Below are 71535 nucleotides of genomic sequence, written 5' to 3'. Positions count from 1 at the left end.
ATAAGTATATTACAAGCTCATTCGTTTAGCTGATTGAAAGTAGTGATAAGCATCAAGTATTGAAAAGCAATTTTTGGTGTTAAAATTGATTCTATAAATAAGTAGTTTCGTGTTTGGATAGAAGTGTTGAAACTAATAATAAGCCACCAAAGTGTGGTTAAAAAAGTGCTGATAAGAAAATTTTCTGTTAAAATGATCAATATGTCATAGTATTTTGATATTTCAGAATTAATAAAAATATTATTAGGGATAAACTATTAAAGCTTTTGGTAAAATGAAAAGTGTCATTTAAGCTAAAAAAGCCATAAGTTGGAGGTGACCAAACGTATAAATGAATCAAAAAGTACTTTTCATCTATTGACCAGCATATAAGCTTAACCAAACATCCTCTACCATAATAGAGAACCAAAGCTGAATGAAATAGAAAATCAAGGATAAACTTAAAGAAGACAGGGTAGACATTACTTGCTTTCATGGAAAACTTAAAGTTTTTGATTCATGATTGGTGGCCATCACATTCGTATCAAGATAAGATTTTATTACTCTTCTCAAATGGTGCTAAATCGGATCTGCCCAATTAATCTTATCATTGGTATTTTTTAGCACCTTTCCCCTGCTCTCTACCCTATGCTTCTTTTACCCCTTTGTCCTTGATTTATATTCGATGTGAGACCTTTACATTGTAAAGCAAAAAGACTAGATGATCATGTTGTCATACTTGGTTGATTTAACTGGACCTTTTGTTTTTCTTTTTCTACACATAAAACAAATATCCCCAAACATCCCAACATGATTCCTCTGCATGACTTCTGATAACATAACTCAAACTACAGGTAGACCATTATGCATCATTTGTCATCAAGACAGACTCTAACCCACCTACACGCTGATTAACATGCCTTTTGGCCACTTGAAATAAAATACATAAGACCCTATCTTTCACTGGAAAACACCATTGAACCATGACTGGACTAATGCATAACTCTTGTCCATTTGCTGTACAACATTTCCCGCCTTCATATGTCAAATTTATTGATATTAACTTAACATACTTGGATCCCTGCCCAGAATGTATTTATCAAAAACTTTGTAATCTATACATCTGAAAAGAAAGGCAATCATTTTGTGGTAAAACAGATGATCTTCTTAAGTTCGTTTTATATGAAAGAGGGAATATCCTAAAGTTCTGTTATTATCAAGTGTAAATTAAAGCAGCGCCAACCTTTGAGAAGTAATCTTTTCGACATAGTTATTAAGAATACAACAACTACTATGCTCAATCTCAAAATTAGCAAGGGTCAACTATATGTATCTTTCAAGATGCATTCCCACAATCTGGACCTATTTAGTTCTAATACTCGATACTTCATCTTTTAAGACATTAAGAAGTTTTGTTTCATCAAAACCTTGGTGGACAAGGTGAGCACAAGCTGCCAGTAAACACAACCATTCGGCATTAACAATTTTTTAAAAAAAAGGAGATGAAGAAGAAACTTGGGAATATGTATCTTCTTCATCTTTTTCAATGAACTTGCGCCTTGTGCTGATTACTGTCATTAAGTTCTCCTGCGACTGTCTTCACAAAAACTCTCAGAATATGTTCACAAAGTAGAACACATTTACAAGTATGATTTATTTTTTTATCAAGTAAAAGATTTCATTGATACCTACGAGCCAACTTGGCCGTAAACAAGAGATATACCAAAAAGGGAGAAACCTACAAAATATGGTTCTCTCCAAAAGAGACCCAATGAGTGCACCAAAAGAAGATAAGACATCAGAGATTACTCCTCAATTAACCAAAGCTCAGCTCCACCCCCTTCAAAATCTCTCCTATTCCTCTCCTTCCATTTACAAGTATAATTTCACTAAAATTTGGAACTGCATCAACCTTTTCCCTTCTTCCTCTGATTTTGGATGAGTACACTTGAGAAAATTTAATCAACACATATAACAGGATTCTTTGGTTTCAAACTTAATAAAGTAGTTTAGCTATCTCTTTCGGCTAAAATTAGTGTTCCATTGTCAATCAATGAATATATCAATCAACTACCCCTCAATTCCAAACTAGTATGGTCTTCAGCTAAATCATCTATACCCATCCTGCTCTAAGACTAAGATAGTCTGGCTGTCAAAATTTTAACATTAGATTTCAGTTTCCAGAATTACTAAATTCTGGCAATGTCTTAAACATATAACATCCTAAACAAGTATCAAGAAAGTAACTCCACATCATTCCCCGTATCACTCAATTTAACTTGATTAACAGTAATAAAACTTAACAATTGAGATTAAAATACAATAACAAAAATAACCAGGCTTCATTCCCAAACTAACTTGAAGTGGACTATATAAAAAGGGCAGTCCGATGCACGGGACTACAGCTAAGGGTCGGACCACAATGGTCTATTGTACGCAGCCTTACATTGCATTTCTACAAGAGGCTGTTTCCACGGCTTGAACACGTGACCTCCTAGTCACATAGACGCAACTTTACTAGTTGGATTGGACTATATGAATCATCAAACTCCATTCCAACTTTTATCTCATTCCATTCCAATCTTGGGTGTAAAAGAGAGCTGGATTGGACTACATGAATCACCAAACTCAATTCCGACTTTTAACCCATTTCACTCCAATCTTGGGTGTAAAATAGACCTATACGAATCAACAAACTCCATTTCCAACTTTTAACCCATTTCAATCGAATCTTGGCTATAAAAAAGACCTCTTTTGTATCACAACAATCAAATTCATCAAAACAAAATGGTTTATCAACACTTTAGAGTTCATCAGTTCCCAACTCAGTTTCATTTTCTATTCTTTTTAGGGTTATTCAATACTCCGATTATATTGTACATACAATTACATCAATAAACTATGAAAATTACGGATCTTTACATAAATTTTACCTGACAAAGACTATCATCTGAAGCCCAAGTAACCCTTTTCGATTTCTCCCGTCCTCGCATATTTACAAATACAAAAAATTCCGATTCGATTCGATTCAATTCTCAAATATAAAAATCTTAAATCAAATAGGATTAACAGTGATTTTATTGTCAAAATTCGCTCCAAAAACCCTAAAAAATCAGCTAAATGTTGATCCGATTTTGAAAAAAACGATTTTTCCGATGAAAGTAAATTTTACTTAACAGAGAGAAGAGAAAGAGAAAAAAAGAAGAATAGAGATCAAAAGGCAACCCTATATAAGAACCCTAATTCCTCTGATTTTTTTAATTTTTTTTTCTGTGCCCCCTTTTTATTTATTTTTTAATTAAAAAAATTAAATTATGAACTGTTCACTCACTGTTATATCACTGGATAAAAAATAAAAAAATGGTCAGCCTGTATTCCTTTTCTATTTTTTCTTAAATATTTTATTTAAAAAATAATTACTTGCATGTATGCATTTGTCACTTAATTTAGTGTTTTTTCGTTTCAATTATATGATGTATTTTAATTAGGTGTGAAGTTTAAGAAAAAAATAAATAATTTTGAAATTTATGATATCAAATAAGTTATATATGGTTGTATGGTTGTATTTCATCTTATTAAGCAAATGACTAAAAATGAAAGTGTGTCTTATAAATTGAAACAGAAGAATAGTACATGAGTACAATACTTTATTTCAATTTGTTTAGTGTGATTGGGAGTACGAGGATCGAACTAACTAATGTTTAGTGTAAATTTTAAATATAGAATTATCAACTTTTAAACGTGAAAATTATTAGTCTTGATGAATAGAGTTATCTTGTACATGTTGATGGGAGGTGGTACATATATTGTGAAATTAGTTGATGTGCAGGTAAAGTAGTACAATAATAATATATATATTAACAACATGTTCAATATAATATCACAAGTAAGTTTGAAAAGGATAGAGTGTATGCCGACCTTACTTTTACTTTATAGAAAGGTTGTTTCCGAAGTCCAACCCGAAATTTGAAGACGAAAGATATACCACCAATGGCTAATGCACATTAGTTAAAGCATACCACCCAATGTCGATTCGTATGATAATTTTATTGAACATAAAATATATAACTAATGTACAACTGTATAAATATGAATTAAATGATTTTACTAGATAAAGTTTCTTTTGTGAAGTGACGGTTTTGAACTTCACTTTGCATCATGAGGTTTCAAATTCAAACTATCTATGCATCATTTAAAACAGGCACCCAAATAATTTGTGTCTTTGAATACCTAATAAAATATATATAATAATATCTCAAAGTATATATATATAATTTTTCGAAGTTAACGATTGCACTTGTATTCTCGAAGAACACAATGGTCATTTTTTCCAACAATGTGCTAATTTTTATAAGATTTAATTTGCTAAATAAATAATTAACTTAAAATATGTCAATGTTATCTAAGAATTTTATATGTCAATATTCCTTTGTGGCATGAACTTGGAGCTTTAGATGCGGTAATTATCCGGCTCGAAAATAATATAATAAACTAATTTAATTTATAATTAATTGTCTGGCTCAAATATTTTAAAATTTAATTCAAATTTTGTACGAATCAAACTCAATAACTTTTTTACATGTCTACACATCGATAACTTGAAACTTGTAATTTAGACATTTTTTTGATAAAACATTTTGTAGGGATTTATATTTTTTAAACATAAACTATATACACTTATACTATTAGAAATAATTTTAAAATTCTCTCTGTTTCACTAATAATACAATACTATTATACTACGAGACTGATTTATCGTTAATTTGGACCGAGAGCTACGTGAATGCTTGAGAACAAAAAAACTCGTCCTTAATTTTAAATATCCGGTTCATTTACTGGTGTGTATATATAGCTAGCTCTGACATATTTTAAATAGTTAACTTATCTACGTAATAGGCGCTTGATGATACACACAAAAAAACTCTTTTAAAATTTGAAAACACACTATATCATATGTTCAGAAGCACAATTAAAATATGTGAGAAATTAAATTTAAAGGATTGTTGATGTATTTCGCCACATTTAATCTATTTTAGGACCGGTATATGTGCACCGTCCATGCCAATAGGGCAATCAATGTAGCCAAGTGACAATCAACTATTCAACTTGCTAGGCAATTTGTGGATAATCCATCAATGAGTTGTTGTGTTGTTTGATATAATTCGACTTATGAGGTTAAGGTCGATTCCACGAAGAATAACATAGTTTTGATCTTGATGATTCTTAAATTATCAAGTTGAACAAATTCTTAATTGTTTTTATATTTTTAAATAATGGATGAAAGAATTTAAAACACATAAATAAAAGTACGTAATAAAAATATGATTAGTAAAAATTGCAGGATTAAATGATATGTAATGAATTAATTTCCCAATTATTGGATTAGTCTAGAATTAACTCTGAAATTTGTGTTTAAATAGCCGTACTCTTTTATCAACCTTGGACTTAAGTTGATCGCTAGGGTTTTTCAACTATTAACAACGTTGTTTTAAGATTATTTAAAACATAATAATAATCGAGACCATTAATTAATAACTTTAATTTAGGGTCGCAGTCGAATCACGATATCCCTTTGTCATGATTCGAAATCAAATTAATTATTCCCTTTAACTTAACTCGAAATTTTGTCATTTGATTGACCAAACCCAAATGTATTTCCTTGGTAGCTAAAAATGTAAAGCCCAAAATATAGATTAGAACACATGAAAATATAGTTCAATATTGGGCCTAGCACCCAAGGAAGCCCAATTAATGGAATAGTTGGATATCATTTTTGTATATATATTTTGATTTGTCGCGCTTGAGCCAAAAAATAATAATTCTGAAACAATATATCTACCCTGATACCTTCGAGGTATATATAAAGTCTATATATATTTTATTCAGTTCTCAAAAATCTACCTGTAAAATTACTCTGAATATGTTATTGTTGTTGAGTAGGAGCATGAAAACAAGATCGGGGAGGACGTGAAGGATCAATGTTCCTAGTCCACATTGATCAATATCAATAAGAATAGCAACATCCTTTCACCTCTCATTTGATAAGTCTTATATGAAAATTTTGTTTTCCTTTGCTTAAAACATTCCTTTGAGACATATGACAAAATCATGAAGACCAATAATAAGTGAAAAAGTAAAATTTCGTTATGTATTTTTGAAAGAAATGTTAACGTACTAAATAATCACCTTCACAATGTTACCAAATAATAAAGATGTGATACTACAACTTGTTATTTGAGTTATTCTCATCCTTCTTATCTTTAAAGATTAAAAAAATCAGTAAGTATCATTCATTTATTCAAGAATTATGAGGGTCAACAATGTTAACTAAAGATTTTAACACATAATTTGTGTAAGATCTATTAGGCGAGCCCCGAGTGTTGGGCGTTAGGCGTGCTTAGGGCGTACAATCGGGCGCTTAGAGCGTAAGTCTTATAGAACTAAACCTCACACTTGAGTCTCGGCGCATTTTGCTAAAGCCCCGCCCCGGGGCGAGTCCCAACAGAGTCTTTTAAAACACTGGACCCACTACAACAAAAACAACTTTTAGCGGCAATAAATATTGACATTAATAAAGAGTGCTAAAGTCTTTACCGGCATTAGTTAAGTGCCATTAGAACCAATGTCGCTAAAGGCTTTATGGACATATACAAAGACAACTAATTACTGCTAAAAATACATATTTAGCGGCAATTAAGAATTAATTGCCACTAATGATCATTTTTGATATAGTGATCAGAGCGTAAGACGAGACGTTTTATGCAATACGGGCGAGGCATAAACCCCAAGACACGGTGCGTAAATTTTATTGATCTACGGAGCGTAGCCTCATGTATATTCAAATTAACTAAGTTACTAAAATTTTCCGAGTAGTCGAATGAGTTATGGTAGTGAAGACTAATAAAGAAACCTTCCAAAATATATGTGCAAGTGAAGACAACTTGTTTATTGCATTTTCTGGCCCGTGATCTATCTTCTTCTTTATATTGCCCGTGACTCTCTTTCATCTTCAACTAGCCTTTAGTTCTAACCTCCCTTCTTTTTTTTCTTTTTTAATTTATGTGGTTTAATTCGGAGTATATAATGATGAAATTAACTAATATTTCGTATGAATACAATAATTTATTTTTTGAAAAAATTAGCTTTACATATTTAGACATTACATCAAAGATTCTATTTTCTTTGATTTAATTTCTTAGTTAAGTAATATACAAGGCACAAATAGACCTTTATAAGCGCTTTATCCATTAGACTGCAATTAAGTAGTGTACACTCTAAAAATTACTTGTTTCATTTTATATTATTTGATCTTTATTAACTTGACACACTCTTTAACATTTTTTTAATTAAATATATATTTTATTAATAATGCTTTAGAACTTTTAAATTTGTTTACTATTACTTTATATAGGTATTTAATATTAAGAAGAGAAAGAAGAAAACATAATAAAGTTATCTTAGTTTCATAAATTAGATAAATAAAATGAGATAACTATTTTTAATACGTGACAAATAATATAAAATAGAGGAAATAAAGATGATGAAAGGAAATTTCAACAGATCTACAAATACAAATCACCTCCGTGGAGGAAAGGCAATAGATCTAACTTTGATTAGATCTTGATAAAGGTCAAAATACAAAGAATAAGACAAACTATTTAAGTATTCACACTATACTCACATTTGGTTTAATGCAGTACCTTTAATTCGCGGATTAAACTATTTCAAAATTACAGTTTTAGAATATTTTATAATTTTTAGACTAATATATCCTGGGTGAGATTAAATAAAAACAAGTTGAATGGGATAAAGTGATATATACCTTCACTCAAACAAATTATAATTTAATCTTGAATATCCCGCCTTATCACATGAATCGAACGATCCCATACTATCCATTTCGGTTCGATCCACCTCTGTCTTAAAAGTTGTAATTAATACAATTTTTCCTTTTTCTTAAAATAAAATAATAATTATCAGAATAGTCAATGAGGACAAGAAGTATAACAATTTTTTCATTAAATCAAAACAATCAAGACCTATGAATATCCTTACAATTACTCCTTTTCCCAAAAAGAGAAAAAAATTGTTTATAACCAACATAAATATAAAAATAATAACCTATAAAAGAAATTTTAATTGCTTTTTAATTCTTATATGTGTGTAGGAGGCAAGAAACAAAACAAAAATAAAAAATAAAAATATGTTCACTGAATTTTGACCCAAATTCCTTCACTTGGTATATCTTGATGAACCACAAATAAAAGATAATAACCAGGTGGAGCTAATTTAGCATTACTTGGTGTGACCACATTGATTTGATAGGCATTGTCCCCAATTAATTTCACATTTTCACTTGTTAACACCAATAATCTTTGATTCATCGTAAATGAATGTGTGTTAAATCCAGGTGCAACCATTGTTACCGTGACCAAATTTATGTCTACCCGCCCCGCAACCTTAAATCGTATGGGCATTCGTTGCCCATACCCGAATGCATATTGTGAAGCAGGAGAGATGATTTGTGGACGTAAGTACTCAGATATCGAATCCAAATAAGACGGTGAAAATGCCTCTAGGCTTAACTCAGTAGGAAAAAGAACTCCAGTGAAATTGTAATATATATGCGGATTACTACCCCCAACAAGAACTCGACCATCTCTGAGTAAAACCGCCGTTGAATGGTACATCCTTGGTATGGTACTCGAATTTTGTATCTCGAACCGAGAGTCAAACGGGTTGTCGGGTCGGTAAATCACGGGTTTCAAAACCGGGTCCCGACCACATTCCCATCCAGCTGTACCCATGGTGGCTCCATTAATGATCAAGACATTTCCATTGGGTAAAATTACCATATCACCCATTGTCCTAGCCAATGGCATGGTCTCCATAGTCCATTGTGGGTTCGGGTCGGTTATTGTGATTCGCCCGCAGGTACTCAACGCACCCGAAAAATTACCATTTAGAGCACTAGTATACGAACCTTTCGGGGCTCCACCACATACCAACACTTCAGCTTGAATTTCTTGTGCTTGTAAATTCTTCAATGGTAGAAGAACGGCCGAACCCGTACTCGGATAATTTCTCGGGTCACCACTTGGTATTTCCGGATAATTTTTCAATACTACATTTTTCGTATAATCAAACAATATAGCTCGATTATTCGCGAAAATGAATAAATTCCCATCCACATTAAGGAAAACAAAAGGGTATAAATTATTCTCAATTTTATTTGGATCATTTGTCTTCACAAGAAAAGGCAAACTATATGAATTATTTGCCGATGCACTCTTGGGATAAAACTCGTAATTAAAAGCCCTACGACCACCAATAATAATTTGTCTGCCATCTGGCAAAATATGATTGGTCGAATACCATCGTCGTTGAATTAATCCACCTTGAATTTCTTCCCAATCACACGTACCATTAGTAGTTACATTACTACAAGGCTTAAAAACTCGTACAACTTTCTCACCATCGTTGAATCCACCGGTTTGAACTAACGAACCGTCGGGGAACACGGAACCCGAGGAGCACCAAACATCGGTTTGGACCATGAGGGGACGTATCGAGTTGCTAGCAATGTCGTATTCTATAGAGTGAGCAGTGCAGTCTACTTTCAACGTAGTGTCATTTTGATCATACCGACATTTTCCATCAGGCAACGAAATGTTGGACATGCCAAAGTCAGTACGATCAAACATGACGACCCTATCGTTGTTGAGAAGTTGCATGTGCATGGCGGAAATTCCAATGTTTGATAGTAGTAAGTTCCAGCTTCCGCTCCGGCTGCTGAGAGCAGCAGCTACGGCGGAAGCGAAACTCGCCCATTGACATATGAGTAGTAGTAGTAGAAAGATGTGAGGATGTATGAAGAAAAGAATATTGTTGCTAGTACTAGTACTCTTCTTCATAATGAGTTGTGTTTTTTTGTTTGGTTTTTTGTGACAAGTTATGACAAAAAGTTATATTAAAAGGGGGTGGGGGGTGGGTGTATTAATGTAATAGAGGTGTATTTTTCTTGGTTGTGGGACTTTGGGATATGTGTGTGTGGTTAATAAAAGTTATGACGAATGGATGTCCTTTATTTATAGGATAATATTTAGTACCACAAAGCTAAGCAAGCAAGCAATCGCGTGAAGTTTTAAAACTTTGTGTTTGGTTTTTGCTCGATGTTCAATATAAGTTCAGTTAAATTTGGTTTTATATTTTGTTAAGAGTAGGATCGATGATCCAGTCCTTAACAAAAATAATTATATATTCAAGGTTCAAGTTTGAAACCTTTGATTACAAATAAAAAAAATATTTACCACACGTCATTGATCTTATTGATGGGAAATTGGAGCTCAACTTTTATGGACAATTGAAGTGTTAAACAATTTTCGCTCTATCAATCACTTAAATGGTACTTGTACGTAAATATTTAAGTTATATATATTTGATTTATTAAAAATATAATTTAAACTACAGTCCCTAAGAGTTATAGGTATTTTTGTAATTAAGTGTGTGTATTTAAAAATGAAAATGAATTAATTTTATGGAAAATTTATATTCACAAATTTGATTAAAAAATAGAATAAGAAGACATAATATTTTCACATGAATGAGATAAGAAGTTCTCTGTGGATCCACCTGATGATGCATGTCTCTTACTTTATTAGTTACCACATGAGTCAAAATATATTTAAAATATGAAAAATTCATCGAATTTATTCTTTATTAATAATTTAGTTTAAAAATATCATCTTTATATATTATATATTTCTACTTGTTACTTTTAACATTTGATACTTGAATAGTATGAATACATTCAAGGAATATATACCTTTACCATTTACTTGAATTAACTTAACATGCTCATATACTTCCTTTTACTTGTAGTCTTTTGTTTGTTATTTAGATACGTATCGATAATATTAAATGTTCAGTAATATGATTTTCAAAAGTATTTTTTGTCATAAATATTTCTAAAGAGTAAAGAGTAGCAATTAGATAAGTCGAAATTGAACAAAAATCAAAAGACAATTTAAACAAGCAATTAAAGACTGAATTTTATCGTGTAAAATGAATTATTGAAATAGATTCTTGCAATTGTTATTAGCCTTAATTCTCATATTAAATTGGTACTTATATGTTTATGGTAATTGGTAACTGATAATCAATTTTTCTTAACTTCTATTCTCATTTCATCACATAAGTCAAGTCTCAATTAATGTGGATTTGTGTTCTAAACACACAATTAGCCAAACGAATAAATTGTTTACTATCTTTGTGTTATTCATTTCAATTCTGTTAGTATTTATTTTTGGCTATATATAGTCACAAGTCAAGTCATAAAACATATTGTTTGCACTTTGGTTAATCCAACAGATTTTACGAATTTGTCTCTCATGCTACAATACATCATCATCAAGTTTAAAAGTACACGTAGCATGTAAATATTTATGTTATGTTTTATTAAAGCCATTTATATCATTCTGATATTATTTTTGATAATTAGCTAAAATTGTTTTTTTTAAAATAGAAAATATGGAAGTGGTATTTATTTATAATGAAGTAATGAAATGGAATTTATTACTTTGCTTGCTTTAAATACACAATTGGACATGTTAAAAGTAGTTGATGAAACACCAAAATTGTAATGCTAAAAAAAGGTCCTAGAAAAAGGTATTTTGAGAATATAATTAGCACTTAATCTAAATAAGCTAGCTTGCCACTTATTTAATCATCTGCTCATAGATAAAGATTATACAATTCCAATCGTTTGGTACGTTAGACAATCATGGATCAATATTTAATTTTGGGAGAAAAATGAGTACTATTATATTTTTATTCGATTAATAATTCTAAAATAAATTTTATTAAGATTAATAATTAGTATTGAAATAAGTTATCTCTGTCAGAGGATAAATAATAGTATCGAGATAAGTTATTCGAGAATATGACTTCTAGAATTTGCTGCGGATTTGAACTTTCAAATGGAAAAAATTATGACAAGAATTTTTTTTTATAGGTTCGCAAATTAATTAATTTGAGCTTCAAATTGGATATTGAATATTGGGTGAGAGATTAAATGAGTGTTTGAATATAAAAATAACAAAATTTGAAGAACAAAAAGTAGTATTGTATTTGTTTTTAAGTTGAAAAGGGAGTTGTGATTCGCACAATTGAATTTACTTTTTGATTTTTCGTGAGTAATTTGAATTGAAAATTGTGAAAAAAAAATAAAAGTTTTTTGAATTTTGGAAAATAATAATAATTCTATCTCTAAACAATGTATTCCGAAAAAATAAATATTCATGACTAAAATGGACATTTAAAAAGCAATTTATTTATTTGATAAATCAAGAAAGGGCAATTTTTTTACCTATTACGCACTCAATTAAATGATTAATTACTTTGAAAAATGTAGAAACATTTGTGGATACTTAGAACAAAGGTCCACTAAGATTGGTAACGTGACGTGATAAAGAATGAAATTTATGATTTTAATTTAATATTTTATCAGGTTCGATCTTTATAATTTTACTATCGCTACTATCCAATAATACTCGTCCATTATTAACTTTGCACATTTCTTAAAAAATTATAAACATAAGGATAATTTTACTATATCATCCTTTGAATATACAATGTCTTGAAAAATGTAATAAGAAAATGACTATAATTAATGATAAGGGTAAATTAAAACTAAGCGTAAAATTATCCATTAATTTCATAAAGTGAACAATATTGTTGGACATCCTAAATAGTATAATGGACAACTAATTTTGAACGGAGGGAGTACAATATTAATATTATGAAATTAAATATAATATATTCAGATTTTATTTTTTAAAAGTTGGGAATGAAATGCTTGGGCATGAAGAATATAGAAAAAACCAACCTGAATTGTGGTACAGTGGAGGGACCTCTCCATCTTTAATAAGAGGTTTCGGGTTCGAATCTTGGGTATGGAGAAAATCCTATTGGGAGCACCACCCCCTAATGAGCCATGCAATGCAATGCGTGATTTAGATTTAATCAGGATTCTAATACGGACTACAAACACCGGATGAAAAATCAAATTAAAAAAATATAGGAAAAAAATAAGTAAGGGTTGGCTTGTTAACCAAATATTCTATTTAGTGGTACATAATATGCAGAAAAAAGCCTGTATTTTTTTCATCTTTCGGTGCCTTCTTGCTAATGACAAACTAAAATAAAGAGAAAAATTCTAGACTTTTCAAAGTTCTAAACTTAAAGCACAAATATTATTTCTCTTTTTAATTTAGCTTTTCAATGAGAATGCAAAATAAAATAAAATAAAAAAATAGTATGATTTCTTTTTTAATATAATTCTTTTTCATACGTGTTTTCAATATATTTTACTTGAATCAGATATCAGAAACAACCTCTCTACAAATTACAATTGCTTTCACAAGATAGAAGCAAGGTTACATACGCACCATCCTCTCCATACCCTACTTATGATATTATACTGAATACGTTTTTGTTATTGTTATTGTTATTGTGAGAATGTAAACAAATTAGAAACGCAAGGAAATGAAGAAAAAAGAAAGTTTAAGTTAAGGAATTTTCAAATGAGAAGAAGAAAAAATGAATGCAAAAGAAGCTTTTCAACTAAAAATTTCAAAGTTCTTTTATTCACTATAACCTTAATAACATTAGTTGAGGATACATAGCATGCTAATTAATTACACAATTTTAATTGTGGTAAATTAATTAAACCTCTTTGTTCACATGAAGTAACTACTTAAGGCCCCAAATAATACTTTTGGTTATTCATTTGTTCTATGGGAGGTAATTTCGTGAAACATCTAAATAATGTTGATCAAGTTGCAATGGATCTTAACACTAAAAAAAAAAAAAAACTGAATGTAACGACAGACAAATTTTATAGCAAAAAGTAAAATTTATTTAACAACAATTTATGTTAACTACAAGCGAAATAGAGAAAGATTTGCGATAAAGTTCGTAGACATTTTCATTTTTTAAGTAGTAAGTTGGATGTGGAGTGAGTTCTATAGACCAACAATTGAAAATCCAACCCATTTTTATTTTATTTTTTTAATTAATGGACCTTTTAGATTATGGTCTAAAGAATCATTAAAAGTTAGATTAATGTCTAAAAGTTTACAAGTTATTGCAACCGTGAGATGATAACAGGCCATGCATTGCTTTTTTATGTTTTGATTTTGCCCCGGATTTGATCTTTTATTACATGATTGCCTGCAGATAATTTCGTAAATATTGCAAAACCAAAGGATGATTCTATTTAAAAAGGCACCAATTGATGTCAGAGAGTACACCTGCCAAGTCCTTTAGCTTTTCCACAATTGTGATCCCATGTGCTTATCCTTTATTCATAGACATATTTTCTCTCTCTCTTTATAAAAATTCTATATTCACAATTTAGCTTATGTTAATTTTTTAAAAAAATCACAATAAGCTTTTGTTAATAAAAACAATCACAATTATTATTAAAAAATCGTCCACTTTAATGTATATAATATTTTTGCAGTAATGAGATAATGAAGACAATTGTAAACTAATACAATTTTAGTAGTTAATATTTAATAATTAACAACATTTGATTGACTCTTTAAATTTTATTTGTGCCATAAACATTGGGATAAGAGAAGTAACATATATTATAAAAATTTACTTAAGGGCCCGTTTGGTCATGCGATATGGTATCATGATATGCAAGCATGAGATGAAATTGAAGGTTTGTTTGGACATGCGATATGAAATTTTTGTGTTGTATATTTTCTCATAAACATAAAAATCTCATAAGTTGTAAAACTATTAAAATAGTCCCAATTGTTTATTCAATCTTATCAAATAAACAAAAAATTATAAAATCGCATAATAAATTATTACAAAGTTATTTGTTCTCCACTTAAGTAATTGTTTCATCTAACTTTAATTTAATAAAAAAAAAATTGAACATAGATTGTAGTGTACTAGTCTTTAATATAATCCTCCCACATAGTACGGACAATTTCCTCACATTGAACTTGCATTTCTCGATCATGTGATCAAGAAGACGAACCAACATTGTTACTTTGAGCCATTTGTTGGTCAATATCCTCCGCAACTATATCTTCATGTTCATAGACCATAAATAATTCATCACTACTTTGGTATTATCACAAATAATTATGTAACACTGCACAAGCTATGACAATTTTCACTTGTGTATCAATATCATAATGGTTCATGCCTTGTTTCAGTATTCTAAATCTATTTTTCCAAGCTCCAAAAGTTTGTTCAATCACATTGCGCAGAGATGAATGCCTATAATTAAATAGTTCTTTGGCATTTTGAGGCTCTCTTTCACTTCCTCGGTAATCTTGCAAATGATAGCGTAGTCCTTTGTATGGAGCTAAAAATCCTTTTGTGTTTCAGAAACCAGCATCAACGACATAATATTTATCTACCAAAAAACATTTTATAGAGAATTACTAAAAGCATATGTGATGTAAATGAGACAGCTTTGTGTAAATAAATAATATTTATTCTAAGGATGTAATTTAAAGTTACCATGTGGCGGAAATGGAAATTGTGACGTTGGTTCAACAAGTGCATTCTCAAGTACTTTACTATCATGTGCAGTACCTTCCCAACCAGCAGCAACAAAGGTAAATCGCATATCAAAATCACAAGCACATAAGATATTTTGTGATGTTCTTCCTTTGCGATTACGATATGCTTGTTGCACCGCTTTAGGAACCTCCCCTTCTATATATGTTCCATCAATCACACCAACACAACCCTACCAAATAAAAAATACATCAATATTAGTTTACTGAACATAAAATAAATTGGAAGCATTATAGAATGCACTTCATAAAAATAATATTTGTAAGAGTAATAAAAATAGTGCTTCCAAGACAATGCAAAGTCATAAAATAAATATTATCTCATTAAACAAAGTTGATAGGAAATTTGTAACTAAATACTAATAACTTACACATAAAATATAAATGTTCACTTATTAAGGCCATAAAATAAATTTTATTAATGTGATTGAAATTTTACCTTAAACCAAGGCCAAAATTGAGTATTATGTCTAATTTTGGAATGTACACCAGTCATGTTTTTTGGTTGTATAAATGTTGGTGCCATCTTGCTAATTGCCTCGGCAACTATTTTAACATGCCGGTTAATTGTTTCAAGTGAATGTTGAAAAGTTTCACAATCGTGAGGTGTGAGTTAAAGTGACTATATATTGGTGAGAATAATAAATTTTATGTTGGTGATAATAATAAATTTTAAAAAGTAATGATGTGATTATAAATTTTATTTACATATGAAACAAATGGTGAGTAGATATAAATGTGGGGTTGTTTTAACAAAATATAAACTCATGGATCAATTATTGTATTAAAAAATCTCAAATCATGATATGGAATCACCATATAATTCCATATCATGGTTTTTGGAGAATATGGTATCACCTCTCATGATATGGAATCATGAGATGGAATCAGCGTAAAATCGCATGTCCAAACGATGGTTTCATCTCACGATACCATATCGTGATATGATATCGCATGCCAAACGCCTACTTAAAAAGTACTATAAATTACAATAATCAAAAGAAGTAACATGTAATATTTAATTTGGAAACTACGTACAAAGTATTGTAAATCTCAATAATTAACAACATTTGATTGACTCTTGAAATTCTATTTGTGCTACATACATTGGGATAACAGAAGTAACATATATTATTAAAAATTTATGTTAAAAGTACTATAAATTACAATAATCAAAAGAAGTAACATGTACTCCTAATATTTAATTCGGAAACTAAGTAGAAAGTATTGTAAATCTCAATAATTAACAACATTTGATTGACTCTTAAATTCTATCTGTGCTACATATATTGGGACAAGAGAAGTAATATATATTATTTAAAAATTACGTAAAAATACTATAAATTACAATAATTAACAATTTAAAATATTTAAAAATAATATTAAAAATTTAATTGACTATCTAAATTCTACATGTCACATAAAGTGATACAAAAACATATATAACAAATATTGGGCCCATGCTAGCACGGGCACTTGTGTCTAGTAACTTTATAAGTAGGAATAAAATCTAAATTGTGACATCCTTGAAAAAGGGCCATTTGTGTAAATCACACAAGTTTTACCAAGTGTCTAGGGAAGCTAATATGATTGATCCACCTCAAATTGCCACCTCTTTGCCCAATTCTTGTGGTCTTAATGTACTCTTGTTGTTTCATTTTCATCTCTCTTTCAGACAAGGGTCTAACCAAAACAACATTTTTATCATTACAAGGTAATATTCACGTATACACTATTTTTTTTTCCAGATTTCATTTATGATTGTTATTATTGTATACTTTTGTCATTCTAGCCTTTTCCCATAATTTAGCATTCACGGGATGATCCACGAGATAAGTGATAGATTTGGCATATGTATAATGGGTTCAATTGAACCCATTATTTTCGATTCAGAATATAGGTATGCATGTAAAATGTAAATGTAGCAATTCATATTTCTTTCACAAAAGATAGAGAAGCTATTCTGAAGATAGACATCTAACCGCTCAATTGAATTTCACTTAAGAGATTATTAAAGAATCAAATAAAAATTCATTGTTTCACTAAAACCAATCGATATATATTGAAGATTGAGACAAGTGTTGTTTGATTATTAAATATCATTAGTTACGTCTCTACTTTCAAATGAGTAATGATTAATAATTAAATAGATTCATCTTTTCATTTAACACATTTGCCTTTTGATTTATGTATAGTTCTTACATTATCATGTATATAGCTTAAATCGTATCATTATTATCATATGAAAGAAGAAAAGAACTCTTCCTTCTCGGGAAAAAGATTCAATAACAACAATATATATAAACAAATAAGTTATTTACGATAAAAAGATTCAATAACAACAACAATATATATAAACAAACAAGTTATTTACGATAAGACTCTTGACAAAACAAGAAATAAAAAAAAAAAAACTAATTCCGTTGCCGGGACTTGAACCCGGGTCTCTCGGGTGAGAGCCGAGTATCCTAACCAACTAGACTACAACGGATTTGTTGCTTAATCATTTGTTTGTATTTATATAATATCGTAAAGAACGTCCACATCCCAATCCCAACAATTGTGTACTGCAAAACAATCTTAAAGTTGAATAAGAATATCAGATATATCTCATGATTATTTTGCAGAATTTTCACTGAGGGAGTTCAACATAGCTTTTTCAACGTAGGAGATTCAATCCCTAGCTTCGCCCCTGTTCGTAAAAAATGTTACGGGGACACATACTTATATATATTAAGAAATTTATTAAATATTTAGTAACACATTTAATTGTTACTTATTATGATATGAATTTAACATTATCGTACAAATTTATAAACTTCAAATCTTCGATCCACCTCTAAATGATTTACCACATGATTGTTAGATAGTGGAATGCCAAGAACAGGATATGCCACCATTTTTTGTTTAGGAGATATAATAGAGTGTAGCTATTTTTAAATCAAATTGGTTAATAAAAACATGTTCTTTTGTTTTGGAAATAGATGACATGATGGACCCCTTTGTTAATTAAAAATTATTATTGATAAGAAAATATCTACTGGTTGCAAATTGCAATATTCAAGTACAATAATTAATATGCAGAAGTATGTGTGATAAACATGTCAAAAATAGTCAAATACCACAAACATTACAAGTATTTTGAGACGGATGGAATATATTTCTTACCTAATAATAATAACATCTAATACTTACTATTAATGATATCACACTCGTAATGACTCGAAAGGTCATTTTTGGATATTTTTATAAAATTACCGTTTTATCCCTCTCGATAGTTATCTCGAGTAATTTCTGATCAGTCGATAAAGTGTGTTTAGAATTTTTTTTGAACTATTCGATAGCTACGATTATTTAATTGATAAATAATTTTTAAATAATTAATTTAATTTGTAACTAATAAGCTAAAGTGATAATTTTTCATCACCGAATGCGATCATGAATTTCTGTAATATTAAATTTTGATTAGACGTTAGTGGAACAATCTTTAATATACTATATATAGTTGAATTTGGATTGGAATATAAATTGTTCAATATAGTAATTGTTGCCAATGATTTGTGCAGTGGCAATTGGTTTTGCACCAAAGGGAAGGATATTAATTATTAGCGTACTGTTTGTGTTTCTTGCCTTTTTTTTTTTTTAATGTCTTGAAAATCATCACATTATTATATTGGTTGGAGGATTTGATTATTGATAATTTAATAAATTGTTGATATGTAATGATTGCTATACTATGTGTGGTTAGCAATTAGGAATATAATTAGAATTGGAGATACAGTGAGGACGTATGTATTCTTAGGTTCGGAGGTGGTGTTCTTTTCGTGGATGATTGGCAATTTGACTTAATTTCTTATTATAATCACATTATGAGTTAAGTTTTGGCATATTGAGATAGGTAATTAAATATTAAATATATCCTATCATATAAATACCATTAAATTTATGGTATTGGAGAATGGAAATTTACCCTAGACTTGAAATTTGGAAATATGAGGGTTGACATGATAATTGGCATCAAAATTTAGGAACTTGATTTTAAGTTTGTATAAGTTTTTGGGTCTAGGCTAGACCTATAGTAATATGGTTGTTGTTAGTTTTGAAAACTTATTGTGATTAATTATTTGAATAGATTGCATTGATTTGGAAGCCTAACGAAAAGGGAAGGCTCAAGTCCCGGAGTAATTGTTCGACTATTTGAGGCAAGTGGGTTTCTAAACCCTTGTTAAGTGTATGAAATTCGTGTATTTCCTTGTAATATGTGTTTGGGGGTAATGAGACTTGGTGATGGGTTGACTTATCTATATTGATTAATTGTAATGATAAAAAAGGGATAATAAAAGGCAATGTGATTAATTGTTTGTGTGTGATGTGTTGAGAATGGTTTGAAAGGCTTGTTGAATCATTGCTGATGTTGTATCATGATTGTGTTGTTGTGAATTGTGCAATATTATGAAAATGGTCATCTCTTCATTATTTGTGCATGTCATTTGCATTGTTCTGAGACATGGTTGTGACAAGTGTTATGTGAATTGAGAAAGAATAAGAAATTAAGAAGGATGTACTATTTCGAGGGACGTATCGCGTGCCGCAATGGATACTATATTTCGAGGGACGTATCGCGCGCCGTGATGGATACTATATTTCGAGGGACGTATTGTGCGCCGCAATGGTTACTATTATCGAGGGTCGTATCGTGCGCCGCGATGGATGCATGGACAAATATGTCCCCCATGGGTCCCAGACTGAGAGACAGTGGGTGTGTATCACTAGGTCAGACATGAATCACTATACTTGACATTACATTCCATTGCATTGCACATATTTATCATTAGTGAACTTGATATTGTGTTTTGCTGATCTTGTGAGTGCCTCTCTGTGGAACTTTGTGAGTGCCTTTCTGTGGAATTTGATTGATAAATATTGAGGATATGTAATTGTTAGAGTGTTGTGGTTGAGCTGTGTGCTATGTGAATTATGAGCTGTTAGGTTGGACTGGTTTTAAGCAGGTTGTAGTTGTGGAGGTTTTAATTGATGAATATTGAGCTTGTTGTTGAGAATATGTGATTGTTAGAATGTTGTTGTTGAGATATGTGCTTGTAAATTGTGAACTGTTAGGTTGGGCTGGTTTTATGCATGTTGTAGTTGTGGAGGTTCGGTTGGGGTGTAAGGAGTACCCGTATTCTATCCCCTTAGCTTGTGTTTAGAGATTTACTTGCTGAGTACCATGTGGTTTGGTACTCACCCCTTGCTACTACATTTATTTTTGTAGGTTATTAGCCTGGACCTTTGTGATATTTTCTCTTCTCCTTGTTTAAGGCTTCTTGTGGAGGTTTATGAGGTAGCTGCTTGTCATTTAAGCAGAACTTATTTCTCCTTAATTATGATCTTGTTCTATTCTAGAAATAGGGTCATTTGAGACTTGTGTTTTTATTTTGAATAAATTGTAATACTTTAGAGGCTTGTACACGTGATAACCAGATTTTAGGAGTATTTTTGAGTTGATAATAAAATTTCCGCATTTTATTGTAATGATTGAGTTTTAAGCTGACTTGTCTTGGTGGGATAAGACGAGTGTCATCACGTCCATTTTTGGGTCGTGACAACACTATAAAAGAATGCTCATTTAAAACTTTTCACATTACATTAAAAATGATTTTTAGCGGCAATTAATTAATGGTAATAGCTTAATTACCATTAAATATGTATTTTTAGTGGCAATTAACACTCTTTGTAAATGTCTTTAAAGCCTATAATGACGTTGGATTTAATGACAATTAGCTAATATCAGTAAAAGCTTTACTACCTCCGTCCACTTTTAATTGTTATGATTTCCTTTTTAAGGGTCAAACGATAGGTACTTTGACTAACATTTTACGATGTATTTTTTTTTATCATATTGATATGCAAAAAATTGTAATTTATAGTACTTTTCGTATAGTTTTTAAATATCTAAATTTTTTGTTTTAAATATCGAATTAATGTAATTTAATTTCACTTTGAAAATTAGTCAAATTAACTTTCGAAAAGCGCAACATGACAATTAAAAATGGACGAAAAAAGTAATACTTTATATTTATATGCATATTTGTTACCGCTAAAAGCTATTTGTATTGTAATATCAATAAAATTCTAAAGTTTGATTATAAATCATTTTCAACAAAGCTGTTGTAATTAATTAAACATTCATTAATCTCATCACCAAATTCATGTGCTACACATGGTAATTGACCCATAAATGCAAAAGACTTGTCAAAATATGAGTTAAAGATTCTAGTTATTTTAAATTAATAATTTATAAATATTCAATATATTTTTTAAAAATTACAAAATTCGGACCAATAATTATCTAATTTGGCTGAACATACAATTTGTATTCTAGCTCTGCCCCTTTGCATAGAGAATAACAAAAGGAAATATAAATTGGAGAGAAATTTAAGATCGTTTATAGGATCAGAGGATTCTACTAAAGAAGATGAAGCTATGAAAAGATAACTTGGTTATGGATCGAAGAAAACTTCTTAAATTAGGTTGATTACAATTTACAAATATACAAGACAACTCTTATTTATACCTGTCTAATTCTAGATATTTGCTAGATACATATACAAGAAAATTCTGATAACTTTATCTTTTATCTAGAATATCTAGACATTTCTTCAAAATGAATATCCTAGATACTACCGTTCTAGGCTATTCTAAAAACTGTACTATAAAATCTATAATATTCATAAAATCAACTCTAATAATTTCATGCAACGTACACCCACTAATTATATGTTGGATCTGCCTGTCTACAATTACACTTTGTAGGTGGAGCAATAATTTGACTAACAATGAGATTCTATAGTGTCCAAATTTGTGCATCAAAGTAAAATAAACTCCAAAATTTGGGACTAAACTTGAAGTTGTTCAAGGTTCCACTTTTCAGTCTTTATAGAGAGAATTTTCTTGACATACGATTGACACGGCTTAAGTTCATAGTAACGTATTGTTCATTTTGACCTAATAAATCTCATGAATTTGTCCCCTTGACTATGTTATAGTCGAGTTCAAAAGTATTTGTATCATGTGAACTTGTGTTATACATTATAACCTTTTTATCTTTTTCTCCCGCTCCAATGTGGGATTAACTTACTTAATTAAGTTGTCATGTTACACTCATTCTTTAGAAACTTGTCAGTCCTTGTATTTGATTAGCTCTAATCAGTCCACCCTCTATCATGGGCGTCACAATGACAAGGTAAAGACACTTCCAATTTGCTAGTCTACCTCTTTTATATTTCATACCAAAAAGATTAAAAAAATACTTTCCTTAAACCGTCACATCTTTGATCAAAATCAAACCATAACAGGAAAATTTTCATGAAAATATAGATAACGAAAGAACATGACCTGAGATAGGCTGTTAGTCACATATTCAATACCTAATCTTAAGTTTCCATTCATAGGATTCATAAAAAAAAAAAAGATATTTACATCAACAAAAAGATCCTTGCACTAAGCTAGTACGAGGCACAACAAACTTGAGATTTTAAGAACTACAACAAAGCCAATTGTAGCAAAAAGATAGGGTCATCATCATTTTTTTGAGGTTCAAACTAAACCAAAAAAAAGAAGAAGACAAAAGTGATGAACAAGTTAGAGAAAAAGATTATAGAAGCCATCTCGATTTGTTGCTTGTCATCCTTGCATAGAAACATCAGTATAAAATTGGAACGATACAGAGAAGATCATCGTTCAAATTTTCTACCAAAGAGTTCTTGATCTCTTGAAAGAAGTGGAAGGTGACTTCATTTGTGGGACAGCAAATGAGTTGTCATCTGTCCACTTTCTACTGGACTTCATGTTAGTAACTTCTCTTGATTCTTTTAGGCCAATTTTCCCACCAAAGTTCAAATTTTGTGAAGGAAAAAATTGGATCTGAGTCTCTTGCTTTGACTCTGGAAGAGGAGGGGCTTGAGGGACCCAAATACCAACATTTTGTGGTGGAAAAGAACTCAATTGACTCTCAAGATCAGTATCCCAAAATGACAACATATCCTCATCACCAATATTCTGTCAATGACCACAAAAATAACAGATCAGAACAATTTTCATTATATTTTACACTATGTAGAAGAGATAATTAAGTAAATAAAAGAGTACGCTCTCTAGCCGCTTAAGTTTTCCTATGAGGAAGTCATACACTATAACATGGTACCAGAACAGACATAGATCTAAAGCTCTAGTCTCACAACCATCCATCCTTTAAGAGACATGAAAAGTGCCCTCTCTCTAGATAAGAGGGGACCCTCCAATCTTAAGGTTGTGGGTTCTCCTAGAGAAGGGTAAAAAAAAAGTGTACACTCAAGTCTCACCACTATTATTTGGAAAAAATTCCACGTGCTTGACTCATAAAAAGAAATCAGGCCCTGGCATGAATATGTGTTTGCTCTTTGTGGTGACTTCAACTTTTAGAAGAGAAAATCACACGTTCCAACACACAATTGACAAAATATGCAGAGAAAAGACTAAAAATCAAGGAGCATGAATACAAACCTTGGAGTAAACATTAGGAGTTGAACAATCAAGAAAATCTTCAACATGCCAACCAGGCAACATCTCTAAATACTCTGATATACTACTTGTTAAGTTATTCCCCCCTCCATTCACCAATTGCACATTATTATTACATCCACCAACTTTCTCTTTAACAACTTTCACTGATTCCACAGCGGATGATACTGCTCCTCCCTTAGTGTTGCTAGTAATCGTGGAGGAAACAGAAACAGAACCAGCAACAGACTTACTAATGGGATTCTGAGACTTCAAATTTGAAACACACAAATCCGCGGAGGAAATTGCTGATTGTGATTGTGATTGTAATTGTGATGGAGCAGAGTAGAGATCAGAGTTTACTGAGAGTTTGATACCAGTAAGAAGGTATCTATTGTGTTTTTGAGTGTGTTCATTAGCTTTGTGTATTGGAATATCACACTCTCTACACATAATAGCCCTGTCTTGTTGACAAAACAAGAAACCCCTCCTTTCCTGTCAATCAAAAACAAGACAAAACCATCATCAACAAGGTAAAATCAAACAAAAAAATGTCCTCTTATGTACCAAGTTTGTCAAAGAGCCCATCATCGATAGTGACAGAGCCAGAAATTTTATACGGGCTATTCAGAATAATTCTAGGATGTTACAATTGGGATTTTAGTCTATGGACTAAAGCAACTATTGAACCCCCTTTTACAACTATGCTAGCATAGATTTTTTAAATTTCATTATTTTATGTCAAGAAGATTCAATAGTTTGCACTCCTATGAGTATTTTTTTTATTTTTATGAAGGGGAATTTATTAAAAAGCACGTTAATTATTAAAATGAATCATTTTCACCCTATTTAAGAGTATAGATTTTTTGACTAAGGGGAATTCATTTGAAGACCCTTGCCACTACTTAGTTCCGCCACTAGTGATCAACATTCAAGCAACCAAAAAATCAAGACTAAGGTCGATAGTGACATTACTAATAATTATAAAGGTGCTTTCTGAAGTCTTAACCATGTTATCACACCCTTAATTCTTGTAATTAATTAACTTTTTTTTTTTTTTTTTAAAAGAAACTTTGAGATCAAATTCACAACATATCATATGTTGTACTTTCTATCTACCTAAGCCTTAATAAATAGTACCATCCAATAGTCGATACTTGTAATAACATAAGTCTCTATATTAAATAACTTAGATGTGTAAAAGTTGACACGAACACTATTATTATTAACAAGTACTTTAAGAACAAAGCTTTTAAAGTCGAGTTATACCTGACAGATGTCACACATAGGAGCTTGTTTAGGAGAAGGTTGAAGGAGAGAAAAACGTTGATGTTTGCTAGCAAGTTTGTTAACATGATGGACACGATGATCACAATCATCACAAAGAGCAGCCTCATCCGCTGTACAAAAAACAACGGCTTCCTTCTTGTTACACACATCACATTGAATCTTCATTTGAATTCAAATTTAAATTTAAATAATAGCCTCTTTTTTTTTTTTTTTATGGATCAAGATTGTTGCTATAAGTGAGAGGAAAAAAGAGAAATGGAGAGTTTTAAGAAAGGAAGATGGGAGGAGATAAAAGAGAGAGAAGATAGGAGGATTATTTATTGCAGTAATAGACTACTACAAGTAGTACTATAATTGGAAGTTATAAATCTTTAAAATATTGTACATATTGGAATGTGTATATCGTTTTAAGCGGATTCAAGATTTGAAATTTATGATTTCTCATAATCACTTAACTTCGTAACTTATTTATGCTATTGACTTCACAATTAGTTATTCTCTTTTCTTTCGTCGTAATTTATGTGAATGAGTTCAGAGTACCGAAAATCAAAATATTTAATTTTGTTAAGATATAAATTATAAAATAATATTTCTATATTTAAAAATTACATAAAAAAATATAAGTCAACATAATTATACAAGTCAACTAGGAAAAATAGTGTGACCTTTGACGAAGATAAAAAGTTAACTAATGATTTAAAATAAATTCTTTTATCATAATTATAATGGTAAAAGAAAACTTTGGAATTTTCAAATAATAACACCTAATCTTTATCATGGTAAATGTCACTAGGGATTTATATTTTTATCTGGGAAGGACTTCAGTAACTTGGGGAATATTCCAGTTGATATTTATAGAAAGCTAAAATATCATATATTAGTACTACCTTCGTTCACTTGTAATAGTCATAGTTTTTTTCATTTTTTAGATTCAAACTATAAAATTTTGACTAACATTTTATGACGTAGATTTTTATCATATTGATATACAAAAAATTGTAATTTATAGTACTTTTCGTATAGTTTTTGAATATTAAAATTTTTTGTTTAAAATATCAAATTAATATAATCTAATTTAATTTTGAAAATTAGTTAAATTAACTTTCAAAAAGTGCAACATGACAAATAAAAGTGAACGGAGAGAGTATTTTTTTTAGAACTCCAAGATAACCCAAGTTTTTATATCCTTTGCCACAGATTGGGTAATAACCATCCACTGTTCATAAAAAAAGAAGCGATCTATGTAAATCGTATTAGATAAACCTTATACGACATGTTCGATTTAGAAAATATTGAGGAAGAAGCGATTTCAGATCATTTGTGTAATTTTTCAGAGTCTCGAACCAACTAAATCATCCGGAAAAACATTAATATAAGGTTTATCCATATTATTCCTTTTACCATATGAGTTTTTTGGGATTAAGCATAATTAATTGAATGATATAATATTGACGTGTGTATCACTCAAATAAACAGAGTAATTCGTAAAAAGGAAATATACTATAGTTATAATAGATTAAAAATATGATTATAACAAACGGTTACTTCTTATTAATGCAAAATATTTCCACAAATAACTATATCAAATAAAAAATTATATTAATAAAGAAGGATTTAAAAAATTAAATAAAATATTACACTTGAAATTCGAACTTATAATCCAAAGTAAAATTATGCACCCCTTTGTTACTTTACAAGACTTTTCTTTAATATAATATAAGCTTGAACAAATTATATAAAACCAAAAATATTCACTTTATTTTATTTACAAAAAAAGAAAAACTAGAATTGTTTTTTAATGCCGTCTTCTCCACTTAGGTCTGTCACATACGTAAAATAATATTCGAATCTATACAAGATCTCTTTACACTTTAATATAAACTAACAATAAATATTCAGATGAAATCCTAAACATGGTTATAAAGTAACACCTGTACGTATTTAATTTGTTATATCAGATTTGCTTTTATCTAATTAATATAGTAATTAACATAATCGTACAAATTAATAACCTGTTACACCCTTATTGGACAGATAAACATCTGCCAATTAATGAACTTTTTGTAAAAAAATATCTCGTATAGGACAGAGAAACAAGGATATATTATATAAAATAAAAGTACATCACATCTCTACTACTTATTATATCTATTTTTTTAAATTTAGAATTAATTTAAATTTTTTTTTATCTGAATTATTATTTCTCACTGATTTTTATATCCCATTTATATCAAAATATATTCGAAGTGATTAGGTCAACTATCAGTTGTTCACTTTTTCTACCTGAACTACACACGTGCAGATCTAGAAGGGGTTGTAGATGTTCACTTGAACCCCCTCGATGAAAAATTGCATTGTATATACAAGATATTTTTAGTCTATATAGAGATTTTGAATCTCGTGAACATAAACCTAGAGGTTAACTACAACAAAAATAATTTTTAATGGTAACTAATATACACACTAATAAAAAGTCCTAAAGAGACCAGCATTAGTTACCTGTCAATAAATTCAATGTCGTTACAGGTTTTACGGACATTTACAAAGAGTACTAATTTCTACTAAAATACATATTTAGTGATAATTAAGTTATTGTTATTAATTAATTGCCGTTAAAAATTATTTTTTTGGTGTGGTTTTATTGGCCATATGGTATAGGAAATTCCAAATTCACTTTGAGGTTTCAAATTCAAATCTCGAGTACTTCATTTTAATTTATTTTTCGAACCCCTAAAATGAAAAATCTTGAATCCATCACTAACTTCACATCATCTACTCGATTAGGTGTATTTTAACACATAACTAATGATGATTCAGATAAAAAATAATAATAACTGATAATCAAAACATGAAACTCGCGAAATAGTGATAAAGTCAAATATATTTTTAGACATTGTCTTCATATTTTATTGTTATACATGTTATTTAATAGATTTGTGTAACATGGGTGGGAAGCATGGGATGCTTTTAAAAGCAAGCAATAATAATAGATATATTATATTATATTATATAGTTTGGATCGTATAGAAAAATGACAGCGATAAGAGAATTCTAGAGCTCTTGTGTATGTGTCAGCGCATGGGCGACCAATAGGCAATAACTCTTGTTTTGTGTTTTCTCCTTTTTACTTTCTCCGCGTACTAAGACACACAAAAATCAAAATGGTTAAAACTAAATAAAGTAACCATTCTATTTTATCCGCGTTTGAATATGTGATTTGAAATTATGATTCTAAATTATGAACAAAAATAGAGAACGGGTTATTTACTCTTAAATGCAAAAGGAACTCCTTTATTTTGAATTAAAGAATTCAGAATCCATTAAATCTTCCCGAATTTGAATCAATGGCCAATCGATTAACAAGAAGTTTTTTTTCACCCGGTGTCCAATATTCACATTAGAGTTTGACTAAATTTGGATTCGCGCTGAAAAGTCTCACATTGGTGTAAATCGCTCTTAACAAAGGTGACTCCGTACTAAAGGGATTCGAACCCGAAACATTTGGTTAAGGATGAAGGAGAAACAAGAAGTTATATTTATCATAAAGAAAATTTTCAAATTAAGAATTTTTATAAAATTTATTTTTATAAATATTTATTTATATTAATATAAAATTTATGATCGTAAATATTTATTTATTAAAGATCGGTGAAAAGTAGTTATTAATTTTACTTGCTTTTTATTGAAGGGATAAGGTCAATTCAATTGGATCTAATTTTATTTATAATAATATAAAAATTTTGTCTACATAAAAATTTAAAATAATTGTTATTTTTATAAAAAAATTAATATAGAAGTATTTATTATCTTTACTTAATAAATATTGGAAGAGATTGAAATGGTAAAAGAAAAAATAATATTAAATTAAAATAGTTAATAATAAGTTTTTAATTAGTATTTTTGTTTTTTGAAAAAGCATGTAATTAAAGATAAATATTTAAAATAAATAGCCAGGAAGAACTGTACTTATTTTCAAAAAACACGTACACAGTCAAATGTTGAAAGTCAATATTGAAGCACTTAATTATGTCGACTTCATGGGTCCATTAAATAAGATATTTATACATCTCTTATACATATAAAAAAATAAAAATAATGTTTGATTTTCACTTTTAAAATCAAATTAATAATAGGTAAGTAATGATCTTACCCATCTATTAACTTATACTTAATAAAAATTGTTAAACCACTTTATAATATTTATCTTTTATAATGATATTTTATTATAATAATTATTTTTTAAATAAAAAATTGATCTTCATGGTAGGTTTGTAGATTCATTATAATAATATTTTACAACAACAAACAATAAACGATATAGTTATAAAGAGATCTGACTATACGTCTATTCATTTCTATCGACAATACGATTAGTTTTCATAGTCAACTAGATTGAAACTTTCAGGAACACATCAAATTGAGACACTATAAAAAAAGATGCATTTAGTTGCAATATATTTTTCGAAGGTGATTGAGTTAATATCGTTACATTCAAAGTCACTAAAGTCTTTAACGGTCCTAATTGTATATATAGAATTAGCATTGCCATGTGGATCCTAGTTCATTTGCTTCCTCGTTTTGTTACTTCTTCCAACAACAACAATGGTATATGTTTAATTTATAAATTAATTATTAATTATATAGATGATTACATCATGCATGACATATTCACAACAAATATTTTAATATAAAGATTGTTTAATGTTTTTAATAATATCTTTCAATTATTTAAGTACTATTGTATACACTAAGTAGACTATTATATTTCTCTTTTGGCCTGATTTACCAGCTAATTAGTAGGTACAATATTGATGTTCCTATCTTAAATTTAGTACATATACAGCCAGCTCCACTAAATTTAATTCATTAGACATCAATTTTACTTAGATAAAATGTTTTTATTACATATTTTTTATTCTAATTTTGAAAATCTTCTCCTCAGGAAGGGCGCATTACACGAACAAGTAAGTTATTCACTTAAAATATGTCTTGTTTTTTTTTTAATTATATACATCAGAGTATTCATGAGCCAGATAATTTAAAACATTTTTTTATCGTGATTCTTGGTTACTTTTATGCTTTATGATAAATATATTTATCTTTTGAACTATGGTTGATATATACATTTTTATTTTAGTCAAAATGTGGATGTTTTGGTATTTAAATGAAATGTCATTTATCATATAAAAACTTGAGAAATGGGAATGAAAAAGAAAGAACACATAGTTTACGTATGAAACCTTCTAGGTGAAAAAAAAATCTACGATTAGTTACTAACGCTTATTATTTCTCAATGATATAGACAAATACAACCTTTATAAATTTTCTAGTCAATTTCATCAACGTAGTCCTTTGGAAACCTAGTAATTAACCAACCACCAAAATATGAAAAGAAAAATAGGACAAAATAATTAAAAGTCTTTGGAGTTAAACTCGTGAAGAACGATAGAGGGTCAGCACATAATTAAAACAAATTTGCTAACCTCAATAGATAGACTTGTTATTTGACTATAAAGAGATCTTTCCTCAGAGTGGGGTCAAAAATTATGTCATTGGATCGTTTGGTAGAGTGTAATAAAAATTAAGACAAACGTAGCAAATTTCAGTAATTTAGGAGTAAATTACTGATCTCCTTCACGTGACTTTTCAATATTATGATCGAATCTTATCATTATTTGGACTTCGGATACATGTATTTGGACAATACATGTATCTCGAATATATATGGGGAAAAATTAGGTGTAATTTGATCCAGATACACAGTATCAAAGTGGATTTGCATGTATTTGATTTCTCACTCGCCTCTCGCTCTTCTCTCACTCGCCTCTCTCTCTCTCTCCCACGCCTCTCGCTTGTCTCTCTCCTTATTGTATATATGAATTTCAAAATGCATCTGAAAAATATCTAGTGTGATTCACATGTTTTTGGTATTTCGCTTGTCACCCTCCTATCTCGCGTGCCTCTCTGCTTCTCTCGCTTGTCACCCTCCTATCTCGTGTGCTTCTCTCCTTCTCTCGCTTGCCACCCTCCTATCTCATGTGCCTCTCTCCTTCTCTCTTCTATTTTAGTGTATCTAATAGCAAAAATACATGTATTTAGGTGTATCTGACTCGATATTTAATATACAATTATTAATTAGCGAGACTATGTAATAAAATTGACAAAAATGATAAAAATATTTATATAATTAAGTAGTTTTCTTAAAAATAATACTGAATAAGGTGTATTAGATGCCCTCTGCCGCGTCCCGACAGTCGTGCCCACAAACGTAACAGCCAAATGCATCCTTTCCAAAATTTTCCACTCAATTTCATCAACGTGTTCCTTTGAAAATTAAAAGTCATAATAAGTATGATCAAAGTACACATGAACAAAAAAAATATAAAGGAAAATAACGTATGTACGTGAAGAACGATAGACTATCAACACATTAATATTCATGTGATACACATAAAAACAAATTTGTTAAACCTTGATTGACTAGTTATTTGACTATTATCTAAATTATAAAGTGGATCAAAAAGTATACATGTCTTTAAGTGCAAGATAAACAACTTAGATTTATCATATGCTTCCAAATTTAATAAGAATTAATTTGTACGTTGTCATGTATTTCATTCGATCCATCTTAGTTATCGTGCTTTCTAAAAATAACTGGTTCAAAATAATAATTTTCATTTTAGAAAATCATGATACAATTGATTAGTGATACTTTTTCTATTTCAGAACAAGTAGTGTTTTTATAAAAAAAATTACTCGTTCCTAAAAAATAAAATATATTTTTACTAGTTTATCTTAATAAATATTAAATAATTTTAAAATTGTAAACTATAGCCGCAACATAAATATATTTATATAAAAAGAATAAATTATCATGCCACAATGATATGGGAACTCAACAATTCACATATAAAATAAATTTATATAGTCAAATCACTTATTTTTATTAAATATTGTTAATATGGTAAAACCTAGTAAATTGACTCTAAACTATCGTCTATATAATTAAAAAAATTTGTAAACCATAGCTGCAACATAAATTAACTCAAACATTTAAAATTCAATAAATTGAAAGCTAAAAGAATAATACAAATACACTTTTTTTCATATGCAAAGATTTAGTATGATTTTGTCCAATTTCACTGAATCTAAATAGTGGAAATTGGCAGTGAGGAAGTAAGATTTAGTAAAGAAGATGAGATGTCTCAATCCATTTGTAAAGTGACAAAACATCAATTTGGAAATAATATATATATATATAAAGATTTACTAAAATTGTTAAATATTTAATAGTCATGTCCTATACCTCACTTCTGAGGCAAAGATAAAATTTACGTATATCTTATCCTCTTCGAATCTATTATATGTAGAACTATACTGAATTTATTGTTATTGTATTTAATAGTGTCCTATGAAATTAAAAAGGAAAACATTGTAGCACTAATATAATGCTCCATTTGTCATCACGAAAGTTATGCTGAAGTGACAATTACTCCTTTATTCTTAAATTTTGAGGTCGAACATTGCATATAAAATCATCTTTAGTAAAAAGTATTTTGCTCCAAAGGAATACATTGAGGTAAAACATTGCATACACAAACGTCTTTAGTAAGAACGTTACAAATCTGAACTAATCAAACTTCAAAATGAATAATGCTATATAAAAACCCAAAAATGATTAATTTGTCGGGTCATTTACATTTTTGGCTCTATTTTATGCTGGTCTTTCAAGCATTTTTATTCCTCATAATAAATAATCAACTTTTTTTTGTATATAATATAAATTTATATTTTGTATCATAATATTTTATAAATTATATTCGATATTATTTTAATTTCTGAAAGCTCGATTACTACTACAACAACAACAACAAATTTGATAGAATCTCATAAAGTGAGATTCGTAAAAGATATAATATACACAAACTTTATTACTATCTCGTAAAAATAAAAAATATTATTTTCGAAAGACCCTCCCCAAAACGCCAATAATTTTATGGAATCTACAGGGTCATCAGAGTTCAATTCATGTGGACTATGTAAAACACAAGCCGCAATTATACATGCACCACTTGGAATACTATCATCACCTTTTTATGTTCATATTCGAACAAGTGTTGTTGGGATTCTTTTCAAATTGATGTAATCTAACATTAAAAAGCACTGAATTTGATACCTTTTATTCTGTGTCAAATCACTTTGAGACAACTATTGAAAATAACTTTAAATTTAGCGTGAAATATTAATTTTATTTTTAAATTTTCGACAATCTTAAAAGCATTACCATGGAGTTTGGAGTCAAAAGGACCATTTTTTCCTCCAAAATGCATAAAGGTCATTCAACTTTTTTTAAAACCAAAACGGACAATTCGCTCCTGAGGGAGCTAGATCCTTTGTGGTTTTAACAGCTGTTAATAGCGTCTAATTTTCTTTCTTTCTCGCTTCTCAGTCAGCAAGAAATGTTAAATTTTTTAGGTGTGTTTCTCAAACTAATAAGTGATAATTTAGGTATGAAACTCAAAAAAGAAAAAGGAACAGTTTAGATGTGTTTTTGACCCTTATCTCTATAATGAAAGGTTAATTTTCATCCTATATATATATTTGATAAGTTTTGTGAATTAATTTTTGAAAAGGAAAAGAATTAATGAACAAATTTTCTCTTGATACGGTAAACAGGACAAGTAAAAATAAAAAATAAAAATATTTTTGATATAATGAACAAATAAGAAAAATAAAATCAACGTGAGGTTCTTGTACTTCTTGTCCCTAAACTCAATTGTACTAAAAATCACATAGTTTTAGGTCTAATATTATAGTTTGATCATATCTCTCACACATTTTTAAGACATCGATTAACTGACTGATTGATTTCAATATTGCGTTCCTCCTTTCAGAAGACATTCTTGTATCTCTTCATCAATATCTTCGTTTGAAACTGAGTTGCAGTTAATTGATTGATTCGTTGAGTGCCTCAAGAATGTCACGATAGGAAGAATGATGAATAAGATGTACCATGACAATGACCATAACCATAACAACACAAAACAAACCTTATTCCACACTTGATAATTCTCCCAATTTATAATAAAATCCCTTGAACAATCCACTAGTAATAATTTTGAAATAACTAAACCCGTTAAGAAAATCAAAACCCTAATTGGATCTTCAAGTAAGTCCAATATATGTTCCAATATTATTCCAAGTTTAGTTATTTCACATATTTGTGCTTCTTCATCAATAATATCGTAACAATTCATACATCTCTCACAAATATATCGCGTAGAACATAGACACATTTTTTCTTGAATAAAAAAAATAAATATGTACCATAAGTATAACGAATAAGACGTAAAAATAGTGAACCATGCTCTCTTCACATGTACCGCAATAATTGACATATTTGTTGTGTCCAAATATGGCAAAAATACTAACGCTGCTGCAAAATGACAAAAGATTATAGCAAATAATATCGAAGGCCGTGTCCCCTCTGCTAGAAAATCGAAAATTCGTTTTAACATTGATGATATAGCCATATTTTCGTTCAATTTTAATTTGCTCGAAATTTCTATGAAGACGAAAAAACAATAATGCAACTATAAGGGGAGCGTATGAACTAGACAAACAAATTAAAGTGGTTTGAAATTAAGATTCTGCAAGAAAGTGTTATTTATAAAGGATTGTAATACATATTATTAAGTAAACCAAGTAGGATTAGGTTTAGGAAATTAACGTACGGTAAATAGGAAATTTTGAGGCTAACCAAATTATTTTAGGATTAGAACTTTTTAAAGTATTGGATTTTTTTAGGGGTTTTCCCTTTTTGTATATATATCGGAAAAGTACACAAATTGTCACTTTTTAGTTTTTAGGATTAATATTTCAAGAAAAAATAAGAAATTGTTTCATATTACAAAAATATTTTGTTTGGAGGGATATTACTTATTATTTCATAATAGTATAAAAGAATATATTTGAATGTTTAGGTTCTTCAGTATTTTAAAATTTATTTATTTATTTATTTGTCATTTTGTTATGAAAAGAATTGTTATTTCTAGTATTTAATTTCGAATATCTAAATCTAATCTTATTTAGTTTCAAGAATTAAAAAATTGAAATAAAAAAATGTAACAAGTATTTTGAGACGAAGGAAGTAGATTAAATACACCAATGAAACAAGTTCCAAAGCTTGATCATGTATAAATCTCTGTGAACATTCAAAATAAAAAGAAAAAATGAAAGAACATGTGCTTTAAAATGAAAAAAATAAATAAGTTCTTTACTTTTCTTGATTTTCCCCACTTGAAATTAAACCTTACAACAACAATAACAAATTCAGTATAATATCATAAATCTATCTGAAAAGAGCGAACTATATTCAAAACTTACCTATATTCTTATGGAATAGAAATACTGTTTTCGATAGACGTCACGTACCACCTTATTCAAGAGGTCATACTAGAAAATTCCCTAGTATCATTCTCCTTTTTGAATTGACCATCAACTTCAATTAAATTAGACTCATCTCTAATTGTTCCTCTTTCATAATTTCTCCCCTTATACCTCCATGATACAATTAAATATACCAAAAAATTCACTCCATTTATTCCTGTTAATATCCAATAAAAATAATCAAGTTTACTATTATTAAGATTATTCCTAATCCACCCTTCCTCTACACCACCACTTGCACTTTCAATAATTTTCACTATGGCTGAACTTAACCAACTCCCAATTCCAATTTCACTTAAAAATAATGCACTACTTATACTCCTTGTACCGTCGGTCGCTTCATCGTAAAAAAATTCCAATTGACCTACATATGAAAAAACTTCAGCGGTACCAACAAGGAAAAATTGTGGAAATAACCAAAATACGGTCAACCCTTTAGGGTCAGAGTGTGTACGTCTCATTTTCTCAACCAATGCAGCGGACATTAGGGCAAATATTGACACGAATAAGCCTACCCCGATACGTTGCAATGATGTGATGCCACGTTGGTGCCCCGTCTTGGAACGGAGGTACGGGACCACAAATTTCTCATATATCGGGACGAGGAGGAGCCCGTTGAGGGCGGTGAAGACCGGGATGGACCCGGCCGGGATAGTGAAATGTGGGCCTAGTTTTCGGCCCATGATGTTGGCTTGGGTTAGGAAAAATGTTGAGAGTTGGGCAAATGAAATTGAAAGTGCAATTGTTGAGGCCCAAATTGGAAGGATTCTTATGAAGGATTTGAATTCTTCAACTTGTGTTATTGTACATAATTTCCATTTATTGTTGGTGATTATTTCAGGGTCTGTTACTACTGCTGCTTTATCCAAAAATCTGTAATATACAAAAAAATAAAATAAAATAAATAGTTAGATAATATCGTGAATATTAGACTTACACGTAATTTTTTACGATAAACATTAGTAATCGATAGGTAAATTATATTGATTGTATAAAAAAATAAGTTTGATTGTCAGTGTGTATAACTTAAATAATATTGTGAAAATGTGAGTCATCCTTAAAGATCCAACACAACTTTAATTTTGAGATATAAAGTTACATTTTATGGAAAAAGAAATATTTTTGTTCTTTCATTTTTATATGTATGTCTTTGACTTTGATTTTTAAATAACCAAATTTGAAATTAATTAATATTTGACCAAATACTTTTTTATGCTTAAAAAAAATACTACTACTAATATTCTAGGCAAGTGCTAAAAGAGTTTAGTAGAAAAAAGGCCACAAATGAAAAGTAATTTGTTGATATATATAAAACAATAAAAAGACTATACAACTTAGAGGTAAACAACTTATCTCGCTAAACAACAAAAATCCATCAATATTCCTATTTAACGATGGTTTGGTGACAATTAATTATCAAAATAATCTTGTTAGCTATAAATTGTTAACACTCAAACATTTCTAGTGTCGCTAAATATTTAGTAAAAAATGTTATTAGAAAGAACATATGAAATAACATAACATAAAAATTTGATTCATTAAAGAAAAAAAATAAGACAAACTAATAATAAAACTAACCTGTATTGTTTTGTATGAGGAAGTTTTCTAGCACCAAAAATATCACTCTCTTTGGTCTTCATTTCATATAATTCACTTTCATTTACCACCACAACACCTCTAAAATGATTTCTAATAGAAACCACAATAACTTGAACAAATCTTGTAAACACACTTCCCATAGGTTTTTTATACCTATATTTCTTAAATCCAACAATTAAAACAACAATTGATGTAAACATAGCTATTGTTGGCACACCAAAACCCCAAGTCCATCCTTTTTCTTGTTGCACATAAACTAAAAGTGTTATTCCCAATAATGCACCCATGTTAATTGCAAAAAAGAACCAATTGAAAAATGCATATTTCTTTTGTGATTCTTTTTTGTCTAATTCATCAAATTGGTCAGCTCCAAATGTTGAAACACATGGTTTGATGCCACCTGTCCCAAGTGCAATTAGATAGAGTGCTCCATAGAGAAAAGATGTTTGAGCATTTGTTGATGGAGTACATGGCCTCTTTGTGCATTGTGGTGGTCTTAAGCTGTCTATTGATGCTGATAGTGTTAGTAATATCATTCCCTGATCAGAGACGGATTCAAGATTTTAAAGTCAGAGAGTAAAAAATCATGTATATAATGTATTTACCACTATTTTTAGGGGTTTCCAACGTAAAATTTAGCATATTTTATATAATAAAATTCGATTGATCACTCCAGAACAAATAATTGTTGCATGCATGCATAACTTATACAACGCTTGGTTGACCTTTGTTAAAACTCTAAAATATTGCTAATATATAATGCATTTATAAACTAGTAGTACTATACTTTTACGGGTCGTTTAGTAGCAAAAAAATAATTTCAGTATGACGTTTCACATATTTTATATATTATAATCTGATTGGGCACACAAATAATTGTTGTATGTATAACTTATACGCCTTCAACTCTATTTTATGATATAGTTTGAATCGATATGGAGTATTTTAAAAGTCAACGAAGATTTTCTAAAATTGAAAGACTCATTAATTACTTCTGCTAATTGTTATACATAGATTATACACTGATTATATATAGATATATGCATGTGATAAATATTGTGGAAAATTGAACAAGAAAATAAAATAAAATGAATGATTTATTTTCTTACCATAAAGTAGATACATGAGAAAATAATGATGGTTAAGAATCGACCAAAATAAGCATCAGCCAAAAAAGCTCCAAGAAGTGTTAAAACATAGGCAGCTCCAATCCAATCATTGACATGAGTTGCAGCATCTGGCAATGATTGATGCATCTCAAACACCAAATATGACACCATACTTACTGCTACTGCAAAGAATGCCAACCTCTCCGCCACTTCATTGACTGCTCGATCACATCCAAAAACAAAATTAGAAAAAGAGAACGTACGTAGAACCATGTTCTTTACTAGTTATATGGATGGAAGGGAGTTCAATTGAATCTACTTCATTGAAAAATTATATTATATAGTCAAAATCATTTGTCTCGATAGTTTTTATAATTGCAATTGCAAAATGTTACGTTATTATATATCGAAAATATATAATATAATATAACATAAAAAATCGATAATAAAAGTGTCTCATTAAATGTTTTTGAAATTATCTTATTAGAATTCTTGATTCCGCCACAAGACAAGGAAGTATCATACATGTTACTCCCTTTCTTGTAATTGAGCGATAAAAGGAAAAAACAAGTTTAAGTTATGACGGTGGAAGAAATTTATATAATCAGATCGTTTAATTCAAAGATATAACTAAAACATGTAAAAAAATATATTATATAATCAATCTTCTATAATAGTTCAAATATATTGATGGTATTAAAAAAAGGGAAAAAGACAAATATACCTCCAAACTATCGTAAATAGTATGCAAATACCCTTCGTCATACTTTTGGGACATTGGGTCCTCTGCCGTCCAAAAACTAGAGCATATATACCCTTTATACTAACGGACATACATGTGTCATAATCTTATCCACCGATTAAATATCGGATCAACGGATAAGATTGTGCCATGTGTCCCTATTTAGTCTTCCGCTAGAGTGAAGGGCATATATGCTCTAGTTTTTGGACGGCAGGGGCACCAATGTCCCAAAAGTATGACGGAGGGTATCTGCATACCATTTACGATAGTTTAGGGATATAATTGTTTTTTTTCCCTAAAAAAAATTATACGTCAATACATATAACTTAAACTCGATGAAAAAAAATGAGAGAAAGAGACCTATGATGAATGGTGAAGCTTTCCATCCTCCAGTAGTTCCTTTGTCTGCAATATTCCCTTTATAATCAACACAACCATTGCTCACCAAAGTTTCTGTTACCTGCCAGTATATTCCACCATGTTAATTTAAAATTAATAAAAAAAATAATTAATGGTAAACTTATGTAGTAACATATATAATATGAAATAACATTGTGCTAGGTTAATTATATTATTAATTACCTTCTTGTCATTCTTAATCAAATCAATAAATCCATCGAAAGATGGTTGAACATATGATAATTTGTCATCCAAATCATCAACGTGAATGCTTCTATCCATAGTGAAACTATAAAAGCCTAACGTACTTCTCTTCTCAAACACTATAACACTCGATTTATCACTATTTCAATTCAAAAGATAATTCTAATATTATTTTTTTTCGCTTTTCGCAACCGTAACCACTTGTTAGTTGAACTAGATAGCAAGATAGGTCACATTAATGTGGTATATCTTAAGTTCTATATATAGTACACAAGTAAAATAGAAATTTATTATTTTTTATATCGATTTGCTTTAAATTCGGGCCGGTAGATTAATTACTTTTTTTAAACATTTCTTTTTAGAATTTTATATTATCAAAAGTCTTGATAACCAAAAGGCTAGAAAACAGCAACAAAGCGCATTTTTATTGCCAATTGGCTATATACACATTTCATAAATTAATTTAGTCAAACACATGATAATATAAGAGAATTTTTCAAAAATATGCGGGCGAAGTCAGAATTAGAAATTTGGAAAGCATTTTCATGGCCCTTTCTTACAATTGAGCCGTCAATCAATTTTATTTGGAGTTCAAAAGTTAATATACATATGTATTTATTTAATTTTCTAATACAAATACAAGATCCAAAAAAAAACTACTGATTCGTCCGAACCCATAAACCCACGCTTAGCTCCGCCCCTGACCTCAACATAAAATATTTGTCGGGGGGAGCATTATACATAATGTGTTAATTAACCCTTGTATATAATAGTATATAAACAGTGTTTATACACAAATATAGACTAAATCAAATATAATATTGAGTAATATTTTATATTGAGTTACGTGACGTAAATATTTTCTCTCAGTAAATTAAAGGAATAATTTAATAATTCAAATTGCCGTCTAGGGATTTGGTCAGACAGTTCATGTAGGATACAGAAATATAAAGACGAAGATTTTGCTAGCTAGCTTGGCTGGTTATTGAGTTTTTTTTTTTCCTTTAACGTGTTGGACGGCTATATTAAAAAAGAAAAAAAATCACAAGTTCTTTTTTGTTTTTTTTATGATCAAGGCGGAGCCAGATAAGATTAAGGGGATCAATCAAATTTATATTATTTTATATAATTAAAATTAATTTTTTATGTATATATACTAGAGACGGATCTAAAGGAATTTGGTTTTACTTTTTCTACGTGTATATATATAGATTTTGAATCTCTTTAACACAAGACTAGAGGTTCCTTTTTTATAGTTTTGGGGTTCAAACTTCAAAATTTACCTTGACTCTCCTTTATTTTTTGTGCGTTTACTTTTTCATATTTCTAACCTCTTTAATAAAAATCATGGCTCCGTCAATATTTACTACCGTGTCTCTATTTCTCAAGTTATTAACCCTTCCACTATTTAATTGTCTGTATATTTTGTTAAGCTTGTAATGTTACTTTATATTTGAGTAATATATATATACCTTCCAAAAAAATCCAAATAGAACATACATAGTTCCTACATAAAAGGAAAAATATAATTAATTAATTGAAGGTTAAATATATCGAGTCATATATCACCAACATCAGAATAAATAGTCAGCAAACTATTTCTTTGAAAGAAGTACAGTTGTAGATTTTGTCCTTGTTGACAATTTGTACATCAACATCCTCACAATCTTGTAGAACCAGAAAGCACTTACAAATTGTAGCCCCAAAGCCATGGCCTACAAATTTCAATAACATTAGTTATTATTCCACTACCCAAAAAAAATAAAAATTCATAGCTAATCTGTCGTTAAATAGCTCATAACTGATATAAATTTTTGAATATCCATTGTTTAAATAGAATGTAGCAATGAATTTCTTTAAAGTTAGACAGAAGTTGTCCGTTGCTAATTCATGTAAATTTTTTTTTTGTAATTTTGATATCAATATATTGTTTGTAATATAATGAATATTTCATGTGCCAAATATATACATTACCTTTATGATGATTGGATTATCAGCAGAAAGAGTAACATAGCTTAGATATGGCCCTCCTATCATTCTAGCAATGGAAAAAATCACTGCAAATAAAACCTGCAAAATATCAATCTTGTCTTAGAAAAAAATAATTTTAAATTAGGTGTCAAGCTGAGAAAAGGCGAAAGAATTTGTGAATTTAAGAAACGAAAGACATTTTTAATACATTTAAACAATAGAATAAGAATTATAGGCCAGAAAAGGCAATGTGAATTCCTACGACTCCCCCACACTCACAAGACGGATTGATCGATTAGAAAAGGATCTCTATCGTGAGTTTATAAGAAGCCATCAAGCACGAATGCAACAAATTAAAAAGTATATTAGTTGTGAGGGAATATTGGAGGATTAGATATTCATGTATTACTTTCGAGGCGAATTTATAGATACAAAGAGAGTGGGTTCAAAAGAGTATATGATATTTTTATGCATATATAGTAGAAGTCGCAAGCAATGAGTTCAATTCAACCTACAAAATCTATTTTAGGTACGCCTCCGTGAAATGATTATTATTATTCCTTCAAATACAACTAGAAATAAATATTTTTTCCATCGTTGAATCATTAAAAATTTTGTGCTATAGAACATGATTTTTTCATTTATTTTCTATTGAGCTAATCCACCGGAAAAATACATGTTGGAAAACAGATTCTCACTGAAATAGTGGAAAACTTCCTAATTTTTCCATAGGTAAACATTACTATTTTTTATCCACCGATTTAATTAAAACATCTGTGAAAATAGATACTGAACATTTTTCAATGGAAAAATAACGATTTTTATAATAGTTAAATGGAAATGCATATGAATTAAAGTTTGAGAAACTAACATCAGCAGCAAAGTTAAGATCAGTGTCTCTATATCCAAGTTCTTTGAGAAGCTCCCTTAGATGAAGAAATGGACTTGAAATTTCTGTTATCCACAATGCAGCAACCATTTCTGAACCACACTGCAACAAGTGAGTAAACATTTGGTAACTAATTAAAAGACAAATTATAGCTCGTATGGTTAAACTTTTAAAATTTGCTTATTTTGAAAAGTGTTTTTTTGTAATCGTGCTTTTTGATTTTTGAAAATTTTAGATTAGCAGTTTGTATCTAGTTAATCAATTTGAAAAAAAAACAATTTGGCTTATAGTATAACCGCATCCAAAGGTGTGACCTAGTGATCGATAAAGTGAGTTGAGCACCATGAGGTCTCAGGTTCAAATTCAACTAGTACTAGTTATTTCTTCTCATATGTTTTAGTCTTGGTGATACAATTACCTGGTACTTGTTATTGATTGGAGGTGGATGGTATCTCGTGGAATTAGTCGAGGTGCGTAAACTCTATAGCTTCTAAAAAACAACTATTTTAATTGGTTTCCTATCTGTTGTCTAAGTGCACGTATTGGAACTTCGATTAGATTCAAATCGCGCACTACAAGACCCATTCTAGGGGTGATGCTCCCAACAAAATTTTCTTTACACTCAAGGCAAAATCCTGAAATCTCTGATTAAGGATGGACCAGTCACACCACTACACTACAACCCATATTGACGAAAAACAATTTTTTTCTACTACTCAGAAAACACTTATTTTTTCTTTGAAACATAGTCCAAACATACCAACTTTCTAAAATAAGTATTTTTGGAGGGAAAAAAATAATACTTTTGGCTTAATAAAAATTTGGCCAAACAAACTATAAAACTAATTAATTAGGAAAAAAGAAAGAGGACTTGTAATTAGGAGAAGATATATTTACCAATTTATAAGCAAAACCAGCTCCAATTCCAACAATACACACCAAATGATGAACCAAATTATCAATCCTCACTTGTTTGTCAAATAGACAACAACCAAAATCATAAATAAGATAGGCTGCTGTCACTGCAAGTGCCTTCCTCTGTTTGATTTTTATTTTTACCAAAAATAATTAATACTATTAGATCTTACAAAATAGCATAAGAATAATTAAAAAAAAAAGTTTTAAGTTATATATACAGTCACAACATTGAGTAATATGTACATATTGTAGTAGCTGGTTTTATTCTTTCAAAATTAGAAATTCAAATTTTAAGAAAGATTACATATGAATATCCTACAAGTGATCTGATAACAGATAGTAATATTTACATATTATAGCATGTAATTGATTATATTTTTTTAAAATTATAAATTTCACATTTTGAGAATATTTACCTATATGTGACATGATACTACATGGTGTGTACAACTTAAATCCTTAATATATAAATAGATCGACTTACCATCTCTAGTTTATTATTAGTACAACTCAACAACTCTAGATTAAAGACAGATAAACACTCATGACATAATAACCCCTTCGCTTTATTTATGATAAAAAGGAAAGATAAAATCTTCGAATATTTTGTTAGATACCGACTTATAATAAGAGACTAAAGTTCAAATTTCAAATTTCAGTAGTCACTAAAAATATAAGGTGTCCAAAAATAGTAGAGATAATAGAGATCTGATAAAATAATCGAAATGCACGCAAATCGAGATTAAAAAAATACCTGTTTGGGAGAAGATGTTGAAGCCACAGGGCAAACAGGACAGCTCCAATCTTGAACAGATAGAGAAGCCAAAGTCACAGCTAAAGATGCATGAATTGTAGAAACTAAACGATTGCAAAAATCAAATGAACGTTTAGGAAAAGCCTTTCTAATTAATAAAAAAAGTGTAGACCATAAAATAATTCCAAATAAAACAATAATTATCATTGAATCTTCTTCCATTTAGAAAGAACTTTGTTTATTTTTTCTACTTCAAAAAAAGAAAAGAATATTACTTTTTTTGTAGAAAAATACCAATTATTATTCAAAGAGGTTGAGGAGCTAACAATATTAAAGATGCATTAATGTTTTTTTCAAGTTGCAAAAGTAAAGGTAGTTGGGGAAGTTCACAAAGTAGTTGGAGTTCATTATTTCACAAAGTTAGCATGATGTTGCAATGCCAATTTCCCACGTAAAAGCACAAATTCGCGACAGATAAATTTTATAGTTAAATAGTGTATAATTTGTTATAGTGGGATCATCAACTTTTTTTTTTAGTTTCGAGCAATTTAGTGACGAATTATAGATGAAATTCATAGCTAATTCCAATTTTTCTTAGTGTATAGAGGTATAAGATTAAGTATGAATTCAGCTGAATGCCTGAATTCATATCTTAATCCAAATCCTGTATTTGTACTAAGAAATCTACTAAATATGTACAAAATTTAAATGCATAATTTCTAACACCTAATGTCATTATTTGTACTAAGAAATTCAATAAATATATACAAAATTTATATTCAGAATCTAGGAAAAGTAATTTTCACTTGATACAACTTATGTCTGATAAGTTTAATCGAATTTAGTAACTTTAGTTCAAGTCCTGTATTAGACCAAAAAAATTCACTAGATTTGAATTGAACTTTCCAGAAACGATTGCTAGTGTAAAAAGATGTAACAATATCATGTCACTTTAAGGCAATTAAATGTTATTGATTGTGAAAAAAACTCATCGACATTGTATGCGGATATAATTAAGATAGATGCTTTCAACATAATAATGGACGACCAAACTTATAGGCAGATTTTATTTAGATACTTAAATTAAGGTTTGTTTCAAGTGATTTTTTGAGTATATGATAAAAAAAATTCTATTAGATATTTTTAATTTAAATTTTGAATTTTTTTTTTGTGTGTAATCTCAAATATTACATAAATAAGTTACTACTTAAAATAATGTTTCCGAATAATAAATGGTTAAAAATAAGTGCATGTTCAATGTTATTAGGAGTACTAACAAAATCAACTCATAAAATCATAACCCATCCAACTTGTTTAGGTGAATTAATAACCCGCTCATTTTATTAATTGTGTTCATTTTGACCTATTTAGTTCAGTATGTAGTCAAATTAACCCATAAAAACTTTGTATAAGTATTTTTATTTTTATTTTTTCATTTGATATATTGTATATACTCATAATATAAGGAAAAATGTTTTATTAGGAACTCAAACAATTCTTATTTTATTTTTTTATAAAAAAGCTTGTAAATTTAAAACTTAGTAAGAATTCAGTATGTTGGGATTATGATCCAATTTTCAACTTATTTGAGCATAACCAATCCGTTTCAGTTTATATAATATTTAAGTGATCAATGGTTTAACTCAAACAATTTTAACATTATTAAATTCAATCCAATCCGCTCATCTGATCGCCATCATAAGTTCTTCTTCTTGTATCTTCTCATATAACTCATTGTCTAAAGCTAGAAAAGTACCAAAAAAATGCTTTGTTCTTTATGGCATGGATAGAGAGAGTCACCAATAATTGATATTTGGACATATACAATTAAGATAAAATTATTTCCATTTTGTCACACTTCCACTTGTTATGTTTTTAGTCGTCTAATTTTAGTGGAAGGACCATACTTTGAGTCTAAAAGTTGCATACTGAATATGAATTAAAACATCAACATCTGAATAGTCTGATAAAATTTATAGTAAGTACTCTTTTATCTTTAACGGAGGAGGGGTGACGAATTGATAATAGGCCAAAAAAGGGCTGAAAATTTCTAAAGAAGGGTAAAAGGAAAAGAAAAAAAGAACGAAATCATATTTGATAAAAACGATTTTTTTTATTAAAGTTGGTTATACTATATGAAGTTGAATTAGTCGAATTGTAATATCGATACGGATCACCCGAAGAGGGTAAAAGTGTAATCCAATTGGTTGTTTGTTTTTTTTCCTAAGATTTCAAGGGTATTAATCTATGGACGGCAGCTCTTTAATTGATTTTTGTGTCAATGTCCATCTCAATGGATATGTTTGATGTAATTGGTGAGTAATTGTTTTATTTACTTGTTAAAATGGTTATTTTTAGTCAAATCAAAATGAGTTAAATTTTTAAAATCACATATAATTGTTAGTTTCATATTTGAACTATCATTAAATGTTTATCATTTTTTTTAAAGCAAATTTATACCACTATACAGTGGTCTAGTGGCTTATTATTAAGGGAAAAAGGACAAATATACCCCCGAACTTTGATAAATGGTACGTCTATACCCTCTGTTATACTTTTCGTCCGTCTCAACCCTTGCCGTCCAATAATCGGTGCACATTTTGCCCTCCCACTAACGGCACCCTCTTTGTGTACACGTGGCGAAAACCTAAGCCACTACCCGATTGACCAATTCTTTTAATCCAAATCTGAAGAACCCACCCCATAACCCAATAAATCACCCGATTTGTGGGTAAAATATACTCTCTAAAATCTAAAGAAAAGACTCAAATCCTAAATCATTTTCGTTCATCTCACAAACCCTAACCTAGTTCATCAGATTTTAGACAGTTCATCGGTGCAATTGTTGCCTCAAATGCCGGCGATTTCTTAGAAACACACATCAGTGTATCATTTTGTCCAGCCTCGTCCTTAAATGCAGTCAAAGGGTTAGAGGATTCATAAGCTAAAGTTGGATGTCTGCTGCTGCTGCTTGTGGTGCCCAGATGCGAAAGTTGATGCCTGTTTTTGTTGCTTTTGTTAGTGAAGATGTTAATGAATTGGAGTCTTTTTCAGCAAATTTTACTAATTATTGAGTTTAATTTTCCTAATTATTGAGTGTAAATTTTACTAATTATTGAGTTTAAAATCTAAAGAAAAGACCCAAATTTTAAATTTTAGAAGGTATATTTTACCCACAAATTGGGTGGGTTTACTGGGTTATGGGGCGGGTTCTTAGAATTTGGGTTATAAAAGTTGGTCAACCCGGTAGTGGCTTAGGATTTTGCCACGTGTACACAAAGAGGGTGCCGTTAGTGGGAGGGGCAAATGTGCACCGATTATTGGACGGCAAGGATTGAGACGGACGAAAAGTATAACAGAGGGTATAGACGTACCATTTATCAAAGTTCGGGGGTATATTTGTCCTTTTTCCCTATTATTAATAATAAACATAAAAAAATCTTAATAGGAATAAGTACAAGCAAGGGAGGCTAGGGTTTACCTTACCAATCCTAATGAGATACCTATCATCTACTAATTAACAACCATGAAGAAAATACGAGCTACAGAGAACTAGATATTCTATTATCATCTACTAATTAACAACCATGAAGAAAATACGAGCTACAGAGAACTAGATATTCTATGATCATCACAAAGTTTATAATACACTCTATGATGATATTACAAGTGAGGATTCTTAAGTAATAAAAAATCATAAAAGCCAAGGAGAAAGTTGAGTTATCAACCTCAAACTTCCTTATACAAATGTATGAACTAAAAAAGATAGATGGTTTTCCAAAGGAACTTGAAGTATGTTTCTCTTGTCTTCTTCTTCAAATCTGTCCAATAACACTTGATAGTTCATCACTTCTTGGCTTTATTGGATCTTGTTGAAGTTGTTGACACTATCATATGATTCTGTTTCACCAGTCGCATCGATAGGTGCCTTGGAACAAACTCCTTAGTCACTTTACCATCCCAACTATTCTTTCTTCCATGCTTCGTTTTGTTGTTGCATTGTTTCCTAGGAGAAATATCAGCATTCCTAGCTGCATTTGCAAAACAATAATCCAGCATTTCCTCTTCATCTTCTGCACCTTCTTCAGAGATGTCCTCATCATCTAGGTTAGCAAATTTATTTGGGGACAAATTAAAGTACAACTACCATCAACTTGTAGTTGTTTGTTAGGGTTAATAGGTGTAAGAGAAGCCAATTTTTCAATATTAGAATTCACCAAATGATCACTTAAGATTGCCGCAACATTTGTTGATGATGACAAACCTTGTCGGAGAGTTACTAACTTGCACTACTAGGCACAAAAGCTGGAGCTGTTGGGCTCAATTTCTTTTGCACAGGAGGGGAAAGGACTTGTTCTTCCTCTTCATCTGATATATAGCCCACCTCGGAGTACTTGGCGCACCATGTTGTTCCTTAGAAATAACTAATTCCTTTGTAGAGTTAACTTGAGATGAATTGATCACATGCACAATATTATTCGTAAGAGCATCAAAAGAAAGTTTATTGGCATTAAATGTTTATCGTTAGTACGAATAAGTGAAATAACAAAATCCTTAAAGATTATTCAACAAGCTTAGAAAGGATCAGCATTCAAAGAGAACCTTACGAAAGTTTAGAAATGCAACGTTTTGACAGATTAAAAAATCTGAATGAAATGATTTTGAATATCGGTTTGTTAGTAAAAAGCGAACACACCTCAACTATCGATAATTCATTTTTCCTATCTAAATGATGATGATATTTTCAATAAAAAATGTGAATAATTGATAGTTAAAATGTGTTCGATAAACATTTTAATGATATAATTTAGATAGAAAATTCGCACACAATTAATCATATATGAAACTCAAAAACTCCAGCTACTTTAGATATATTTTTTATTCTTAAATGTGACGAAAGAAACCGTAAGTACCATAATAATAATAATAATAATAATTTTGTTACAATGAATGATTTATCTATTTTTAATTAAAAATTTCGATTTAGGAGCTTTAAAAAAAAAGAATCTTGAAGAAAAAGTAATTATTGCTTGGCGCGAAGGGCATAGATGTCAATTTGATAACAGAGTATTGCCTATAAGTTGTGACTCTCTTGCCAATTGAGTTAAATATCTTTTTTTTCCATCATACTTCTATCACTTCAATCAAATTTTGTGAACAAAACTTCATTTTTTTTTTCATCATACTGTAATTTTTGTGGTTGAAGCTATGAATTGGTGATCGGTAGGTGTTGATTTTTGCAGTTCTGCAGAAGATCGATTAAGAGATTTTGTGGAGAACTCTATAATTCAGGTGCGTAAATATTGTATCCGATGCATTTATTCATTGCTGAAGATTAGTTGATGTTGTAATTTTGAATTTGAATTTACTCGAAATTCGAATAGAACGAAGTACAAAAAGTTTTATGAGGTCTAGGTTCATAGTTCACTGGTAGACACACGCATCCTACGTGGCGTTTTACGTGGTAATTCGCGTCCTACGTGCGTCCTACATGTATTATGTCATGTAAGACGTGTGTAGCTACTTGTTCAACTTTATACAAGTTAAAGTCTATTTGTGCACACTTAAGAGCATAAATGCTAGTTGAGACCAAGTTAAAGGGTTTGAAATAAATTTTACATATTTGGAAATTACTTCAAAGATATTGTCTATCACAATAATTGATAATTCAAAATATTTAAAAGAGCATATGAAGATATAGTTGTCAAAAGAAAACTTTTTTGACTCTAGAAATTTGAACACTACCACCTAAATTGGGATGGAAGGAGTAGATTATAGTTTTTCCTATCCGTCCAAGTCTCGGGGAACAAAGTTACCTACTACCTATGTTGGATAGAGGTAGGAGGTACCTCTGGATTAGTGGATGTGGTTGCAAGCTGGTCATCGGACTTGATTAATTCATTCTTTGACGATTGAAAGAAGTATTCAGAAATTCTCACCAACTAAAAGAGTAACAACAAAGCAATATACTCAGTGAAATCCTATGGGTGGGGTTTGGGAAGGATAGAGTGTATGCAGACTTTAACCTTTTCGGAGGTGGAGTGGTTGTTTCTGAAATATCCCTGGCTCAAGTAACGCATATCAAAGTAGATCGTGAATTAAAAGAGTATTCAACAATTACATATTAGTGCTATAAATGAAAATTTGTTCATTCTCTCTTGGTGCATGAAAAATAAACACAACATTGACATTTTAATTATGTTAAGGAGTATCACTTAACCATTGCTGATGAATTTATATTCTTGTATGATCTGTGTGTCTTAGTACTAACTGTAAGAAGGCAACTACTATGAAGTGTTTCATCAGAAGTATAAGATCAATTATTGTTTTATAAAACAATGTACTGGATGATAATCTAATCGTTGTGTAATAAATTTCAAATTAGGCAAAAATGAGCTCTCTACAAGGGCCTGTTGTTTTCCCTCTGGTTAGTGGAAAGAAAGCAGGTACACTCAGTTCACCTATAGTGAAGGCTAAGATGCTGAGGAGTGAGTTCTTGGGGTTTAATGGAATACCTAGACAGCAGGATAATGTGGCTCATGTACCACGATCACGTTTAAGCAAGTTGATCGGATGTAGTTTCAGTTCATCATCAAATGATAGTGGTAGTACAGCCGAGAATTTTAACGAAAGTGATGCTGATTATGTGAATTCTAGCGTGGTTGAAGCTGGTATGTTGATTTTATTGTTCAGTGCTTTGTGTTTGACATTTTGTTTGTTGTATTGATTTGTGTTGTTTGTTTTCGTAAAAGTGAATAAAACTATATCTTCACTTAACATTTTTCTTTTAATTACTGCTTTGATTTGCTTGAGCCTAGTGTCTTTCGGAAACAACCTCTCTACCTCGGAGAGGTAATGGTAAGGTCTGCATACACTCTACCTTCCCCAGACACCACCTTGTGGGATTGCACTGGATATGTTGTTGTTGTTGCATTAAGGTTGTGAAGAACCATAGATGGGACCTTCTACTTTTGGAAATGAATTTTCCACAATACGATGAAGTAATATTGTCTAGAATTTTCCAATCTTTTCTTCATGTAATACCCTGTATTCCGTACTTTTGGGTGCGAGATTTCCGTGATACCACTGTTTCACTTAACTTAAGACACAATTAATCAATAACTATCAACACATGTCAAAGTGAAATTGCGATGCAATTTTTATGGTGACTTCCCTATTATCCTGTGTAGTTGAAGTGCATAGCGGGAAAGATGGTTTCATGATTAAGATGAGAGATGGAAGTCATGTGAAATGCATCCATAACAATCCGCAGGGGGTTCATGTACATAATTATGCTCCAAACCCAGCGGTTGTGCTAAAGATGGAGGACGGGACTGGGCTGCTTCTTCCTATAATTGTTTGTATGTACATGATTCATTTATTGTCTTAGTGAACGTACAGTCGCTTGGGAGTCTAATGTTGCGTCTCTATTTTATGCAACAGTGGAGATGTCAAGTGTGCTGCTCATGGCTGCTGTACGCAATGTCCAACTTGTACGTCTTCTGTTTTATATTGATTCTGATAAAGCCATTCAGCGAAAGTTACAGTAAGCATAGCTTTTATGCTGTTACTAAAAGGTACAAATATTTGCTCCGTTTCAGGCCAGACCAACAATGTATCAAGTTTTGAAGGAAATGGTCGAAAAGATGGGCTACACAGTAAGCTTGTTCTTTGTGCATTTACCAGTAAATGCCACATTTTTTCAAGCTTAATCTGACAGTTGTAATTTGAAGGTTAAACTTGTTCGAGTTACCAAGAGAGAGCACGAGACATATCTTGCTCAGTTACATCTAACCAAGGTAGTGTAAAATGTACTAGTTGCTGAATGCTGACCCGATTATGTGTACATTTTTTGTGGTATGCAGCTTTAACAACTTTCATGTGGTTGTACTAACAGTTAGATAACGATGCTGAGAGTATTAGCTTCGATCTTCGTCCTTCTGATGCAATCAACATCGCTGTGAAATGCAAGGTGAAGTAGTTAACAATCCCCTTTAAACCACAAACTGAAATTTTATTTACAATTTTAATTACTTGTGTTGTTTCTAATTTTCCTAGGTGCCGATACAAGTCAATAAAAACTTGGCGTACAGTGATGGCGTGAGGATTGTTGAGTCTGCAGATCTTGCACCGCGTGCTGCCTCTTCTGATGGCCTATTGTTCACTGGGCCTGACAAGTAAGTTAATGTTTTGCAGACATCCTATTCAAAATGAGTTGCATTTGGAAAGTGGGGGGAAATTGTATTATGTTCATTATGTGTGTATGAAAAAGAATTTCTTTCTCATTTGCATTTGTGTGTCACGCATAAACTTGTATAAAGTTGAACAAAATATAGTTCTGACTAGCATTTTTGATTCAGACCCGCTGGGCAGCCATCCACAGATGAAAAGGAGTTTATTCTTGTACGAAACATGCTGGTTGCTGCAGTCGAAGAACGATACAGAGATGCAGGTAGACTTTATTAATAACATATCTACATATTATTATCATGTCAAACATTAACATATATGACTGTCTTGAGGTCTACCTTTTCATGGTGTTAAAATCTTTTTGTTTACTTCCTCCGTCCTAAAATAAGTGTACCTTTTATTCTTTCGAGAGTCAATTTGACAAATTGAGATACTCAAAAGTTAAACAAAAACTACTATAGTTTGCAATTCATCTCATGTCAATATGATGAAAACATACCTTTTAACATGTGGTCAAACTTTACATAGTTTGAATTTCGAGAAGCGAAATGCGATAGATAATTTGGTACGGAGAGTCGTTTTTACTGTAAAGATGGCAAGTTGTACATGTGTGGACACTTGCAGGGAGGGATTTACAGTTGATCTGAGAGATAGTGGCATGACAACATGTTGTCGCCAACCAGATTGGATTTAGAGATCGAGTTTGCTTTCTGTTAAATATCTGATGGGGTACAAGTTTAACGGCCTACTTGTACACATCAAAGTTCGAGGTCATAGATGTCAGTTGAAGTCAAGTTAAATGACATATTTATATATTATGCCGATGTTTTCCTGGTTATTGTAGCTCTTTGGAGGGACAAGCTTACTCAACTTCGATCCAACAAGAATTGGGCATAGCAAGGTGTGTTATTCCAATCTTCTTTCTCAGTGACACTTTTTTTTTCCGCAAATCCAATAGTGTCTTTTTCTTCCTATATACATCGATCCCTTTCGATTTAAACAAGTTTGGGATTCAAAAAATTGATTCCTATAAGAAAATTGCTTCATTTCTAATTACAGGATTGTTGCAGTTTGTTGAAGCAAGAACTCGATATGTATATAGAAACCATTTATCGATACGATCAGCATTGAAGATCAATTATATATAGCTCTTCCTCAAAATATGTATATATTGTATATTTGTATAGACTCTAATGCTAATGTTAAGAAGAAAAAAGCTTAAACTGGTAAAACTAGTTGTTCTTGGCAATGTAAAGAACTAGTGAATATAAGTGTCAATTGGCCTATTAAAAAGTGTCATATTCGAAAAATATTAATTATCATGGTTAAGTTATAAACTATTTGTTCATGGTTTAGTGATTATGGGAAGAAATGTGTTACGTATACATTAGTTTGGTGTTAATATTAGATGCGATTAATATTTTATTTTTCTCTAATTAAGGTGAAAATGTGCGCTAACTATATATGTGAAGAAATGTGTTATGTAATAATTATTCGTTATAGTCTAGTGTGAATATTGGGCGTGAATAAATTAAAGTGAGAATGTATATCAATTATTTAGTGTATAAATATTGAGTGTAGGTAAATTTTAAAGTGTGCGATGTTTTATTTCTATTTTGTGATAATAAAGAAACTATTTCAATTTTAATCGAAAGAAAATACAATTATGAAAGAAATCAAATAAATAGATACTAATTACTATAATTACCAAAGGAATGAAATAAAAAGGCATTAATAGAATTAAAGAATAAATAATAATAAAATATATAACACACTATTACCCTATTAATCTTCTATTATAATCTTCATTCTCCATATATTCTTTATCTAGGAATATATCCTTATCCTGTCTAGTGGCAATATATAATAAAGTTGATAAGTGGCAATACCTTTTATGGTCAGTGTCACTCTTTTACCAAGTCATCATATCTTATTTTGGGAATTATTTTTGTGTATTCCCTTCTTATTTGATCTATACCTTTTATACAAATTTTTGTGCTTTTTCTGTTTTAATTTGTCTATCTTATTTATTTATTTTAGTTTTTGAACATTAACAATTTAAAAGAGATAAATAATAATAATAATTGATTTTTGAAGTTATGCTTGAGTAGGGTTTATTCATATTAGAAATTAACACTAACACTCTGCCATACTTGCCAAATTACTCTTCAACACTCACCATCCAAACACCAAAACAATGGCCGCCATTTTCTCTCAGTTATCTTCTCTCCGATCACCGGAAAACCTCTCCTTCTCCTCCGTTTCCACTCTCTCCCACTCCGGCAAGCAATCGTCTCACTTTTCCGGTGTAATTGTATCTTCTCCGGTCACATTTCCGGCGATACGTCAACGCATCTCATGCCAAACCACCTCTTCAGCAGCAGCTCCTTCTTCCTCGGTTATTGCAAAAGGTCCGGTCCATTTTCTCGATTTTTTCTGTTCCTTTTTGTTTCCGTGTGTTTAATTTGAGCTTTGTTTTTTCCTTTGGAGCTGTCGATTTGATTGATTTTGTAATGCGAGGTTTGATTATGCTTGGAATGTGTTGTCATAAGCAGAAAATCCCGTTTCAATTTTAGGCAGACTTTTGTATGCTTGTTTTAGGTGCTCTTTAAGCCAAAATAGCTTTTTGTAAGTAGTTTTGTGGTGTTTGTGTAGAATGAAAAAAAATGCTTTTATGCAATTGTTTTTAAGCCAAAGTAACAAAAATAAGTCAAAAGACGTAAGCTAGAAATACTAAACTTTTAGCTTTTGGCTATAAGTTATAAGCTCATCCAACCAGGCTCAGAGTCTAGTTTGTATAATCCTTGTTGAAGCCAAGTACTTGATGAGTTATCCATCTCAAGAAAAATGCTTTGAGTGACAGTGAGTGAGAATGCCAGAATAGACTGTGACAAAGAAAAAGAACTTGATAAAAAAAGGCACAGAATTTGTAACTTCCTTGTATAATTTATTTATCCGAAATTCAGATTCTCTTCTCTTGGAACTTTGTCTAAAAGAGCTATATTGTTGCTTATGCTCATATCCTGGTCTAGGAAGTCTATTTTTTATCATTCACATTGGATGATTGAGCTTGTTTGCTTTCTGCTTCATTTGTGATTGAGTGTGTTTTTGGCAGATGGTAAATCAATTCCTGGATGATATCTTTGTTGATGAAATGATTTTCAGAGTCTGATTACATCGAGTTTTTAGAAATGTTTACTTTTCAACAAAAGAGAAAAAAATAATTCTAGTACTTGTGTTCCCAAGTCATTTTTCTTCACAGGCATCCAAACTCAACAAGTTATGTCATTTGATTCAACCAACAGTTAGACGTTTTTGTTAATTTGTAATACTCAGAAAGATGACCAAAACACTACCCTCATATGCTATCTCTACCGGGTAAATTACCTGCCTGCTTTTTGTCTTTTATGGCCAATCAAACACTAGAAAATGATCCAAAAAATGGTTTTTTGGCCGACAATAGAACATTTTCTATGAAAATTATTTTCCATGGAAAACATTTTAGTTTATACCCAACTAACTCTTAGCTGCTTCGTTTACGTTTTCAATTTTTGGTATTTATAGTTTTTGTCAAGTATTTATAATCACCAAAAACCAGGCATGTGTTGTTTAAAATTGTTTGACGTATTCTAGTTTTAACTGTTTTCCTGCTGTGGAGTGAGTATCTTAATTTTTCGTTACTGATTTGGTTAAGAAGAGACATATTTTTGATACACGGACATTTGTATTGTCTATGTTAATGTGTCTGATTGGCCAGTTTCCTAAGAGTTATCTGCCATTATTTGCAAAAAATATTAAAACTGATTGATTTTACAATGATAGCTTGTAAATAATAGTATATGAATTAGAGAAACAACATGTAATTTTCTCCCATTTTTATAACTTGAATGCTAAGAAAATTTATCATAAAGCTACTCATAGTAATAATTTGTCAAAAGAGCATGTTTGGCAATGGCTTAAACCTTGTCTTTGGATCAATGATTGCTAAGATATGATATGAACATGCTCAAGTATGTGTTGTTAAGTACAACTTCTTATCAGAGTCTGTTGAGGCTGGATATTTCTAACATGTCTTTGTAATTTTCTATTCCAGGAACTGCCAATCAAAAGGACTTTCTACACATTAATGATTTCGATAAAGCCACTATTTTGAACATCTTGGATCGAGCCAGAGAGGTTAAAGAGTTGCTGAAATCAGGAGAGAGGACATATCTCCCATTCAAGGGTAAAACTATGGCGATGATTTTTGCTAAGCCTTCCATGAGGACACGTGTTTCTTTTGAGACAGGTTTTTACTTGCTTGGAGGACATGCAATCTATTTGGGACCAAATGATATACAGATGGGTAAGCGGGAAGAAACTCGTGATGTTGCCCGTGTTCTTTCTCGCTATAATGATATCATTATGGCTAGAGTTTTTGCTCATCAGGTATGCTGGTGAGTTTTCTGTTGTGACTTTTTCCTGGTGCTTGGTAAGAATTAAGGCTTGTAAGAAGCATTGCATAATATTTTTATATGTTGTAGTCTTATAGTTGTCCAGTCCAAAATTTTTATATCTTTGATTAAAGCTGCTCTTGGCAACAACACCCAGTGATATCCCACAAAGCCGCTTTTGGCAACTCCATATAATAGTTGAAACAAATCTGTTTATTTTTCCTGGGGGCAGTGAGGAGAAGGTTGGGGGTGGTGCGAAGAGAAGGCTCATTTATATTTGGTGATCCTACAAACTATGTATGATTAAACTCTATTGACATTTGACTCCACGGACATCAAACTGTTTTTGTTTTTGTTGTTCCGTTTTCTCTAGGTTTACAAAGATGCAAACCATCAATGATTGTTCAAATTTGGTCCTAGCTTTATTTCTGATTTACTATATCTTACAGATGATGGCAGTTCGATGATGTTGCTGTACCTCTCCCAGCAAGTTAATTGAGTGTAGCCATTCATGTCTAATTTTCTTTAGGCGTTGCTTAAATAGAAATGTGGGCTGAATTATCTGTCCACTGAGTTTAAGAATATTTCCCCCTTTTCTTCCATTCCCACTGCAAATCAAATATTGGTATCCATTGTATTTCTTTTCTTTTGCAGGACATTCTTGATCTAGCTAAATATGCAACTGTGCCTGTGATCAATGGCCTGACAGACTATAACCATCCTTGTCAAATAATGGCTGATGCCCTTACAATGATTGAACATGTCGGCCAGCTGGAAGGAACTAAGGTTAGCTCTTTTTTAGTTTTCCTGATGAAATAATCACATTTTATTTATGTTCATCCAGAAAATGCAAATAGAGCAGATCTCAATCAAAGGGCATTAAGCTCCTGTACATGTTCACCTGCACTTCTAAACAGAAAAAAATGAGCATAAAAAATCCAAAAAGTGTTCTATATTATCAACATTGTTCTTCTTACAAGTTACACCAACTAAAATGATTCATTAAACAGAGGGTGGTGGATGTGGAAGTTAAAACACCTCAAACATCTCAGATTTCTTTCAGATAATTTTAACCATGTTTGGTAAATAGATTTTAATAATCTAGTGGTGGCTGCAAATTTAGGTTGTCTATGTTGGAGATGGAAATAACATAGTGCATTCGTGGCTGCTTCTGGCTGCGGTGATTCCATTCCACTTTGTTTGTGCCTGCCCCAAAGGTTTTGAACCTGATCAGGAAACAGTTGAGAAAGCACGACAAGCTGGAGTCAGCAAAATCGAGATAACTAATGATCCAAAAGAAGCTGTTAGAGACGCTGATGTTATCTATGCAGATGTCTGGGCCAGCATGGGACAGAAGGAAGAAGCCGCACATCGCCGCCAAGTATTTCAAGGATTCCAGGTAGGAGCATGAGAAATGATAACCTTAAACCAACTGTGCCCTAACTTATCAAATAAACTCGAACTCTGTCTGTACTGAAACATGCTTGACATTATTTCTCTACAGGTGGATGAACAACTGATGAAACTAGCTGGAAAAAAAGCGTATTTTATGCATTGTTTGCCGGCAGAAAGAGGAGTGGAAGTTACCGATGGTGTGATCGAAGCACCAAACTCCATTGTGTTCCCTCAAGCTGAGAATCGCATGCATGCGCAAAATGCAATTATGCTTCATGTTCTTGGCTTGTAAATGCCCTTCATTTGGCTTAAAGCACAACCTTCTTAGGACCTAGAAGCAAATTTCCTTCTTTTCTCCCTAAACTATACTTTGTTTGGAACATTGAAGAACTTAGACCCTCGTTGTGCATATAATTTGAACTTTTCTAGTATTAATTTGACACTCGTGTTGAAAATATTCACTTTGAAAAGATTTTGTTATCTTATCAAACAAGCTATTAATCATTTGAAACTAGATGACATTTGAGGAAGGTAGAATGTATATAGGTACTGAGATTGTTTTCGAAAGACCTTTGGTCAAGTGCATGAAACTTGATTAATAAAGGAAGAAAGCATAGCAATTAATAAAGGAAAATTATGCGAAATGACAAACATTTATAGTGTATTATTTAATTTAGTTATAGTTTCAGATATTTATGATTTGCGGCTATAATTTCTTAAATTTTTCTATGAATGTATAATTTGGTTTCTGATTGTATATATTCAAATTTGTATATGCTTATTCTAACTTTTTGTATACAATTTGTTGATACATTTTGATTTGTATCAGTTATGAAAAATTCATAATAAATTATCACGTTTGTATTTTGTCAAGCTATATGTATAAACAGAGTTTTGAAAATTTTCTAAATGTATAAAGACAATATTTATATATATACTTACTATATTTGTATATTGGTCTATAACAAATGAAACTATAGCTATGGAGCGTAGTTAGTCAAACATTAGCTAAGCAAGACATCCTCTAACCCTACTAACTTTCTATCCCAATACGTAACTCCCACTCTTTCTCATCTAAAGTCATGTCCTCGGCAATATGAAAGCTACACAATGTGTTGTCTAATCACCTATTTTCAATAGTTTTTCGGCCTACATGTACCCCACCACACACCCCCTACAACCATACTCTCACCTCTCCTCATTGGGGCATTGGTGCACCTCCTCTGCATGTATTCAAATTATCTTAGTCTAACTTTCCTCTCGTCCGTCACAATAATAAGTAATATGATTATTTTACTACAATACTCATATCAATTGATGCATATGTCGAGAGTAAACATGTAATAAAAATATATTTCTCTTGATATATTAAAAGTAACTAAATAAAAATGAAAATATATTTTTAATACATCATCATTAAGTAAAATTGAACCAAAAACCCCCTTCCTTCCCATTAGACTTGAAGAAAAAGAAACCAAAATCCGAATCACATACGAGTGTGATTCAATCGAGTGAAGATGTTCAGAAACCAGTACGACACCGACGTGACGACATGGTCGCCGGCGGGAAGGCTATTTCAGGTAGAGTATGCAATGGAAGCAGTGAAACAAGGTTCAGCAGCAATAGGTCTTCGATCGAAAACTCACGTGATTCTCGCGTGCGTCAACAAAGCTAATTCCGAACTTTCATCTCACCAGAAGAAGATTTTCAAAGTTGATGATCATATCGGTGTTGCCATCGCCGGACTCACCGCCGACGGCCGTGTGCTTTCTCGGTATATGCGTTCGGAGTGTATCAACTATGGTTATTCTTATGAATCAGTGTTGCCTATTGGTCGACTTGTTGTTCAGCTCGCTGATAAAGCTCAGGTGAGAAAATGCTTATCAAAACCCCTAGTTTATGTTTTGCAATTGCTTCTGCTAAACTGTTGTTGTTGTGTATGTGCGCTTTTATTGTTTGTTGATGAAGTGAAATGCTGTATTTGAATTGTGGAAATTGAGGGGTTAGGGTTTTAGTTTGGATGTTCCATTTGGTTTCTGCTCAGTATCCTTGTATTTAGTGAAATGAAATTGCATTTTAGCTGGGATTTGAAAACAAAAACCGTCAGAAACCTGCTCATGCTTTCAGTCGTTCTGTTAGCTCTAGGCAGGAGTGCTACCAGACAGGAGGAGGGAGGAGCTAAAGCGTGTAGTTCATAATGGAAAAAAGGACGCATTACTCCAGGAGCAAAATTTTGCTCTCGACATATCCGTGGTTATTACTATGAATTAGCTGTGTTCTTACATTATCACGAATCAGTTGTTCAATATAAGCGATAACGTTCCTTTCATTTATTACTACTTCAAATCTTTGTTTAACCACCAGCTCTGACCATACCCAGGAACTAGTTTATGATCTTGACATGTCTGTGTTTATTACTATGATATGAATTAGCTGTGTTCTTACATCGTCATGTATCATTTCTCCAATGTGAGAGATAGTGTTCTTTTCATTTATTACTACTTCAATCCTTTGTTTGACCACCAAACCTCCGTTCATTCTTTTTTCTAGTTTACCTTTTCTTTTTGGCAAGTAAGCTATAATATTTTTCAAATAAAAAGGGAGGGTCATAGTGTGTTCCATTTATTATCTATGTATGCTGCATAAGAGCATTTCTGGACTGAATGTGGGAAGCAGTTTGTTGATGTGGTTTTGTGCATAACCTTCCCTGTGCCAGCAATTGCACGAGCTCACATTTCATTTTTTGATAACATTCCTTATTTATGGGATGCATATTCTTAAGATACTGTTGGACCTTAATTTCCTGTTGACAACTTAAAGTTCAGTGCTATCATGAGGATGAAGTAGCGTAGGAAGCTGAGAATCAAATGTAAGTTGGTTAAGCATGCACAGTGTTTTTTCCTTCCGCCTTTGTGAACTTATGCATTGCATTCTAGATGTATTTAGTGATAATCTAGCTACTTTCTGTTACAAATAGAGGAAGGTCGCAGTATCTATGAACTGATAATCAACTCCACGAAGTGTACCTTCCTTTAATCCATTACTAAATCACAGACTGTAGCTTTAGGAAGTGACAATAGAATAGGTGAGAAGTAGCTGAATGCCCTGTGAATTAGCGATGGGAGCTCTCTCTCTCCCTCTTAATTGGCCAATATTTCGGTGATTAGGTTTAGATATAACATGTTAGAAAAGATCTGTAGTTGATTGGCATAGGTTCTGGGGTGATTTCGCTTGAGATCTTTGTATATTTTCAAGTGATTCTCTGATTCTGCTGATGTAGAGCTTTCGAGATCGCTGATTCTACTGGTGAGAGCATTCGAACAAAGATTTTTCAGAATGTTAGTGCTTTTAGCAAAACGCTGCAACTCTGATACAGCATTTAACTAATTGCATATGAATCATGGTTTCTTAGTAAGTTTCAGATATGATGTTCATTTTTTTCCTTCTTACTTCTCTATATGTACTCTATGAGATTATTTTTAGTTGGAAGAAAAGGGGTCATAGAGGTAGGCACTAGGCAGTGTACTACTGGTTGTAGCATAGCAGAATTATTTTTCATTTGGCATTTTACTGATTATCTCAAATTCTTATTTAAGTATTACTATAATCAAGCATGGTATAAATCCAGACTGTTTGAACTGTCTTTCAAATTAGTGCTTTCTTGTTAGTCTCCCTCCAGAAGTATTACACCAATTAGGTGGTAGACTAACCAGGTAAAGAAAATCGTGTTTATTGTAAGCCACAACTATTTACCATAACCAATTCGGACAAGGGAGTTTCAACTGCAACCTTCAGTGTTTTTTGTAAGCCACTACTATTTACCATAACCTTCAGTGCTCCTTGCATATGTATGTCCTTTATTGTCATGCTCTTCCGTTTAATTATCTGGGGCAAGTTATGTCTAAGTTGCCAAGTGGAGGTTTGCTAATATTTTAGTTTATTAAGAGGAGAGTTTAAATGTTCATTATTTAGCGTATGATAAGAACTTGTGGGCTCACATATTACTTTAGGTTTTCAAAACAGAATAGGAAGTTGTATCTAGGTGAGTAAAATAGTTTCTTGTAACTTGTGTGAACTATGATATATTTTAGAAGACTTTCTTTAGTACCCAATAATCTGTCTGTTTCCCTTTGCTAGATTATAAACTGACATACATATGCTGCTACTTGATAAGGTGATTTCAAAAGGTTGATGTCTATTTTCCTTCAATATTCTATTGACATCCTTTTGGGACCAGGTTTGTACTCAACGGTCCTGGAAACGACCTTATGGCGTTGGCCTGCTTGTTGGTGGGCTGGACGAATCCGGCGCTCACCTCTATTACAATTGCCCTAGTGGTAACTACTTCGAATACCAATCTTTTGCCATTGGGTCTCGGTCACAAGCTGCAAAAACATACTTGGAGTGTAGGTTTGAGAATTTCACTGATTCTTCACGGGGAAGTCTGCTTAAGGATGCACTTTTCGCGTTGAGGGAGACATTGCAAGGAGAGAAGCTAACGAGCACGAATTGTACTGTTGCTGTGGTAGGAGTAGGAGAAGCTTTTCATATGTTGGATAAAGAAACTATCCAAGGATTGATCAATGAATTCGAGTTAGCTGGTGAAGAAGATCCTGCTGCAACCACAGATGCAGCTGCTGATATCGAACCAGCAGTACCTGAAGCGGGTGCCCCTACGGATAAAGGTGCTGCACCAATGGATATATGATGATTCTGTTGGATCTTGTTCTTGTTGATAGAATATTGAGGTTTCATTTCTACACAGTGGACGATATTCTCTTGTTGAACTATTTTGTAAAGTAATATTTTTAGGAAAAAATGTCAATTTTGTGCCGTCCTTGTCATTAGAGTATCTTTTTTGAACAAAATATTTTTCCCTTTATTCGAAGATTCTAGTCATCTTTTGGTGTACTTCTCAAGCTTTTAATGGAACATGACTGGTCAGTTAAAAAGGTGTACCTCTTTTGATTTCTGATAAGTCACCAAAGTTGATAATTGGAAGAAAAAAAAAGGTCCAATTGAAAGGTTTCAAAACAAGATTCCTTTTTATTTAAAAATCTCAAAAGGGCAAAAGAATTAGTGGTTGGAAACTTGCAATGTTAGCATCTTACACCTGAGTATAACAAGGAATTTCAAGTGCAGTATGACATACATAGTAGGTGTGCACTGGAATAATCGAGTTACGCCAGAGGTGGATTCATGATTTTGAGTTCTGAACTTTTATATTTGTGCGTATTTAGTTGTTTTCGTAACACACGCATTGTGATTGTATTTACATATATAGTTTGGATCAAAACTACAAGATTCTGCTGAATCTATATGTTAAAGCCTAACTTCGCCCCTTGGTGTGTGCAAGCTAGCCCTGACACCATTGCGATAAAAAAATATATTCTCCATGATTGCCATTTACCAATCATTTGAAAGAGGACCATGAACCAAAGAACACACTAGTTTCTTAGTGAGAAAGGTGGGGCTAAAATCACTTATATGTACATAGATTCCTGCTTCAACTTCTCGAAGAATATTACTTAAAAATATTGTGAATAAGGACCCTCCACTATAGCATTAATAAGGAATCCTCAAGCAAGTTGTTTAAAAGGGGATAATCTCAGTGAAAGGTAATACATAGTTTTTCAGTTCTTATCATGTAGCTATATATTGTTTCTGACCAATCAGGGTTTTGACGGAACTGATAGGATTCCTCCATTATTAATCAGACGTTTCGTATTTGAGTTTGAGTCATGAACACAACAAAATTCTGTTAGAGAGTGTTTTTACCTGAATTTAGATTAGTTGGGTTCCAATATGGATACCGGAATTATTATTTGTGACCTCACTTAAGCATCTACCTATCCAAATCACTTAAATGAAAAATAGCCGGTGAATATATGTATAATTCATGTATAATATATATGTTTATCGATTAGGAAAAGTAAATAATAAAATCTAACCCGCTATTGGTTTAAAATCCCATTTTGCAGTAAATGATACTTTAGGAATTTCTCTTTAATTTTCTTACCATTGACTCCCACAATCCTATAATATATGTCAGCAGAATAAATCTTCCTTAATTGCCTTTTGCAAACTATTTGTTTTGTCATAGTGCATATAGCATAGTCAAAAACACTATATCACACATAGTTGACTCTGAAAAGATGAGCTACTTGAATATATAATATTTGTGACCATATATTTTTGACCTCATATAAGATAAGATATAAATTACATTATTTATCGATATGGGGTGTGGTGGGACTGTCTCATCCTTAATCAAAGGTTTTGGGGTTCGAGTCTTGATATGGAGAAAATCTTATTGGGAGTGTCGCCCCCAATTGGGCCTTGCAATGTGCGATTTGAATTTAGTCGGGGCTCTATGTGAACTTCAGACACGGATGGAAAACAAATAATAAATAATAAATTATATTAGTTGCGTTTTTAACAATTTAAGTTTTTAGATTAGGCGATTGATATAATTCGACATGATATTATAATAGGTAGAGATTTTAGATTCAAGCCTACCAAGTTTTTGTTAAACATTTTATATATAATTTGAGTCGAATGCAGTGTGTACTAACACATTACATCCTCTTAAATTCGCCCCTATAAATTATTTCATTAGAAAAAACATCCTAAACCTTCTCAATATTTTTGAAGGATCTGAATATCGAACGCATAACTAATATTGTTTTTGAAGAATTCGAATAACATAGTCCACAGTTTCATAAAGATTATACAATAAAATATCCTTCATGACTACCAATCATAAAGAAGACAAAACAATACAAACTTTAGGGGAAATTGGGGTGCTTTATTCCATATCATTTTCAAATAACAAGATTCTTAAAATACTACAAGACTGATGTTATATATCAAACATATATAGATTGCTATAGCAACTTTTGCAGAATATTTACCTATGAAATTTCGAGAATGAGGGCCCTCCACTACAAACAACTTGTCTATATATAATATATTCTCCCTCTTTCTAATAATCTTCAAAGGTTTCAGAATCGGAGGAGGAGTTAGAATTTAAAGTTATTATGAATATTAAATTTGTCATTGAACTTCAACTTATTTTAGTTGTTAAGTTCGTAATTAAATACTTATACATAGTTTGATAAAAAATTTTAGTACAAATGCATGATTTAAACAAAAATCACTATTAAAAAAAGAAGTCACTCAACAATATTTAGTAAAAAAATATAAAATTACCCAACTTGATTAAAATATCATATAAAGTCACTAAACTATAATTTGTAGCGTCACCTAAGAATATATTTTACTTCTAATAAGTCACAATCTATTTCTTTTTGTAACCAAGAAGTTACTTAACTATGCTCAAATATCATATCAAATATTCTTTGTTTTATTTTCTCCTAATGACTTCTTATTTATTTTCTCCTAATGACTTCTTATGATATATATTTTGGCAAAATTGAGTGGCATTTTACAACAAAAAATAATAATTAAAAGAAGTTTGATAACTCTTGTGATACTTAAGTAAAATTGGGTGATTTTTAATTATAAAAAATAGTTTAATAATTTTAGTGCTATATAAATTAATAAAAAAAAAATGTAGAAATGACAAGATAAATTAGATATTTATGAAAAAAAATAATGATGTAGAGGATGATTGAAAAAGAGGTTCAATTTATAGGGAGAGTGATGTGCAAAGATTCACTACAATGCCACTGTTGTAGACCAATGAAAAGGAATGTAGCGCAATATGATAGCGCCTTTATTTTCAATAATATAAAAATTGACTGACCATCTAAAAAACCAATCATACAGTCGATCTTTGGACAACATTGATTTTCTTTATTTGTGCAAACCTTTAATTTTCAAATCAGGAAATATAAATGTTAGACAAAAAGTAGTGTGGTCAATTCAATTAGCTTGAAAGTCATTTAACTTGTATCCTGGTGAAACATTAGATATTGTCTCAATTAAGAATCATATTCATATTTTATCAGATGTCTCGATCATTCTTGTCAAGTTTTAGTTAATATAGAGTTATTTTTGTTGGAAAGTACTTTAACTTTTAATGTAAAACTTCTTTTCATAAATTTAAATTTAATCAGACCTCTCGATAGACTAGTACTAAACAAACGAAAACTAAATTAAAAGTAAAAAAGAAGAATCATATTCTATTGTACACCATGTACAGTCAGAGCATAAAGTTCTATTCAAAAGGATCTACTTGACATAGATTCCAAACAACATGGAATAATGTGCCTAGTTAATGGTACATATATTCGTGTCCAACGGTACTTGTTTATTATTGACTTTACATAATAATTTTTAAGAAACTATAAATAAAAGGGTAATTTTATTATATCATTTTTTGAATATAATAAATACAATGTCTAGAAAAATGTAATAGAAAAATGATTATAATTAATGATAAGGATCAATTAGGAACTAAGTGTAAAATTATTCATTGATTTCATAAAGTGGATAAGTATTGTTAGACATCCCAAAATAGTATAGTGGACAACTACTGTTGAACGGAGAGTATATAATATTTAGTCTACCCAATCTAGCTAGTTGGTGCAGAATGATATTGTTGATTATGGATAAAAGTTTTACTTAACATCCATCCAATAATGTTAGGGCACTACGATTTTTTTTAAATAATTTATCTTCTAAAACTATGGCCAAGAAAACTTTCAAAAAACAAATAGAGATTAGAAAGTCAATTTGTTTTATCCAATAAAATGTTGGTGATGAATTCCTCTTTGTAATGTTCGTTTAGTAGACAACAAGTAAATTGCATAAGCCCTTAATATACTATCGAAAATAAAGTGAAGATATACACAAACAAGATATCCAAAAAAACTAAGAAAAATGATCAAATAAAGGAACTCCTAAGCATTTGACGATCTAGATATGTTGATATATCAATGGTGACTCAATTAATTCGAAAAATCATTCTTTAGATTTAAATTTATGTTTTTGATGATTTCATGCTTGATAAATCTTGATTGAATAGAAAGGGGCTAACATCAACACTAGAATTTGAATGATCACACACTTTAACGTGCTTATAGAAATAAAATTAGGGATCTAAATCCTATGGACCAGCTAGGTGATCCACTTGCTTATGATGATACTTCAAAATACTTTATCCTATTTTTCCCTCCACATGCATCTTTCCATTAGTTTCATTTCATATTGCTGACAAGAATCACATTTATGTATAACTAGATCCCCTCCTAGAAAAGGAAAAAGAGATTCCCCAACTAGCTACTCCCAACACTTCCCTCATTTTTTTAAAATAAAAATAAAAATAAAAATTATGAGAGTGGTGTCTAAACTAGGGGCGAAGAGGCGGAGTTAGAATTTGGCTTACGAATCTGAATGAATTTAGTAGATTTGATCTAAATCATGTATTTATTATTTCAGAATTTAATTACTTTAAGAAGAATTTCGAATCCATTAAATTCAAATTCTTGTTTCGCCTCTGAATTTTGAGCTAAACACCTTGTATGTATCTCAGTAATTGCATCAGATATTTATAATCAAACAAATTAGTATAATAGTAAAGCGTTTATGCCAACTTGTTTGCACTTTGATAATTTCATCAGGTAACTGTTACCTTCACTAGAGGCGGAGATGAAGTTTTGTCATGTGTTGAATAAATTTTGTTTTATAAAAATAAAATAAAATTAGTCAATTGTATTGTGTTGAGAAATTCATTGAGTATATATAGAGAATTTATTCAGAACTTAGAAAACTGTCTTTTTTAAAATTTATAAACGTAAAATTTGAATTTGCATCTACCACCACCAACATAGATGCCAGTTAATTTTATCCATCAAAATCTAGACAAATAAAAAGACATAACATATTTATTTATTTGTCTCTTTTGGAATTTCCGAGAGAAACAATATTTCTATCTCCAAAATTAGGGATAAAATCCACATAAACACTTCACCTTTTTAGAGCTCATTTGATATTATAAAATTACACACAATATATTGTTATTGCTATTTCTTTTGAAATTTAAAAAGTAATTTATTTTAATTTTTATCCACTTCATTAACGATCAGGCCACACCTTGGATGCCACCTTTCTCCTCCATCCCTATAAATAACAAAGCTTACCCATCTTGTCCATACAATCCCCTTGACTTAATTAGACCTAAGTACTCTAGTTTCTTCTAGATCTTCTTCTCCTACTTCCAATTACTTCTCAACACACAATGGCCAATTGGACAAAAAACCAAAACAAGAAATTTGAAGAGGCATTGGCTTTATTTGACAAAGACACTCCTGATAGGTGGCATAATATTGCTAGGTGTGTTGGTGGAAAATCAGCAGAGGAAGTGAAGAGGCACTATGAATTGCTTGTCAAAGATGTCATGAAAATAGAAAATGATCAAGTTCCTTTGCCCAATTATAGGGGTGCTAGTAGCAATGGAAGAAGTTATGCCAATGAACAAAGGTATTGTTAATCTTATTGTATTTAACTTATATTCACTGACAGTGAAATGCACATCGTACATTTTTAACATGTCGTATATGTTACTTGTCTTATTTTTCATGTTACTAATTCCACATGTTACGGGAAATTACTTGTAATATATATCTATATTGTTTAGATTCTTAAAAGAATATCGAGGTGCATATCGAGTCTTCCATAAGTAGTTCATTTTTTAAGAAACGACACGAATGACAACAGTTTTAGAGAGTTCGATCAAGCTGAAAAAAATAACTAGTAATTATCTCAAGAGATCCATTAGTGTTACAATATTTTCATATTGTATTTACTCTCTCCGTCCCTTTTGACTTGACATGATTGGTATACTGAGTTTATTATTTTACCGCCTATTAATTGATAGAGTCTTAAATGTATTGATTCACTATATTTTTCAAAGACACTAACTCAATGTTAATAAATTGAGTGTATAATACGAAAAAAAAGGGTCCTTCTTTGATTTGTCTTAAATGACAAGTAAAAGGGAAAATTAAATTAGGAAATATTTGACAAGTAAATAAGGATGGAGGGAATATACTATAAATGTATATTACTTGAATATTTATATTTATGCTAATTAAAGACATATTTAAGTTTAATAAAGTACTTAGAAACTTCTGGATTGTTTGATATTTTACTATTTTAGGAAGCTATAAATGTTGCTTATAATATTTTAACTCCTAATTAAGCAATCCCACATGAAATTTAATCCTACTTGTTTAATTAAGCTCCAAGTAACCCACATGAAATCTAATCCCACTTTGTTTTAGAGCACATGCATATTGTCCTACATCTTAATTAATCTCTGACCACATTATTATTATTATACAAAACAAAATTGTTTAACAATTATATATTTGTCTTAATAAGTATATCATCACATGATGTACACATATTTAGGTAACTTTGGTACCTAATATGGAAACAATCAATAACGCTTGTATTAATATAAGTTGTTTATGTCACATCTTTTTTGTGTAAATGTCAAATATTTTATACACTTAGTCGTCCTTTTTTTTTAAAAAAAAAATACCCTTCAGGTTAAAAACATTTTGTAATATTAGTGTTATGTAACATGTTAACACGTTGTTTGCCTAATATTTTAAGTTTTCGTTTAAATCAGTGTATCGAAATTAATTTTATATATTTTTAATAATTTCTCTTGAACAGGCTTATGCAGAATCTGAGGTTATAGCAAGAAGAAAATTGCATCGATGTATAATATCATCTAATTACCAGTACTATAAAATGCAAACAAAAATTAATCCACGTTTATTTTATGCTAATATGTATTAAAGTACTTTGCTTTGTTGCTAAAATGTATAACATGTACGCAAATAATACCATGCTTACTTTAATTTTCTCTTTTTCTTTGAATTTTTGTCTTACGGATGTCAATTTTCTTGATTTACGTTCATAAAATATATGAATGTATGTATGTAGAGTTGACAATATGAATTCAGTTGAGTCAATAGCTTTGACTTGAAGATTGTATTTCTCTTAGAAATGCATTAAACATAGAAAAATTAGCACTTGATCTAAAAAAGGTTTAAATTGCGCACTCAAAGAACGATATATAGCAACTACAAATTTCCCCGAATTCTAAAAAGTAAAAAAGTTAAGTTCAAGATCTATAAGTTTTAAATCTTGAATTCAACGAATACTTCACTAGGTGCAAAACAATCACATTGTATAATCATATTTCCATCTTGAATCGATTATCAAAAAGAAATATGTGATTTAGATCAATATGTATCTAAGTTTTTAATTTTTTTATAACTTCATCAAATATTAAAGTTTGAGAGAATTGTGGGATTCAAAGCATGAGGTCAAAATTACCTAATTTATTATTTGACTATCAAATAATAGAAGTGATATTTGTGTGGTGACAAGACTTTAAAAATTATTATTTAAATATGTCATGATATTTATATGCTAATCAAAACTTGTTATTAAGGTTAAACTGAAAAATTCAATTAAAATTGTCACCAAGTTCAAAAATATATTATTCTTTTCAGAGTGGACTAATAAGAACATATATTTTTTTTAAATAAAAGGAGTATTTATTTATCATAGTGAAGACATTTCTACCGTGCTAGGGTACCAAGTAAGACGCACCACTCATTTCGTAAAGTTAGAATAAATAAGAAAAATCGATCAACTACAAATCTAGAATTTAAAAATAACTAACTTTAATGGACTAAAAAATATATATATTCCATAGTGTATAAAATGGAATATACCATATTGAGGCATATGATTTGTTGTTTTTCAAGATAGTGTGAGAGAGAAGAAGAATAAATTTGTACTCGCACCAATATTTTACTCTAATCCAAGTAAATTAATTTTGGTAGTTAAATCATAATTGTTAAAGTGATAATACATATGTCAAGTATTATTATTTTTATATAAATATTTCATGTGGGTAAGTTTTTATCGTATTTTGATATCTTAGGTATAATTAAGTATGAACCTCATTTTTATTCGCGCCAATATTTACACCAAATCATACTAATTTATCATGATTAAATTTAACAGATACACCAAATTAAAGGGTGCATCCTTTCCGGTCCTTTCGAGGTCCTCCCA

At 30.6% G+C, this 71535-nt stretch overlaps 9 protein-coding genes and 1 non-coding gene across 10 annotated transcripts in view; 4 read left to right on the top strand and 6 right to left on the bottom strand.

Annotated features, from left to right (window-relative positions):
* LOC125820110 (zinc finger CCCH domain-containing protein 6) overlaps nucleotides 1-3236 on the bottom strand; it is an 8724-nt gene extending 5488 nt beyond the window's left edge. The window contains exon 1 of the mRNA XM_049499531.1: nucleotides 2913-3236. Within this exon, the coding sequence (XP_049355488.1) occupies nucleotides 2913-2972 (60 nt within the window). The 5' untranslated portion in view covers nucleotides 2973-3236. The remainder of the gene's footprint in view (nucleotides 1-2912) is intronic.
* Nucleotides 3237-8186: 4950 nt separating this feature from the next.
* LOC125820092 (aldehyde oxidase GLOX-like) lies at nucleotides 8187-9893 on the bottom strand. Its single transcript, XM_049499510.1, has one exon. It carries the CDS (start codon nucleotides 9891-9893, stop codon nucleotides 8187-8189), a length of 1707 nt encoding a protein of 568 aa, XP_049355467.1.
* An 8112-nt stretch (nucleotides 9894-18005) lies between these two features.
* On the bottom strand, nucleotides 18006-18078 carry TRNAE-CUC (transfer RNA glutamic acid (anticodon CUC)). The gene has a single exon. It is a non-coding gene; the product is annotated as a tRNA-Glu (tRNA).
* A 4924-nt stretch (nucleotides 18079-23002) lies between these two features.
* On the bottom strand, nucleotides 23003-25708 carry LOC125820097 (B-box zinc finger protein 20-like). The gene is made up of 3 exons (XM_049499515.1): nucleotides 25395-25708; nucleotides 24129-24620; nucleotides 23003-23645 (listed from the first exon to the last, which is right to left on the bottom strand). The coding sequence occupies exons 1-3, from the start codon at nucleotides 25578-25580 to the stop codon at nucleotides 23337-23339; spliced, it is 987 nt and encodes a 328-aa protein (XP_049355472.1). The 5' UTR covers nucleotides 25581-25708; the 3' UTR covers nucleotides 23003-23336.
* Nucleotides 25709-35857: 10149 nt separating this feature from the next.
* Nucleotides 35858-39995, bottom strand: LOC125820359 (protein NRT1/ PTR FAMILY 8.2-like). The gene is made up of 5 exons (XM_049499792.1): nucleotides 39897-39995; nucleotides 39675-39774; nucleotides 38573-38790; nucleotides 37443-38002; nucleotides 35858-36737 (listed from the first exon to the last, which is right to left on the bottom strand). The coding sequence occupies exons 1-5, from the start codon at nucleotides 39993-39995 to the stop codon at nucleotides 35858-35860; spliced, it is 1857 nt and encodes a 618-aa protein (XP_049355749.1).
* A 1494-nt stretch (nucleotides 39996-41489) lies between these two features.
* On the bottom strand, nucleotides 41490-44704 carry LOC125820106 (uncharacterized). Its single transcript, XM_049499526.1, has 5 exons — nucleotides 44450-44704; nucleotides 43675-43815; nucleotides 42760-42879; nucleotides 41892-41987; nucleotides 41490-41632 (listed from the first exon to the last, which is right to left on the bottom strand). The coding sequence occupies exons 1-5, from the start codon at nucleotides 44669-44671 to the stop codon at nucleotides 41513-41515; spliced, it is 699 nt and encodes a 232-aa protein (XP_049355483.1). The 5' UTR covers nucleotides 44672-44704; the 3' UTR covers nucleotides 41490-41512.
* A 4906-nt stretch (nucleotides 44705-49610) lies between these two features.
* On the top strand, nucleotides 49611-53938 carry LOC125820098 (bifunctional nuclease 1-like). The gene is made up of 11 exons (XM_049499516.1): nucleotides 49611-49741; nucleotides 50835-51120; nucleotides 51640-51810; nucleotides 51893-51942; nucleotides 52051-52107; nucleotides 52183-52248; nucleotides 52347-52421; nucleotides 52508-52626; nucleotides 52810-52901; nucleotides 53484-53540; nucleotides 53699-53938. The coding sequence occupies exons 2-10, from the start codon at nucleotides 50841-50843 to the stop codon at nucleotides 53534-53536; spliced, it is 963 nt and encodes a 320-aa protein (XP_049355473.1). The 5' UTR covers nucleotides 49611-49741; nucleotides 50835-50840; the 3' UTR covers nucleotides 53537-53540; nucleotides 53699-53938.
* Nucleotides 53939-54755: 817 nt separating this feature from the next.
* LOC125820096 (ornithine transcarbamylase, chloroplastic-like) lies at nucleotides 54756-58914 on the top strand. The gene is made up of 5 exons (XM_049499514.1): nucleotides 54756-55050; nucleotides 56733-57067; nucleotides 57727-57858; nucleotides 58196-58471; nucleotides 58577-58914. Exons 1-5 carry the CDS (start codon nucleotides 54837-54839, stop codon nucleotides 58757-58759), a joined length of 1140 nt encoding a protein of 379 aa, XP_049355471.1. The 5' UTR covers nucleotides 54756-54836; the 3' UTR covers nucleotides 58760-58914.
* A 1014-nt stretch (nucleotides 58915-59928) lies between these two features.
* Nucleotides 59929-63291, top strand: LOC125820102 (proteasome subunit alpha type-1-A-like). Its single transcript, XM_049499521.1, has 2 exons — nucleotides 59929-60335; nucleotides 62705-63291. Exons 1-2 carry the CDS (start codon nucleotides 59985-59987, stop codon nucleotides 63173-63175), a joined length of 822 nt encoding a protein of 273 aa, XP_049355478.1. The 5' UTR covers nucleotides 59929-59984; the 3' UTR covers nucleotides 63176-63291.
* Nucleotides 63292-68618: 5327 nt separating this feature from the next.
* Nucleotides 68619-70249, top strand: LOC125820109 (protein RADIALIS-like 3). Its single transcript, XM_049499530.1, has 2 exons — nucleotides 68619-68913; nucleotides 70117-70249. Exons 1-2 carry the CDS (start codon nucleotides 68672-68674, stop codon nucleotides 70139-70141), a joined length of 267 nt encoding a protein of 88 aa, XP_049355487.1. The 5' UTR covers nucleotides 68619-68671; the 3' UTR covers nucleotides 70142-70249.
* The last annotated feature ends 1286 nt before the right edge of the window (nucleotides 70250-71535 follow it).

This window comes from Solanum verrucosum, unplaced genomic scaffold, assembly GCF_900185275.1.
Source record: "Solanum verrucosum unplaced genomic scaffold, falcon-dt-bn FXZP01000229.1, whole genome shotgun sequence".
Classification (NCBI taxonomy): domain Eukaryota; kingdom Viridiplantae; phylum Streptophyta; class Magnoliopsida; order Solanales; family Solanaceae; genus Solanum; species Solanum verrucosum.
This window is presented reverse-complemented; position numbering and strand designations above follow the sequence as displayed.

What these genes read in the sequence shown, in the direction of transcription:
- LOC125820109 (XM_049499530.1), top strand. Translation starts at nt 68,672, where the DNA reads ATGGCCAATTGGACAAAAAACCAAAACAAGAAATTTGAAGAGGCATTG. An exon ending in AGTTATGCCAATGAACAAAG is followed by an intron (nt 68,914 to 70,116) that starts GTATTGTTAATC and finishes TCTCTTGAACAG; the next exon opens with GCTTATGCAGAATCTGAGGT.
- LOC125820092 (XM_049499510.1), bottom strand. Translation starts at nt 9,893, where the DNA reads ATGAAGAAGAGTACTAGTACTAGCAACAATATTCTTTTCTTCATACAT.
- LOC125820106 (XM_049499526.1), bottom strand. Translation starts at nt 44,671, where the DNA reads ATGGAAGAAGATTCAATGATAATTATTGTTTTATTTGGAATTATTTTA. An exon ending in CTGGTTTTGCTTATAAATTG is followed by an intron (nt 42,880 to 43,674) that starts GTAAATATATCT and finishes CACTTGTTGCAG; the next exon opens with TGTGGTTCAGAAATGGTTGC. An exon ending in ATAATCCAATCATCATAAAG is followed by an intron (nt 41,633 to 41,891) that starts GTAATGTATATA and finishes TGAAATTTGTAG; the next exon opens with GCCATGGCTTTGGGGCTACA.
- LOC125820102 (XM_049499521.1), top strand. Translation starts at nt 59,985, where the DNA reads ATGTTCAGAAACCAGTACGACACCGACGTGACGACATGGTCGCCGGCG. An exon ending in AGCTCGCTGATAAAGCTCAG is followed by an intron (nt 60,336 to 62,704) that starts GTGAGAAAATGC and finishes TTTTGGGACCAG; the next exon opens with GTTTGTACTCAACGGTCCTG.
- LOC125820097 (XM_049499515.1), bottom strand. Translation starts at nt 25,580, where the DNA reads ATGAAGATTCAATGTGATGTGTGTAACAAGAAGGAAGCCGTTGTTTTT. An exon ending in CTATGTGTGACATCTGTCAG is followed by an intron (nt 24,621 to 25,394) that starts GTATAACTCGAC and finishes TTTGATTGACAG; the next exon opens with GAAAGGAGGGGTTTCTTGTT. An exon ending in CTCCTAATGTTTACTCCAAG is followed by an intron (nt 23,646 to 24,128) that starts GTTTGTATTCAT and finishes GGTCATTGACAG; the next exon opens with AATATTGGTGATGAGGATAT.
- LOC125820096 (XM_049499514.1), top strand. Translation starts at nt 54,837, where the DNA reads ATGGCCGCCATTTTCTCTCAGTTATCTTCTCTCCGATCACCGGAAAAC. An exon ending in TTCCTCGGTTATTGCAAAAG is followed by an intron (nt 55,051 to 56,732) that starts GTCCGGTCCATT and finishes TTTCTATTCCAG; the next exon opens with GAACTGCCAATCAAAAGGAC. An exon ending in GCCAGCTGGAAGGAACTAAG is followed by an intron (nt 57,859 to 58,195) that starts GTTAGCTCTTTT and finishes CTGCAAATTTAG; the next exon opens with GTTGTCTATGTTGGAGATGG.
- LOC125820098 (XM_049499516.1), top strand. Translation starts at nt 50,841, where the DNA reads ATGAGCTCTCTACAAGGGCCTGTTGTTTTCCCTCTGGTTAGTGGAAAG. An exon ending in ACATCGCTGTGAAATGCAAG is followed by an intron (nt 52,422 to 52,507) that starts GTGAAGTAGTTA and finishes TAATTTTCCTAG; the next exon opens with GTGCCGATACAAGTCAATAA. An exon ending in AGAACGATACAGAGATGCAG is followed by an intron (nt 52,902 to 53,483) that starts GTAGACTTTATT and finishes TGGTTATTGTAG; the next exon opens with CTCTTTGGAGGGACAAGCTT.
- LOC125820359 (XM_049499792.1), bottom strand. Translation starts at nt 39,995, where the DNA reads ATGGATAGAAGCATTCACGTTGATGATTTGGATGACAAATTATCATAT. An exon ending in TGATTAAGAATGACAAGAAG is followed by an intron (nt 39,775 to 39,896) that starts GTAATTAATAAT and finishes ATATACTGGCAG; the next exon opens with GTAACAGAAACTTTGGTGAG. An exon ending in CCTCATACAAAACAATACAG is followed by an intron (nt 36,738 to 37,442) that starts GTTAGTTTTATT and finishes TGTATATTACAG; the next exon opens with ATTTTTGGATAAAGCAGCAG.